Genomic DNA, 71,184 nt, shown 5'->3' with positions numbered 1-71,184 from the left:
TGGTTTAGTCAACCTCACAAAACATCTCAAAATGCTAGTAGGATTGACATAAACATGATAAGCTTGTCCTAGTGTTATTTTCGTAGTCCCAGTATATCATTTTAGACATCAAATTGTAGGTTTCGTCATTCTCCTTGCTTCTAATGGAAACAAAGATATATAAGTGCCACCAAACACTTAGCAATTAGAGCAATCAAGTGTTGGTGGTCATCATTTTTAGACAATGGTGAGAAAAAACATAAATTCCACATGTCTCTTATTTGTTGTATGTTTCGGGAAAAATCTTGCCGACTTTTTCCATGAATTATAATTTGTTGTATTTTTTTGAGGAATGTGTGAATGTGGAGTCCTTTTACTTAAACATATGTTCCCAGGATTACAAGAATGTGATGGGAAGAAGACGCAGTTCAGACATAGGAAAAGGCTAGTTTTCTTGTTATTTTGGTAAAGTGTGGGCAAGGCAAAATTCCACAAATAAACATTTGGTTTCTGGTCTAAATGTCGCAGCTACTTCACCAGGGCAAATATTCAAACACAAGGACCCATGAACAGCCAAGACTCACAGAGTATGATCTTGTGTAAGAATCCCAGGTCTGCAAATATCAACATGTGATCTGGCTTCGTGTACTCAGGCTCAAACCGTCTTTAATATTATGTGGCTTTAAGAAGGGCTGTGGAATGTTGAAGGCTTCCACCCAGCCAAGCATCATTCCAATTTAGAAATGTGTGTAACTGCCCCTAAATAGCCAAGTCACCTATAATTTTAGTAATTTCCATTTACGTCCCTGGAGAGTGTTGTCATAAACACCTCGCCGGGCATTTTTGAGTCTTGAGTTCATGCTGTAAATAGCTGATGTGGGGTCTGGTGCTCGGTTATAATTTTTGTTTTGCCCTGAAAACGGGGCTGGAGTCCTTCCTTTTGTGTGCAGGGCTGACCCAGTGCAGGAGGAGGTGGAATGGTTCTCATTGATGTGTCCCCTTTGTCCCTGTTGGTGTCCACTCCTCTAACCCTGGCCCTTCAGCTCTTCCCAGTGGTGCTGGACCTACCATTGTTAAGATTACCCACACCAGCCTTCTAGGCAGGGTGCCATGATGATATTTCCTGAACCCTGTACCTTCATGCATTCATGGGGAAAAGAGACAATACTTAATCTCTTCTCCAAGGGTGGGAAGTCTATCTGATCTTGAGGACCAGCTCTAGACCATAGTTGTGCTTACTCAAGAGTGCTGAGAAGGATTCTGGGGCCACATGTGTGTTCACACAGGTAAGAATCTAGAGGTCGGAAGGGGGCTCTAACCTGCAGGGGCCCAGGATGGAGAAGCAGCAGCACAGATTCTGCAGCCTCTGCTCCAGCAGTTCTGAATTCTCCCTCAGCCCAGATCTTTCTCTTCCGACATCGGAAGGGTTCTGTTCCTTGATTGATGGCTGGTTCCCTGGGAACCCTGCTGTTCACTCATTTTGCTGGAAGCTAATAAGGAGACCCTTTCTGCTGCCAACTCTTTCCTTTTAGCAAAGAGCTTCTAAAGAGCTCATCAAGACCAAAAAGCAGCTCTAGTGACACCATGGTAGAGTGATGAGGGAGCTCTGACTGTTTAGAATAAATTAGACATTATCAAAGCTTGTGGTGTTTCAAAGAAAATTATTTTAAGACTGACATATTATTTTTCCCAACAGATATTCATAAGGGTATAATATTTTAAACCATCAATCTCATCAATATCAATGAATTAATTTTGTCACAGTATTGCAAAGTCCTAGATCTAAACTTCCTTGAGTATATCTTTAAATAGAATTCAAGGACCATATCTGAGTGTATACTCTGTTTTGCAGATAGAAGAAAAAAATCTCAAGCAGTTTGACAGAGGTACTCAGTTCTAGGAATCAAGCTCTTCTAGCATCCTGTTGGCAATAACCGTTGATACTGATGAACTGTGGACCTGCCCTCCATGTGCCCATGTCTTTGACAGCATGTTTTTCCTAAAGAGTGTTCAGTTGCAAATGGAAAATGATTGTGTTTTGTGACACTTACTGGCATTTTAGTGCTAGTTAACTAAAATAGTTTCTTTCCCGTATGTGTGCATTTTGGACTGTCTTCTGAGCTGGAGTTATAGCAACAGAAATAGCTAACTTCCTCTAGACAGAAAAGAGAATTTAGAAGTAGGTCCCTCCCTTTCTCACCTTGGTTTGGTTTCTGTTCATCTTATCTTGAGGATTTTAAGACCCTTAGCTAAGGACACATTTTCATTTGTTTGCATGGAACTGAAGATACACAGGAATATATTAATAAAATAGGTACTAAACATTGTGGAGTAGCAGTGTTAGGGAATGTAGAAAGGGCTCTAATTATGAAATTTAGAGATGAGGAGTCAACAAAAACCTCAAACCTACCAACGCAGAGCTATCTAGTGAGAATTTCAAGAGTCATTTGAGTTCTGGTTGGTCGGATGAGTAATTACCTTCATAGAGAAGTTTTGAGATGTGTTTATTGTTCAAGAAGAGAAACAAGGTGCAAAAATTTCATGGTCTAAAGGTATTGAAATCATAGTCTGTTCTCTTATCACTGTGGAATTATGTTAGAAATCAATAGCAAAAATTTGATAGCTAAGCTGAAGATCTCTCGGTAAGTGGCACATTGCACTTGCAAAAACAAAAACAAAAAAGAAAATATGTGGGTTATTTGCAATTCATTCTTTATTCATTCACTCACTCAATAGAATTTTACTGAGTTCCTTCTATATGTTTGTGCTTATTGAGCTCCAGAAATAAGACAGTGAACAAGATTGACATGGTCTTTGATCTCATGGAGGTAACAGCCCTGTGTATTTGACGGGCAACCCAATCAAATTTAAGAATTAAGGACCCTTAGTTCTTAACAAAGAACTAAGCTAATTATGACAATTTATGAGAGGGATTGAACCTTGGGAGGCTGTCTTGAAATTGTGACATTTAAGCAACTATCTGAAAGGGACAGAATCAATGTGCGATGTGCTGGGGGTGGGAGAGCCCACAAGGGTGCAGAGAAGTGCATTTTCAAAGATCCCGAACATTTGAGGAGCTATATACAGGGTTTCTCTGGTGACTCAGACAGTAAATCTTCCCACAATGCAGGAGACCTGGGTTTGATCCCTGGGTCAGGAAGAAGCCCTGGAGAAGGGCAGGGCAACCCACTCCAGTATTCTTGCCTGGAGAATCCCAGGGACAGAGGAGCCTGGTGGGCTACAGTCCATGGGATCACAGAGTCGGACACGACTGAGCGACAATGCTAATATGAGAGAGTTACAAACGGGCGGGGCTGGCTTCATGGGCGTGAGGCCTACACAGTCACTCAGGGCCCTGGGCTCAGGGGAGCTCACACTTGGGTCAGTGCTCTGCTGTCACTATCTTGAAATTCTTAATAATTTTTGAACAAGGAGCCCTGCATTTTCATAGGTGGTCCTGGCTGTGCGAGTTTGATCTTGACCCTATTTGTGATGTGTAACCAATGGAGGATGTGAGACTCAAGGAGGGTCATCGTCTCAATTCCTGAGAGATGCTCTGGTTGTGATGTGAAGACTGGAGGGGAGTGGTGTCTTGGTTGTTGCCCTTTAGAAACTTACAGTACAGCTGGTACAACAAAACCTGGCAAAGGGGTGTTCTTAAAAGTAACGCATTATAGGACTCTTTTGAAGAGGATCCTGAGAATTGAACAGAGGGTTAACAGGTTAACAGGATGTTTCTGAGTTGGGAAAGGTATCATCTCTTATATGTGTCTACCCAGGCTTCTTTTCTCTGGGCTAAACACCATGTTTTTGCCTCTTTAACTCAAGCTCAATTTCTTTCTTTTCCTTTTTTTTGGCTCAGAGAAAGATGTATTAAAAGCCATTTTTGAACTCTAAAGTACCATACAAATCAAAGGTACTGTTATTAGGTTTCAGATTATAAGAGGAATAAATCTGATTTCTTCCCAGAACTTCCTTCCAACTTTTCTGTTCTTCATATCCTTCTCAAAGCACAATGCTTCAGAATTTAAGATGTTATGCTTCTGAAGATATTGGCCTTCTTTCTATCAGTTCGATTTTTGTTTTTAGGCATCTTTTAGGATTTTTTCCCCAGTAGTTGTTACAGCTAGAATGCAGGCATAGGACCTTGGTTCTGAGATTAGATATTGCAGCTGGAAAATTCATTGCATTTGTGAAGAGTCTTTTCATGATAGGCTGTGTCCATTCACGCTGCCTCCTGCGATCAGGCTTCCATTTCTGTTACTTCAGCAAAACATTTCTATTTAAGGCCAGTAATCATTTCCTTGCATTCATCAAGCTCAATTTCTTAAATCGATTAGGAAGCTTAGAGATCTGAATACCACTGTTTCCCATTTGAAGCCTCACAATACTTTGGGGGAGCCGCCCCATAGCTTGAGTTGAACGCTGCAGACTCGTAGATGAGGTGGGGCCACTTTCCCCTCTTCCTCCCTATGACTCAGTGAGTTCAGATGACTCCCAGATGGTTCCGGTGAGGTTTCTCAGTTGCTTTCTGAATCTCCACTAATCTAATTCTTCTGAAGCCCTGGAGTGCCTCTGACAGACACTGACCATCTCTTCCATTCAATGCAGCAGTGTTTCTGCTGTCCGTGAAGCTTCTATTCCAGGCATTTCCCATAAAGATTATCTTATGACATGTCTGCCAGTCACAGCATCTTCTTCTTGTGCTGTATTAACTCCCAGCACCGTCCAGTAGAGGTTCCTGCAATGATGGAAATGTCCTCTGTCTTCTCTGTCCCAAAGAGTAGCCACCAGCCACACGTGACTCTTAAACACAGGAAATTAACACCACTTCAAATGAAAATTTAGGGCACTGGAACTCAGGAAAGCTATTAGTGGTTCAGTACCACAGAATTGGAAGAGGACAAATCCAGATGAAGCTCAGACCTTCTGACTCTCAGGGATCTTTTCTCTGTGTTGTGACCATGTGGTCTCTATTTATTTGCAAAGCTTTATAGAGCATCTATTAAGGGTAATTGTGGGTGTGGGGATGCCTAGAAATAAAATAGTTTCATTGGGTCAAAAAAGGGTGAGCAATGAGAAAAGAGAATCACTTGGTGACCTCTAGAACACAGAAGAAAAAGGGAGAATCCCAGTGTTTACCTCCAGGAGTCTAGAGGTGTTGCTACTACCGCTGTACAAGATGGGCCGTGTTCTGCATGTGTGCTCAAGACGGGGCTCCCAATCCTGCGGGTTTCTTAGTGGCTTACACACTCAAAATCCCACTGGCTAAGCCACTCCTTGGTGGAGTTCTGGGTTTGTAGGGAGTGAGGCTAAGGGCCCAAGACCACACAGCTACTGAAACCCAGACCCTTTCAGCCCCAGTGTTAACTAGGGTAGCAGTGGGTATGGATGCTGCAAAGTAAGTTTGTGCTCTTACTCTGGCGGTCCTGAGTGCCAGGCTGAGAGATTTCGATTTGACCTATTGGCAGTAAGAGGCCAGAGAAGCTTCTGGTGAACTTCTCAGTGGAAGGTACCGAGGAAGAAGGAAGGACACACTTGCAGTGGTCAGAACAGAAAGACGGGAGAGCTTCTAGGAAAACCACGTATTGAGGTTTTCTCCCATTAAGGGCTCCGTTCTCCCACACCCAGTTGTCCAGAGGTGCTGGGGACAATGCAGGAATGCAACATCCAGAAAAACACAAGATAGTCAGTGCAAGTTTCTTCAAGATACAAAAAAGTTGTTCACGTTTGCAAGTATAGAGAAAGAAGCCAATGAAGAAGAAATCAAGCAGACTGCAGGAGTCAGATTGCATATATTATCTTCTAAAGTGATGAGTTACTTGATAACAATTTTAAAGTCACTATAAGGTAAAACCTCTCTAAATGTCCTTAAAAATCTTTCAGCTATTCTTACTTATTATTACAGAAGCAGCATTTTAAAATTATAGTAACTAAAACTGAGATAGGCAGACAGATCAGTGAAAACAGAAAGTCCAAAATCATGCCCTTATATATGTGGATCTAATAAAATCGATGCTCTATAATAGTAGGAGGGAGGATGGATCATTCAATAAATAGCAGTTTGCCAAAAAAATTAATGTAGATTGTAATTTAGTAAGATAAACTAGTAAAAATTCTAGATGACTATAGATTTTTAAGTATCATGAAAGTATACACTCTCTGTATGTATTTAAACATCCAGAAGAACAATAAAAGTGAAAGTCAAAAGCTGGGAAGGATCAGTGAACATTTCCTCATGCGCTTTTGGTTGAATTAAGTTTTTGAATTTTTCAAATTCTGTGACATCATTTTGGTTCCAGTTTTAAAATGTTGTCTACCCAACAATGTCACCTCTCTCTTCCTCTGATAATGGAAAAAAAATCAACAGGTATTGGGAAAGAGTCAAATTCTTTGCAATTAAGTCATTTATACCAGGAGAAGGAAATGGCAACCGACTCCAGTATTCTTGCCTGGAGAATTCCAAGGACAAAGGAGCCTGGCAGGCTGTAGTCCCTGGGATTGCAAAGAGTTGGACCCAACTGAGCGACTATCACTCACTTACTCATTTTTACCAATTGTCCATCTCCTGAAAAATCTTCATGAGTTTCCAAATATATAGTGCAAAGCCCTGGACATCACTGAGATGGCCTTAAGAGATATTATCAGTGCCATGAAGTAATGTTTTTTTTAAAAACCAAAAGCTCATTCCTAAATTCAAATACTCATTTGAGTGCCTTTTACTCAATACAGTCTATTGTAGAGAATAAAATCTTATACCTCCTGCTGATACCTTCACACCATCTGTCAAAAGGCTTATGCTGAATGGACACTGCTTGATTTACATTTCCAGTTTGAGCGTCTTCCCTGCTTTACTGTGCCATGATTAACACACACACTGGTAATCCCGACATTTATTTTCACCAGCTCTTCCTCCCGCCATACCTACTTAGCTAGTGTTCCCAACGCACATTTTCCAATCCTCACCGTGACTCACACAATAATTGCTCACTAAAATAAATACCTCTTTTGTACTATAAGTTTCCAACAGAAAAAGTCGTCAGCTTCTTCTTCCTTGAAGATAGGTCACTCATATTCCAAGTGAGTTCAAAAGTTGGTAGACCAGGGTTTTATCCAACTACAAACCAAAAACAAACACATGCCTTACCACCAGCCTTCAGAACGTTGCTCTTTCACATTAGATGTTATTAACACAGGGCATCATCCATCTGGTGTCCACTGATGAATAAATCCCATCACTACACATCAGTCAGGTTGAGCTAAGTTATGCCGCAGTAACAAGTGGGACCCTGATCTCACTCAGCAAAGTTCGTGACTGGCACGAGGCAGCTGAAGACTGCTGCACGTCATCCTTACTCTGAGACCCAGGGTGGCGGAACACCACTGCTGGAACACGGACAAGTTGTCCTGGCAGCAGGCTAGAGAGAACTCTGAAAATTGTTTATCCACCCTTTTTTTCCAGACTGAAGCTGGTCACGTGGCTATGCCTGACTTCAAAGGCAGCTGGGAGATGCAGTGCTGTCAGGAACGCAGGAGGCAGAGAACTAGAAATGGGTAGTGAATGCCCTAATGATTTCCACATGCTCATTTGACTTCCTCTCTGAGCACAAATGTGTCAAAGGCTATGAAATTGGTTTTGTGAACTTTGGGAAAATATTTTGACTCCAACCTGTTGATGCTTTGGAGAAGGCTTTGAATGTTAGCTTTGAAGTTTTAGACTTCTTAGAGAAAAAGATTCCATTGAAGACTGGAAAGCAGTATTTTGTGGTCATTCTAGAAAAAAAATTGCTCAATGGGTTTATTAAAGAGGTTACTGGTGGAAAATGATGCCAAATCTTCATACTCCTATTTAACGAGGTTTCTGAACAGGACAAATCAGTGCAGAAGTAGAAAGAAATAAATTCCTTCATCCAGTGAAATCCTATCTAAAAATTCACTTGTCAGACTTTTCATTCAACCGTCCAGCTGGAGTTGTTTGTAGGAAATCTGCTCTGGCACATGCAGACTCATAGTCTATAGTTGAACTAGACTGGAATCCGCTTTCCTATTTATATTTATGATGCTATTTTGAGCTCTCGTATTTACATTGCTATTTTCCATACACTCTTATTCTTAACAAACCACTTTGGAGCTGTTGATTCTTTTCTGTGAACTGAGGATTTAAAACAGTAGAGTGATAATAACAAAAAAAATGACAAGTTTTTGAAAAAGAATAAACAGAAAACAAAATGAAGTTCTTAAATAAATTAGGTAGATGTCCTTGAACAGGATAGATATACATATATTCAGTAAAAGTTGACTTGTGGAAATAGTATAAGCAACACTCAGTACCCCTAGAGATAGATAATGTAGAAAACTTTCTGTCTTTATTTTCAGGAAATGGGAACAATCTGAAAAGTTCAAAGCTTGTGGTTCCTCAGAGAATATGATCCTCCCATTCTATCAGACAGTGTTCTTCTCAATACCTCCAACCAATTTATGGGTTTTTTTTTGGCCTTTATTGCAAGAGATGCCCCAATTATCTTAATTAATCCTCCCTTTAACCTTCTAATTATGGCATGAAAAGAGATTGGGAGGGATATTTTCTCCTCCTGCTATTTGATTATATACACAGGTCTCACTAAACAACAGAGAAACATTTTCATTTGCATGCCTCCTTTTTTAATGGCATATTGAGTACACCAGTTCAGAGCCCAATATCCCAATGCAAAGTGTGGGTAATTAGAAGAGGGTTCTCAAGCTTGGGATCAAAGACAGGGGTCTCTCACTTCCTGGCTTTTACCCCAGAATTGAAATCTGGGACCACATTCTCAGATGGCAATGGAGAGAGAGAGAGGCAAGGCCTCAAAAATTCCTGACTCAGCTACTGACTTTTTCCCCCCTAATCTATTTTATCTGTTTATTTATTGGCTGCTTTGGGACTTAGTTGCAGCACATGGGATCTTTTGCTGGGACACATGGGCTCAGTGGTTGCAGTGTGTGGGCTTAGTTGCCTCCTAGGTATGTGGGATCTTAGTTCCCTGACCAGGTATTGAATCCATGTCCTCTGCACTGGAAGGTCTGTTCTTAACCACTGGACCACCACAGGGAGTTCCCTCAGCTACTGTCTCTTACCCTGGAGTGAGGATAACTAGCTGGCCTTACATATAATCCCCTGAAAATACCACAGTGTGGGCCCATGAGCAGTGATCTGAACCCTGTGACCCCAGTGCCTTGAATGAATTTCATGTTCAATGGGTCAGTGATCCCATTCTTACCTAGGGGAAGGACCCTGGGAAGTGGTAGAGAAAACTCAGCCAGGTTCCCTGTAAAAGTTGTCTATAGGGAGGAGAGAGAAAGTCTATTCTTCTGTGAACCAAAGTATGAAAAAGTAGGGAAAGACGTTGCTTCTCTTAGGCACTAGTGTTCAGTGGTTTCTATGGTTTGAATGTGTGTGTCACCCCAAAAGAAAAAAGCAAGGAACCCAGAAACCCCAAGTCTGTTCCTTTAGTGGGAAGGGAGTTCAGGAGTGAAGCTCCAATTCTCTCCTCTCAAATTTTTCTTCCCTTTGAAGAATTGCTCATTAATTACCAAGCCCTCCAACACTGTCCTGTGTAGGGATGTGTTATGGGCTGAAGTGTGTTCTCTAAAATTCCCATGTTCAAGTCTTAACCCCAGTACCTCAGAATGGGATGTATAAAGAGACAGGATTCTTTAAGAGCTAAGTTACCATGAGGTCCTATAAGAGAAGTTGCTCAGTTGTGCTCGACTCTTTGTGACCCCATGGACAGTAGCCTGCGCCAAGCTCCTCCGTCGATGGGATTTTCTAGGCAAGAATACTGGAGTGGGTTGCCAATGACTGAAGTCCTTATAAGAGGAGGATGCCTTAGATATTGACACACATAGAGGAGAGACCAGGTGAAGACACAGGGAGAAGGTGGCCGTCTTCTCTGAGGTGCTTTGTTAGGGCCATCCTGGCAAATAATACACAATGGGTGGAAAGTGACTTCTTTTGATGTCTAAGAGCATAGCTGAGAGCAAACATTTAAGGCAAGTTTTTGTAAAGTTTATTGTTGTCCAGTTGCTAAGTTGTGTCTGACTCTTTGTGACTCCATGGACTGCAGCATGTCAGACTCTTCTGTCCTCCACTATCTCCCAGAGTTTGCTCAAATTCATGTCTGTTGAGTTGGTGATGCCATCCAGCCATCTCATCCTCTGTCACCCCCTTCTCCTCCTGCCCTCAATCTTTCCCAGCATCAGGGTCTTTTGCAATAAGTTGGCTCTTTGCATCAGGTGGCCAAAGTATTGGAGCTTCAGCATCAGTCCTTCCAGTGAATACTAAGGGTTGATTTCCTTTAGAATTGACAGTCTTGATCTCCTTGCATCCAAGAGACTCTCAAGAGTCTTCTCCAGCATCACAATTAGAAAGCATCAATTTTTTGGTTTTTAGGGTCCAACCCTCACATCCATACATGACTACCAGAAAAAGCCCAGCTTTAACTATTCATAAAGTTTGCGACACAGCAAAAAAGAACCAGACTCACACACTAGGTAAAACTAGGTCATCTGTCTTGTAAGAAGTGGCTTGCTTTTTAAGCTCACTAATGGCTCATCCCATTCAGGAAAGAATTGATACCTCCTGCATAACAGGGTCCTCTTGCGGCTGCCTGGGTCCAGAGCTGGATCCCCACCCACACAGCCCGTCATTTTGTCCAGAAGTCATGTGGTCACACGTGCTGAGAGCTGGGTTAGGACTCAGACCACAAGTGGCCTGTGGCTGGAGTTCGTGGTCAAGAAAAGAGCGGTAGAACCCAGCATCACAACCCCTGGGCTTGTCTTCAAGCTGGTGTGGACGTGCTGTGAATCTGTATGGCTGTGGCATTTCCACATGTGCACTGGGAAGGCCATGTGGGAAGGCTGGGAACAAGGTGTCCGTAAGCATCTGATGAAAACTATGTTCCCACACCCCTAGGAGGGCCTCAGAGCAGGGACGATGCTCTCCTCTCACTCGAGGGAAACCTTACAGGAACATTCTCTGGCAAAGGCGAGCCCCTCCAGCGTGCTCCAGGAAAATAGTTCTGAACACAAGAACTGCCAGGTCTGGATAAACATAGCTCAGTCCCTCAGATGTTTTGAACATGACTGAATGTTCATACCGCACAGCCTTCCATCAGAGGCCTCCAAATAGTTCACATAAAATCCTGAGCCTGTTCCAGGCGGCGGCTCGTCAAGGGTTATCAGATCCACTGTTAGAGAGACTGAGCACCATGAAGTGTTTATCCTTGGAGATAAAGTGAACCAGGAGAAAGTTGACACTTCAGATGGAGCTGGTGGCAGGATAGTCCAATTCTAATGGACTTGGACGTTTCTTTATACTCCAAACCCCACTTTCCTCATGTTTAAAATGGGAATAATAAAATGATAATTCCCTGGTGGCTCAGATGGTTAAGAATTCGCCTGCAATTTGGGAGACCTGGGTTCAATTCCTGGGTTAGGAAGATCCCCTGGAGGAGGGCTTGTCAACCCGCTCCAGTATTCTTGCCTGGAGAATCCCCATGGACAGAGGAACCTGGCAGGCTACAGTCCATGGGGTCGAAAAGAGTTGGACACGACCGAGCGACTAAGCACATTGATAATAATAGTGTGTCTTGGGACTTCTTGGTGGCCCAGGGATTAAGATTCTATGATCCCAGTGCATGGGGCACGGGTTCAATCCCTGGTTGGGGAACTAAGATTCTGCATGTTGGAGGGTGTGGCCAAAAAATAAAATAAAATAATAGTGTGTCTTCATATACATGCTCTAGGTTTTCAGTCAGATTAAAAAGCAAAGAGGGTTCCTACTTTGTGGTGGGGAAGCTCTCAAAGTTCCTGCACACACTAGCCTTCAGGAAGAAACATAGAAAATGATGAGAAAGGTGATAAATGCTGAAGTGATAAAGACCTTCAAAAACATATTCATCACTGTCTCAGCATTATTTTTTTTTCCATATTGATATATATTTAAATTAGGATAATAAAATAATGTCATAATTTAAAATAATTATACAATTCAAATTGACATCCACAATTTTCCCCATTTAATTATACAACATAAGAACTTCATTATGATGCTGCACAATTTTTTAAAATACCTGTGTTAAAAGATACACATTATTTAGAGATGCAGTATATTTTCATTATTTGTTTCCTTAATCATTGTAGCTCTTAAAAATTGTGTTGAATATATTTGTAAATACTGATTTTTCTCCATTAAAAATCTTTTCCACTAGAATTTCCTCCCAGAAAAGAATTATGGAGCCAAAGAAAAAACAATTGATATTTTTTCACAGCTATTTCTAAAACAACTGTATTTACTATGTCTAACTCTTACTTTATGTACACCTGATTTGCTGATATGTTGGGGGAATCACATCTCAGAATAAGGAAATGCATTGCAGCACTTTGTTTCCACTAAGTATAACATTTTCATTTTACATAACTAAAAATAAAACTCTTTTATTTTTGAAAGAAAACTATATTTTGCAAAATGCATTTTATTATCTATATATCTTCCCTCTTCTTTGGGAAAGAAATGTCCCCCAAATTACTCATTCCATTAGTAGTGCTGCCTCCTGTAACCAGGAATGATGGAAGATGGATGCCTTGAGTACATGGGAGAAGAAAGCATGAGAATGCATGTAGCAGAAACATAAAAGAGTGGGAAGGTCATTCCTATTATGGGTGGGTGCTCTGCTGCTGTTTGGTAATAAAATTTCAGGCATTAAGAGCATTTAACAAGGGCACACTTCATGACTTTGTGTGAACAAACATATATTCATATACATGGTGGTGGTGGTGGTTTCGTTGCTCAGTCATGTCCAACTTTTGCAACCCCATGAATTGTGGTGCACCAGACTCCTCTGTCCATGGGATTTTCCAGGCAAGAATACTGGAGTGGGCTGCCATTTCCTTCTCCATGTCCCAGCATTCTTGAGACATCCTATGATTCTACTGTACCAAAGTCTATTAAACCCATCTTGAAGTCCAAGCAACAGAAAGGATAGTGGATGAGCCATGAGGTTGGAAATTTTAAATGTTTGAAGTAACATAAATAAATGAGTTGTAAAGCAATTCAAAGCAATATTTAACAGCCAGAGTGTGGTGCATGTAAACCCAGGATCCCCACCTTCATGTGCAGATTTCTAGTGAAACACAGAGGTTTGGAGATTTGTATGTTTTTTCAACAACTCCTTCATTCATGCATACAACAAATATTAATAAAGTGCCTATGTTATGCCAGGGACTGAAGTTAGCCATAGGAGTGGAAGAGTGGTAAGACAAGTCTCAGCCTTCCAAGACTAGAGCCTAGAAGGAGAACATCAATAAGGATATTAAAAAAAGAAAGAAATGCAATAAAGTGTAATTAGATTCTCAACAGCTGGACTTGGTATTCAGGATGTCAGCAGTATCTGAGTAAGGACACAGGCCTGTGCCATCCAGTGATTTTTTTATTGACTATTTTTTTCCCTTTCTTTTTTATTTTTTAAATTGCCAAAGTATGTTAACACTTTTACAGCAGACTTGGAAAATACAGAACAAAGTTATATATAGTTCCACTATATATTACGATTATTTTTTAAGTAGATAATTTAAGATTTTTGGTTGGAGTTTCAATATCAAATGCTCAAAAATTAATAGAATGAATATACAGAAAAGGATATACTAGACTCAAACAGCACCATAAACCAATTCAAAGTAATTAAGATTTATGCAATTTTCATACAACAGTAGGATATGAATTGTATTCAAGTTCCCACAGACTATAAACTAGGAGATGTTGGAACATACCCAAGGATATAAAACAAGGTGCAAAAATTCCATGGTCTAAAGGTATTGAAATCATACAGAGTCTGTTCTCTTATCACTGTGAAGCTAAATTTAATGACTATTTTTAAAGACAAGTTTTAAGCTTACAGGAAAATTGAGAAAAAGGTATAGGAATTTCCCATACAGCTTCTACCCGCCTCCCCACATACACAGCCTCCCCATTATCAATGTCCCCCACCAAATGGTATGTTTATTACAGTTGATGAATCTACAAGGGCTCATCATAGTCATCCAAAGTCCACAGTTTACCTTAGCATTCATTTGGTGTTATACATTGTATGGGTTTGGACAAAGGTATAATGACATGTACCCATCATTACAATACCATACAGAGTATTTCCACTGCCCTAGAAACCTTCTGTACTTTATTCATTCCTAGTGTCTGTGTAGGTCGCTCAATCATGTCTGACTCTTTGGGACCCTATGGACTGTAGCCCGCCAGGCTCCTCTCTCCATGGAATTCTCCAAGTAAGAATACTGGAGTGGGTAGCCATTCCTTTCTCTAGGGGATTTTCCTGACCCAGGGGTTGAACCTGGGTCTCTTGCATTGCAAGCAGATTCTTTACTGTCTGAGTCACATGGGAAGCCCTAACTGCTATTAACTATTCATTCCTAACTGCTCCCCAAAGTCCTGACAACTGATCTTTTGACTGTCTCCAAGGTTTTGCCTTTCCCAGAAAGTCATGTAGTCAGAGTCATACAGTATGTAGACTTTTCAGATTGGCTTCTTTTTCTGAATCATATGCATTTAAGTTTGCTGGGCTTAGTTGCTCAGTCATGTCCACCTCTTTGCGACCCCATGGACTGTAGCCCACCAGGCTCCTCTGTCCATGGGGATTCTCCAAGCAAGAATACCAGAGTGGGTTGTCATGCTCTCTTCCAGGGGATCTTCCTGACCTGGGAATCAAATTGGGGTCTCCTGCATTGCAGGTGGATTCTTTACCAACTGAGCTACCCTCCTCCATGTCATTTCAAGGCTGGATAGCTCACTGTGTGTGTTCAATAATATTCCATTGTCTGGATACACCAGTTCATTGACACATGCAATGACTTTAATTTTGCTCGGGTGCAGTGTGACCTGGGTGGCTGAGGGCACAGTGTGAAATGTATGGGCAGGAACAAGTCACCAAACTAATGAGGAGACCAGCTGACTTTCCACCACCAGCTGATGCTTGGTTGGAGGGAGGGGTATGGTGGTGACTGGCATAGTTATCTTCATAGTGTGACTGATAAGAATCTATCTCAGTGTAGTGAGAAACACCCTTAAGAAAAATCCAGTTGCTAGCAGCGATGATGGAGAAGAGAAGAAATGAAAGACCTCTAAGGACATGACTGTTGACAGTAACCATTGATACTGATGGACTGTAGGTTGCCTTCTGTGTACTTGGGTCTTTGGTAGCACACTTCTCCTAAAGAGCATTCAGTTCCAAATGGGAAGCAACTATGTTTTGTGAACACTTACCGGCATTTTGGGGCTTCCCTGGTGGCCTGAAGGTAAAGAATCTGCCGGCAATGTAAGAGATGTGGGTTTGATCCCTGGGTCAGGAAGATTCCCTGCAGAAGGAAATGGCTACCCACACTCCAGTATTCCTGCCTGGAGAATTCCATGGACAGAGGAGCCTCATGGGCATTTTGGCGCTAGTTAACTAAAATAGGTTCTTTCCCAGGCTTAGAATGTATTCCTCATGAATAGAAAGGCTCTATTCTATATGAAGTGTGTGATGGTAGACGGAAAGTGTTAGAAGCTTCTTGAAGGGAGTGACTTGGAGCAGATTCTTGGAAGATAAGTCATGCACTGACCATGTGGCTAAGATCAAAAGTTCAGAAAGACCCTTGCCTGTTTGGAAAATACTGGACAAAAACCAAACAAAGGGACTTCTGTTTCTGGCCAAGGAGGGTGGTAGGGATTTACCCTTTGACCAGAAACGACCCAAAGTGATCATGGCAAGGAAAGTTCATAAGCTGGTTGTTTGTCCTTGAAATATCTTCCCCCACAGAATTGGTTTTAAGTGACAGTTTCATTCCTGGATGATGCACAAAAGCCTGTTTCCTCCATATGAGGGAATTTCAACTATATTCTCTGTTAAGTAGGTTTTATAGCCTGGTTTGAAGACACAGTCTCCCCATGTTATACATTGTTTTCCTGAAGGAGATGTTGAGGGACCAGAAGAACAAGGAAACAATGATCATTTTAACAGTTCTTTCACATGCTGCCAGGTGTCTGCTGAAATGGAAATGGAGAGGTTCAAGGACAGGTCTGGCCTCTGGGAAGAGCGTTTGGTCTTCCAAACAGCCTCTGGGCGTTGTTTGGTCAGTGGGTAAAGGTCTTTTCTAAGCACTTGAGGCTTCCTCCTCCCTGGAGAGGGCTGTCCAAGGCTCTTGGTTGCCCTGAAGGGGGAACTGGGGAATTATTATGGACCCAGAGACTCTCCAGCTTGATACAGTTCCTTCTAACCCAGGTATGGAATGAGATGATAAGAGCAAATAAATGTATCTGGGTGGTCATAGGGTCTGTGGATATTTAGCAAACAGAGAACATATAAGTAAAAAAGGACACAAATAAAAAGGCATCTCCAAGGCAACAGAGAGGAGTGCTATTTGTGGGGATGTTGGCGGGGGCAGGGACCATTGCAACACAGGGGATACATTCCTAACCGGTCCTTTCAGGGCATTTGGGAACTTTCCAAGAAGTAATAGACTGAGAGCTGGAGGACTAGCACAAGTCAGAGCGGTGATGGAGGCTGAGAGAATTCCAGGCAGGGAGAAGGGGCAGGGCAGGGGTCAGAAGGCAGGGCAGAACACGCCTGGTAGAGACACTACAAACTGCAGCCCACCTATCACTGAGTACAGAAGGTATTGGGGAATAGTTCAAAGCACCATCACAGCATGTTTTGTTACAGGACAAAAGGATTTAAGTCAGCTAATAAATGGGCTTCCCTGGTGGCTCAGCGGTGAAGAATCCACCTGCTAACACAGGAGACATGGGTTAGATCCTTGGGTCAGGAAGATCCCCTGGAGAAGGACATGGCCACCACCCTGCTATTCTTACCTGGAGACGCCAATGGACAGAGGAGCCAGCGGGCTACAGTCCATGGGATCGCAAATAGTCAGACTTGACTTAGTGACTAAACAACAACAATAAGCAGGCTATAACCAGGTTTCTATTTTGTTCTGTTGATGTTTTTTGTTGCAGGACTTCTCAGAACCTTTGAAATTCTTTTAGATGTTCATATCCATCAAGAAATCCTCTAGTGGACTTTTCTCTCAAGAAACCTTCAGCATGTTCCGTGGAGGCCTTAGTGGGCAGGCCATCTCACTAGAGACACTCAGCTAAAGCTTTGGGACAAAGCCAGGAGGAGAACATGGTCTCTGGAGTTAGAAAGATCCAGGCTTTTTGACCTCGATTCTATGAGCAAAATGTTCACGTTTTCTAGCTTTGCTTCCCTCACAAGGGAAAACTTGGAACAATAGTTGGAATAATAGTTTTATTTTATTTTAGTTTTATTTTGGAATAGTAGTTCCAAAAATAATAGTTGTCAACAGTGGTTGCCCCTGGGGGCTAGGAATTGACTGGAAAGCAGCTTGATGGAATTTTCTGGGTTGACACTAATGTGCTGTATTACTCAGGTGGAGACAGTCATCAAATTCCATCAGTGGTTCCCTTGAGATGTGCACATTTCACTGTATGTAAATCTTACCTTAAAAATGTTAAGCATGTATTGCACTTTATTTAATGGTTTTCATGTCATGTTACTTAAGAATGAATAACTTGACATCTGCAACTAACTTTTAAATGAATAAAAAGTAAAATGGGTTGATAGATGGATACATATGTGATAGAACAAATGCTGTTCAAAGGTAGCAATTGTAGATTCTAAGTGGTATGACTTTGGGTGTTCACTGGGCCACTCTTTCAACTTTTTTTGTGTTTTTTATCATAATAAAATGTTGGGGAAAAGTAATAATTACTATTTCTCAGGTCAATTTCAGTATAGTGAGTCCCCTACACATGAATGAGTTCCCATCCATGAGCATGTTTCTAAGTCCAACTCGTTCATAAGTCCAATAAAGTCAGCCTAGGTACCCAACTAACGTGATTGGTTATGTATTGATAGTTCAGTGCAGTTAATCAGTTGTGTATGACTGTGACCCCATGGACTGCAGCATGCCAGGCTTCCCTGTCCATCATTGATAGTACTGAACTGAAATAGGTTTATAATACTTTTCCATATGGTAAAGAATCCACCTGCAAGACAGGAGACATGGGCTTGGTCCCTGGGTTGGGAAGATCCCCTGGAGAAGGGAATGGCAACCCACTCCAGTATTCTTGCCTGGAAAATTCCATGGACAGAAGAGACTGGCAGGCTACAGTTCATGGGGTCACAAAGAACTGGACATGACTAACACACACTCCATAAAAAACAAAGAAAAAATAAAACATTTAAAATTTTATAGTACAATAATCTTATAGACATATGAACTAACTCATGTGATTGGACATGCAAACACACGTTAGCATCTTTGAAAGTTGGCAACGTGGAGGTTCGTATGTAGGGGTCTCACTGTATGAATACAATGTCCAGAACATAACAAGTTGGTGATGACGGTTATTTTTAATGGTCATTAGATAGTGACAAAGTGCAGGCAGAGAGAGCATTTGGCTTTGGCAGTCATTCAGAGAAATTAAACCAGGGCCTAAAATAGAGTGGCTGCCGTGAGAATGAAGGTGGTGGAAACAATTTGGAGGTGGAGATGCTCATACTTGGTGATCCATGGGTAACTGGTGTTGAGAGAAGGCATAGAGTCTGGGGTGATGCCGCAGCTTCCAGTCTTGACAATGGATGGTTGGATGCTGGTACCTTTCAGAGGGGCCCATCCTCTCTGGATGAAGGAGAGCAGGCTCCAGAATGTCCTGGACCCGAGGCGGTTTCGTAGTGAAGGAGCTGCAGCAGCCCTGACTGTTTGACATGTCGGCTCCTCTTCTCACCTTGCCCGCTTCCACAGAGCAAGGCAAAACATGTCAAGCTTTGTTTCCACCAGTGAGAGGAATATCTTAAGGCTGCAAGACTCTGCTTCAGGAAGGTGCTTCAAGGGACACTCTTTAAAGCGCTTTGCAGATTTTCTCTGGAAATGACAGCTTTATGGTCCTGGGGTCTGCAGGTTGTTAAGATAGTGTGGCTCTGTGGAGGGGTGTGACCGCTCAGTGTGTGGTAGAGTGTGGTTCCTGCAGCCCTGAGACCCTCACCCGGTGCTCCGGGCAGGGCCAGCCTCAGAGTAGTGCTGCCATCAAGACTGTAGCTCAGGGACTTCTCTGGCAGTCCGGCAGTTAAGAAATCTGCCTTGCAATGCAGGGGACACGGTCCAGGAACTAAGATCCCATATGCAACAGAGCACCTAAGCCCAGGCACCACAACTACTGAAGTCTGCACTTTAGAGCCTGTGCTCTGCCCAAGACAGGTCACTGCAATGAGGAGCCGTGCACAGCAAGGAAGACCTGATAATAGCCAAAAGTAAGTAAATAAATACTTAAAAAATAGACTGTGGCTCAGAGATGGTGGTGATAGAGCAATGCTTCCTGGTATGACTATTTTCTCTGGCCAAGGACATGTTGAACGTTGAGAGTTATTCTTTTCATTATTCAGTGCTCTTCCCAAGTAAGGGTGCTGTTTTTCATAAAAATGTGCCTGTTACTTGATTTTCCATGCGCCTTGCTTTGGGGATTGAAGACCTGCATCAAAGGAAAAGTGTTAGTAGTCAGGCTTACGCTACAGAGGAGAGCTCACGGTTCCAGGGAGGCGGCTGTATGAGTTGCGGGGTTGGCCTCAGCTGTCTCCACGGTGATGCTGCTGGAAGCTTTGTGCGCACACAGCTCACCAACTGGAACAGGGCTGCCACGAGGAAGTAAACATTGAGAGTGAGACTTTAGAAGCTTTTAGAGCGATTTTACATGGCATGACACCCAGTGTGTGACCAGGGGACATGTCCCTCTGGCGTATCTATGGGATCCTATAGAACCTTTGAGTCTTCTCAATTTCTTTATTTATCACTCTCATTCCTTAGAGATGCAGCTGAGCCAGTGTTGAAAGCCTGTTTTCTAGGCTCCAAGGAACCAGGAATGTGAGGAAGTCTATCCATGACCGTGGGTGGGGCCAGAGTGTGGGGGTTCCAATTGCCTCTGCTGACAGAGTCCTGCTTCTGATTATAACCTGTTTGATATGAAATCCTAACTCTATGATTCTCCATGTATCAGTTAGCTTTAGCTGCATAAGAAATCATCCCCAAACTTTTATTTTTTTGGCTGAACTGCACGGCATGTGGGATCCTAGTTCCCCCACTGGATATTGAACCTCTGTCCCCTACATTGGAAGCTCAGAATCTTAACCAGTGGACCACCAGGGAAGTCCCCATTCCTAAACTCAGTGGCTTAAAATGACAATTTATTGACTATCAAGATTCTGAGAGCTGGCTGGGCTTCATTTGGTATTCCTTCTGATCTGGCCCCAAACCCACTGTCCCATCCAGGGTGGCTCATGGGTCTGGGGTCTTCGGAGTTGGGTGGGATGGTTGAGATCATGCTCCATGAGGTCTCCCCATACCTAGCAGGCTTCCCTGGGCTTGTTGTGATGATGGGGGAACAGTCCCCAGCAGTAGGAGATTAACCCTCAAGGGGCAATTGCTCTTTAAGCCTCCTAACATCCCATTGGCTAAAGCAGGTCAGCTCTGGATTCAAACGGTGCAGAAACAGACTGTACCGCCTCATGGAGGAAACAGAAAAGCTACATGGTAAGGAGGTGAGCATACAGGGACCAGAAGCTTTCCTGGCTATTTTTGAATTTAATGAAGATTGACGAGACCCTGTGACAATGTTCACCCCTGGCTCATAGTAGCTGCTCACTAAAGAGTTATTAAATGAATAAGATTTTAAGACTTTATTTTTCCTTCTTTTCACATAGTTGAGGTTAAGATGCTCAAAATACACTGCTCCCAGAGGCTGGTTCTGACTGTGGATGCCAAAAATGCTTAGTCGTCTGTTTACTCTGTCATCATGGAAGAAGCCAGTAAAGTCCAGTGACCTTAGTTAGAGCAACTGTATAGCTTTTGTTTCCTTCATAGAAGCAGCCACTGGCATGGACTGGGAGCTCAGTATTCATCCATTGTGTGGTTGTTAGAACAACACCAACTGGTTTCAGCTCCACCCAGGTATTCACACATAACATTGTGTACAAGGAGTAGGGGGTAAGAATCAGCCACTAAAATTATTGGGTGAGAAATGGCTCTATCAGGCCTATCTCTGGAGAAAACTCTAGTTTGAAAGGATACAAGCACCCCAAAGTTCACAGCAGAACTATTCACAACAGCCAAGACACGGAAGCAACCTAAGTGTCCATTGACAGAGAAATGGGTAATAAAGGTGTCATGTATATATGTCGTATGTATACAATGAAATATTACTCAGCCATAAAAAGAGTGAAATAATGCTATTTGTAGCAACATGGATGGACCTAGATATTATCACACTAAGTGAAGTCAAGTCAGAAAGACAAATATCATGTGATACTGCTTATATATGAATCTAAAAATAAAGATACAGACGAACTTATTTATAGCACAGAAATACACTCACAGATATAGAAAAGAAAACAAACTTAGGGTTACTGAAGGAAAACAGCAGGGAGGAAGGATAAGTCAGGAGTGTGGGATTAACAGATACACTACTATTTATAAAATAAATAATCAACAAGGACCTACTGTATAGCAGAGGGAACCCTACTCAGTATTTTGTAATAATCTATAAAGGAAAAGAATCTGAAAAAGAATATACGTATACATGCATAACTGAATTCCTTTGCCATACACGTGAAACTAATACAACATTGTAAATAAACTATAATTCAATTTAAAAAAAAAAAGGAAAAAGAGGATAGAAAAACTTGAACTTACAGAAAAAGTCTTATTGCCTTTTCTAATAAACCTCACATGTTCAGGAAAAAGAAAAAGAAAAATGGCTCCACCAGTCACCTGGGTGGACGCATACCTGCTGGTGTGCTGTCTGAATGCGGGGCTCTGGTGCATAGGCTGGTGGACCAGGTTCCTGTTTTCTCTAGTTCCATAGCTGAGGGGTCCCGGTATCCAGCCCCTCAGTGGTCATCTTCCTCAGCTTTCTGGAGTGGAGCATCTTTCTCAGAAGGTCTTCCTGTTGGGGGCCCATCCCCGACAACCCTCGCCAACCACTCTCACCCTGGATTCTCTGGAAGAACCTCTTGGGAGGGGGTTATTTGAGAAACCTGGGGTGATCTGAGTAACAATGTGATCAGGATGCTTTCGTTTCTCTGGAGGAGTTCCTGCCCTCCCCTGCAGCCTGCATCCCTGGGGCATCGCTGGGCTTCCATGCACCGGCTCAATATTCCTCTGTGTGTCACTGGTCTCTGGGTGTGGAGGTGTGTCGGGGGTCCCGGAGCTGTCCTAGGAGAAAAGACACGGCCACAAGAGTCTGCAACACACAGCAAGCTTCATCAGTGGATCTTGGACAGGGCTGCATGAGAGACAAGGTCAGTTCATCACAGCTAGAGACCATACACAGGGACCACCATCCAGAAAGGAAGGAGGGAAAGGGACTCCTTGGGAGGGGCGCCAGGAGCGAGGGCTTATGTGTGTCTCCAGTGGGACATCTCTGGGTCAGAGGACTGAAGGACTGTAGCGGTTTGCGGGGGTCTTACAACCACAGACTCTTTCTCATCAATGGCTTGGAGTCATGGGGTGAGGTCTCACGGGGCTTGCAAAGCAGCCAAGTTCTAAGTGGCTAAAACTTTTGGGCTATTTTTAAATAATTGGATGTGTAAGCTTTGGAGTTAGATGCCAGGGAGCTTTTAAGTAATGGGTTTCAGCCTGCAGTGAAGACGTAAACCACCCAGAGGCCACCTTCAGATCATTCCTATAACCCCGTAACTGGGGTCTGGGTGTTCTTCCAAAGTCCATGATGAGGCCACACCCTGAGCTAAGACTCAGTGGTCTCCCTGAGAGGAGAATGACCACCTGACAGGGGAGAGCCTGAGTGGTCACTGGAAACCACGTGTCCCAAATGGCCTCAGACCATGTTCTCCCTATTCCTTGCTGGGGATTACAGCCCCTGTGAACATCGCCTTTTCCCTGCCGGGGGTGGGGAGGCCTTGGCCGATGCCTCCTGCCCCCACACCTGCCTCTTCATTTCCTGAAATGCCTGGAGCCGTCTCTTCCATTTGTCTCCATTGATTTAGGCTAGAATGTCAGGGCCCAGGAAGGTCATGTAGCCCAGGGTTTCCAGTGGTGAGTTCCAGGGAATCTAATCCTTGGAGACAATCTGAGAACAAGCATTCAGTGCTCTGATACATCTAGGAAAGGCTTCATCACCTAGTCCCCTCCTCGGGCCTCCCAAGACACAGTTGTAGGTTCAAGGATCCAAGATGATAATGGAGTGAGTATGTTGTTCGGGGCATCCTCTGGGGAGATTCTGGAAAGGATCTTGCTGGGGAGGAAAATGCAAAAGCGTCCTGAGGTCTTCCAAGGACTGAGAAGCTGACAAGGCAGTGAAATTCAGATTTTAATGGTGTTTTGATTTCATTATGGTTGTACAGCATAAAGGATGGATGAGCTATGAGAGCAATGATGGAGAGAGAGTGAAAGAGGGACAGAGAGAGATTCAGAGACTGAAGATAGTAAGACAAGGGGAGGGGCTTCCCTGATGGTCCAGAGGTTAAGACTTCGCCTTCCAATGCAGGGGGTGCAGGTTTGATCCCTGGTCGAGGAGCTAAGACCTCATATGCCTCGTGGCCAAAAAACCAAAACATAAAAATACAGAAGCAATATTGTAATAAATTCAATAAAGACTTAAAAAAAGGTGCACATAAAGAAATCCTTAAAAAGAAAAAGACAACAAGACAAGCGAGTCATTTAACCCCCGTGGTTGAATGGACCACACTTTTTATCTGAACCATGTCTGACCTTGCTTTTGCTGAGGGTTATAACAATTCTTAGGTTTTCCAGGTGGTGCTAGTGGTAAAGAACCCATCTGTCAATGCAGGAGATGTAAGAGAAGTAGGTTTGATCCCTGGGTGGGGAAGATCCCCTGGTGAAGGGCATGGCAACCCACTCCAGTATCCTTGCCTGGAGAATCCCACGGATAGAGTGGCCTCATAGTTGTGGTCTCAGTACTTGTGGTGCCTGGGCTTAGTTACTCCTTGGCATGTAGGATCTTCCTGGACCAAGGATCGAACCCATGTCTCCTGCACTGGCAGGCGGATTCTTAACCACCGGACCACCAGGGAAGTCCAACACTTTCATTTTTGTCACTATGAAAACTGGTTGAGTCCACAGAGGCACATTTATGGGATGTAGTGGCTTATGGTCTAAGTGAATGTTTGGGCTGCATCACCTGCCAGTTGTGCGCCCTCGGGCGCTCTGGTAACCTCTGGGGGCTGAAAGGGTCACAGCGGTCCACTCCTCCTGCGACTGTTGTAGGTATTAAAGTCGAGATTTCAGCATAGCATCTGGGGAGTGCCTGATCAGTTATAGGGATCGTGTTTTGTAACTCCCTCCCCAACCACACGATGCTGACTTTTCTTCATTTCATTCAATTATCTTCCTCGACATTATTTTTAATACCTTCACAGCATTTCATGTTATGACTGTACCAACCTTTATCCCATATTGTTTGAGATATAGCATGTTCATTTTCCTTCATTATAAAGGTGTTGCAACAAATAGCTGCTTTTTTTTTTTTCTTGCATATCCATATTTCTAGAATTTTCCTTTCTGGATCAAAACTGTAAGGTAATTGCCACACGAGGTCCGGGATTTATCACTGAAGTCCCCTGGAGAGGTATTTCTTAGTCTCAAACAATGAAGAGTAAAAATACTTGAAGCTTTGCCCAGTCTCTCCTTGAACCTCTCCAAAGGTTTCGACCTTGATCTGTGAACTTCCTAGGCTTTCGCTGAGGTTTCCCACTGGATAAGTGGTTCAGGAGGTCACGAGCAAGAAAACATCTGTTTTCAAGTTCAGTTGAAGTGCAGCCTCATTCCTCCAGCTCAGAAGTGCTCATGGAACAAAAGGAAGCATCGTGGGGACGATGAGGTAGCTTGGGGAATGCTCCTCCAGGTCCCTTGCTGAGATGCTTTGTGTGTGCCCGTTGTTTTGTTTTGCTTTGCTGGTAAGGAATGCTTCAATGCCTGGTGTGGTCCACCTGCCTGAATCAAGCATTCGCTTGGCTTAGAGTGGACCTTCCTGTCCACCTCCCTCAAAAACAACCGGCCTCTGCCAGCCAGCCCAGGCTTCCATCTTGGCCTTGTCTCGCCTGACCTGCGGGACTTGGAAAGTCCGTCCACGCCTCTCCAATCCCCTCACCTCAAGACTGTCACCTCCTCCACCCAAGGGAGCCTCTCTCCACCAGGAGAAGAAAAACGTTCCTTAGGAGTAAGAGTTTTTAGAAAAGTTTCAGAGTTCTCAGTCCCAAGTGCAAATCCACATGGGACCCTCTCTTTCTTGGGTTGCTTTCGAATCCCTGCTCTCGCCTGCTCGTGAGATGCCAGAGAAGACCGCCTTGCCCCTCCACTCGCATCTATGGAATTCGGCCTTTCTCAGCAACAATGTGTTTGGGAACAAAGAGCTCTTTGTACTTCGTATGGTGCCAATAGCTCCACACGACCATTCTGTACTTTCTCTCTCCCATAGGTGGGGCAACTAAAGATGCGATGTATCCCATGATAAACCGCCGGTCTGTGTAACTGAGGGAATGGCCCTGTGCCAGCCTGAGTTTGTGTGACTAGGCTGCTTTTTACCTGCGTCTTCGTTGCTCATTGAGAATATCTTCTAGGGGCTTGGAGATGACATAACTTCAGACACGTCCAGCTATAGCGGAATCCGCATACGGAAGCCAACACTGGCTTCATTCCTCCCCTTCCCCCTCCCCTCCTCTTCCCTTTCTCCTCCCCCCTTCTCTTCCTTCATCCCCCTCTTAGGCTCACTCTCTTAATAACAAACTGCTCAGAAAGTCTAAATGGGTCTGGATGGGGCAGTAACCAGCCTTCCGAGGCCCTTTCAGACCAGCTGTGTCCCAGCCCCGCCAGGAACGCCCACACAGGCTGCAGGCTGTAAGGAAACAGGAAAGGCCACCCTGCTGGCGTAAACACTCCCCAGATATTGACTGAGTGCTTGGTGGGGCCGATGCGCCAACGACATTCATCCCCTGGACAAATGCCCGATTGAGACTCATCTCTGTTTTTCCTTTGGGGAATTCTGTATAATGGAAAAACATCACAGGTTTGGAAACCAGAGGAGCTGGTTTTAAGTCCCAGCAGGTACTCGCTGGTCCGCGGAGGAAAAACCCTCAATTTTCCAAGCCTCAGTTTCCAGCTAGAGAATAGTCCTGATTCCCTTCAAGTAAAATACTATACAGAATGGCATTTTGGCCGCTCTAAGAGCAGAAGACAAGGGTTACCTCTCACTTCCATGCATCTGCTCTGATTCTCCTCCCTGTAGAGAGCAGTGAGGGTCTCATGAAATCAAACCGCCAGCCGTGTGCTGGGGCCACCTTGTGCCGGCTGCACAGGTGAGTGACGCTGAGATCTCGGAGGCAGGATGAGTCAGGGCACTGGGATGGGGGCCACACAGGATGTGGCAAAGGGTAGAAGTTGTAGGACGTTTTCTTACTTTGCTTTTTTAAATGAGAAAATAAACTGGGATGCATAAACAGATAAAACATGTCAGTATCTTTGGTGAAAAAAGGGAATTAGACCACATAACATCTATGGAAGCACCATGAAAAAGGTATAGATGTACTATGAATCCAGACAGCTATGTGTGTTTGTCGCTCAGTGGTGTCCGACTTCTTTATTTTTTTTGTGACTGCATGGACTGTAGCCCACCAGGCTCCTCTGTCCATAAGATTCTCCATGGGAATCCTGGAGTGGGTTGCCATTTCCTCCTCCAGGGGATCTTCCCAACCCAGGGGTCAAACCCAGGTCTCCTGCGTTGAGGCAGATTCTTTACCACTGAGCCACCAGGAAGGCCCCCAGACACCAATAAGAGGCTCCAAAAAGCAGTGGGTACCAAGAGTGGACTCTGCAGCCAGCTGCCCGGATTGAAGCCGTCCTCTGCCGTTTCCTCATGGGGCATCTTGAGACAGTCACTCCGTGTCTTACTGTGCCTTGATTTCCCCCACACCCCATCTTGCCCCAGTCTCCGTCCTCTGAATTCTTAGGCCCTGGAGTAGGAATCTCCAGGCTGAGTCCTGGCCTGAGTGGCAGCAGCCTCTGCAGTGCAGTCTTCAGAGTCAGATCCTGGGAGCATCCAGGAAGGCAGGTGTCTAGGGGGGGGCGTTGCTGGGACACCATGCTCATTGGTCCCCATCACCACCATGTCAGCAGAGGACTGTGGGAAACTCCTCTCTCTCTCTCTGTGTCTCTCTCTGTCTCTCTCACACACACATACACACACATCAGATATACACACAAGCACCTGCTATGCCTACCAAGACTGACCACAGCTGTGTAACACAGCAGCCTGCACTGGGACTTACCTCTATTTGGGACCACCTGACACCATATGATGTGAAGGACTGACTCATTGGAAAAGACCCTGATGCTGGGAAAGACTGATAGCAGGAGGAGAAGGGGGCTACAGAGGATGCAATAGTGGGATGGCATCATCGACTCTATGGACACGAGTCTGAGCAAACTCTGGGAGATGGTGAAGGACAGGGAAGCCTGGCGTGCTGTAGTCCATGGGATCACAAAGAGGCAGACACCACTGAGCAGCTGAACTGAACTGATGCCACATGACGATCTGACTGGATGCTGGAACATCCCAGTGAATGTTAGAAACTTCCCACACCTGAGCCCCCTCCCAGACCACCGTGTCCTTGTGTGGCTCTGGGTCTGGGCAAGGATGTTCCCAATCAAGGACTGACTCTGAGGAGCAGCCAGACCTGAAATCTGAGATATGAAAACAGACTAAATTGTTTCCCTGTGACTGGGGAGATGCTGCCTGGGGGCAGAACTCTCTCCTGACTGTGGAGTCCAGCAGAACAGAACACAAAGTGTCTGTGGCAGAGGAGGACCTCCCTGCATGCATGGGTGCTGCAGACCCTTCACAGAAGAGGGAGAGAAACTGCCAGAATTTCAGGAAACTCATTCACTGAAATGAAGCCCCCTTGCCCGGAAGCTTCCACCTAGAGAACTTGCTAGAGATGGAGGACACTTTCTTTCTTTTTATTTTTTTAAATTAATTTTTATTGGAGTCCAGTTGTATTTCAGTGTTGCATCAGTTTCTGCTGTACAATGAAGCGAACCAGCTATACGTATACATACATCCCCTCATTTTTGGATTTCCTTCCCATTTAGGTCACCACAGGGCATTGAGGAGAATTCCCTGTGCTATCCAGTAGGTTCTCATTTCTCATTAGTTATCTATCTTAAATATAGTATCAACCTGTCAAATGTGTCCATCCCAGTCTCCCAGTTCTCCCACCGCTTGGAGAACGTTTTCTGAGAGTTTGAAGGGGTCCACGCTGCAAAGAGGCCGAGAAGCACCCTCCTTTCTTTCGTGTGCCTCTGCAGCTTTTCCATCATTCTTCCAACCTGTCCTGCCCGACAGGTTAGACTGTTCTCAACAGAGGCTTGTTTATTTGAATTATCTCATGGAGGTCTACATTTAACCCTGACTCGATTAAAAGCCCAAGGAAGACAGAGCCGTAGGAACCCATTTCCAGGAGCTGCATTTCAATGCCTGCCCATGTGACAGGGCGGAGCGAGGTCTAGACAGTCATGGCAGGTGGCGGGGGGCCCTTTGTGGCTGGGGGCTGGGACGGGGGCCCTGATTTGGTTCCCTGATGAGATCCTGTGAAGAGATGACCTGTGAAATGTTTGAGTGCCTTAAAATGATGTTGTTGATAAAGGATGAAACCTACCTGCACACACATTATACACATAGTGTACTGCATTGGCCTCAAAGTCTGTTTGAGCTTGTACATACGCCATAAAAGAAAAACCTGAATGAACCTTTTGGCCAATCCTAGGTTTCATCTCCGCAGACTTCACTGGGGGTGGGGGGGGCACTGAGCATTGGGTGATCTCTTTGCTCTGACACAGGCTGGCACTGGTGGTGAGAATGGCCTTGGCATCCCGGTTTTCGGGCACACCCGAAGCTCCTCTCCCTCCAGTCCAGGCTCCCCACGCCCCAAGGGCCTCTTGGGATCACTGTGTTCTGGTGAGGACACAAAGCTGGGTGCTGTCTCTTTAAACAGTAGAGGCTGAGCCGCTCTCAGGCCACCATGACATATCCCAGCATTGGACCAGCCCCTGAATAAACTGGATGGACGCCTGGTCTGGCTTCAGTTACTGGGGAGCACCACCAGGGCGCATTTCGGGGATCCTGGTGGGAAGCAGCAGGACTAGACCTGCCAGCTGCTGGTGTCTCGGCTGCCCTGTCCTGGGAGGGGCCTGCCTGACACGCGTCTGAGTGCGAAGAGAGCCGCGTGGAGGAAGGGGTGACCCTATTTGGCCTGGTGAGTTGTCTTGGCAGACTGTGCCTCTGGATGGTGTGTGCTCATGATTTACAGAGCACTTGCTGCCCAGCTCCACGCCCTGCAAACCACAGATGGAAAGGATCGCAGGGGAGACAGCGCGTGTGTGTTGGAAATGACCAGAGAATCTGAGGGTTTCTAAAATCCTTGGCTGAGAGCTGGATATACACTCTGGCTGGGGAGGCCAGAAGGGCCCTCTGGGAGCACCTAGAAACTCCGGCACATCCAAAGTTGAAGGGAGGAAGGGGACCAGACATGCCTGCCCTGATTGAAAACAGCTCCACGCACACGGCTGGCCGGTGACCTTGGATTGTAAGCAGGTTGGGGAGAGGCTTCCACTTGTAATGGAGCCCTGGCCGGGACCTGGGTGTGGCCGAGCTGGTGACATCGCCCTAGGCGGTGGCATTTGTCTTCCACAGCTTTGAGCTGAGTGGGTAGGAGGCAGGCGAGGGGCAGTGAAGTGACTGATTGACAGGGATGGGTGGGTTCAGATGTCCTGCAGTGTGACTATTGTGTGACCTGGTTAATGACTAAAACCTTGGGTGCAAAGGAAAGGAAGAAATGAGCTACACCTTACCATGTACGCACTTTTCTAGATGTCTATATTTCATTCAGAAGCTTAGCTGGAAAAGAAGACAAGAAGGGAAGAAAATCCTGAGTAGATATGCTAATATTTATAAAGTGCTTAGAACAGTCCCGGGAACCTGGTGATCATGTCAATGTTGGTTTAATAAATAAAAAGTCTGAATGGCACAAAGGCAGGCAATAATTCCCAGGGCAAACTCAGCCTAGAATATGACCCAGGAGGAAAGTGATCACTCTCATTCGTTTAGTTAGTCCTTCTACCGGGGGCTGATAAGTGATTTTAGTTTAGGGGGTCAGGCTTTCCTTAAAAGGTTGTTGTGAGGATTAAATGTGAAATAATAATAATAGTGACAATTTCTTGGGTACTACTGATCCTTTATTTGGTTCCAGACACTATGCTATTTCACACACTATCTCTTTTAATCAACACCATAACCCTTTAAAATGGGCATTCTCAGTCCTGTTTGCAGATGAGAAAACTGAAGCACCTCGAACCTCAGCAAACTGACCAAATCCACAGCCCTGAGTAAGCAGGCAAATCAGGTTTATTTGAGCCTCCATGCCTAACCACTGGACCACACCACCTCAGAGTCCTGCTAACGCACCTGCCGTATCACCGGGCAGTGAATTCCCAAGGATTCGTCTTTTTAATCTAAGGATTTTTGAAAGACCATTGTTTGAAGAAAATTTCCAAATTATCTTTGCTTGAAGAATGTATAATTAGCTACCACAGGCAGCTGCTTTCAGATAGTAAAATAAGTAGATGGGGGTATTTGAGTCATTCAGAGCGGTGATGTTCTGTGACACAGAGCCTTGGCAGGTGCTGGTGACTTGTGTATGACCTGCTTCGTTGGCAGGCAGACCTGTAACGCCCACCTTCCCGCTCCGCGTTCCTGCATCAAGGCGCGCTCCCAGAGCGTCTTACCCTCTTACCGGGGCGCACCCACCCTGCGCCCGGAAGGGCTATCCTCTCTCCCCGTGACGCTGGGCGGACCGCCTTCAGCCGGGCTATGAATCAGCTGATTTCCCTGGCTGCTCTTCCCCCACCTCAAATGGCCAACTCCCCACCCTGTGGCCGGGGACGCCAGCCCAGACCGGGCACCAAGCCAGCAAACTCGCCTGGAGCGTACCCAGTTGTGGTCTGGATTTGCCCAGCGACCCCCGGGCGCGCTGTCCTGCAGTGGGCCGCCTTTTCCCTCCTCCTCCAACTCTCCCCCAAGCGGGCCCGCTAGATCCGTCCCGGGAATCCGAGGCACCTGGCGCACCGCCTGGGCGCAGACGGGATCGCGCGGGCGGGCTTGGTGCGGGTGAGCCGCGCTAGGACGCCGGGGCAGGCCGGGGGCGCCAGGACTCCAGGGGAGGGATGTCTGCCTGCGCTTAAGTGCCATCTCCCCCTATCCGTGGGAGGGGCATCCAGGATGGGCCTCCGCGTGGGCGCGGGCCGAATACGTGCGCCGCAGACCCCGGCGCTGGGCACCCGCGGGGGCAACCTCCGGTCGAGTTTCCCACGTGGGCGGAGGGGCCAGTATATCGGTCAACTCTTGGTCTCGGTAAAGTCAGCGAAGTCAGGGGAAACGGAGGTGAGAAAGCTGCGCGGTCTGCTAGTTTCCAGCATAAGTCCCAGCATTTTTGCCGTCATCGACTTTCTCCCGGGGCGCAGCGTAAGGCCCAGGCTGTCTCCTGCCCTCCCTCTCTCCCCGCTGCCCTCTCCCCTCCCCGAGTCCCGCCCCCCTGCACACGCTGACCCAGGGACACACCCTACTGCAGCGACGCAGACAGGGCGTTGTTCCCGTTAAAGGGGAACGCCGGGAGCCTCCCTCCTGCCCCTCGCTTGGCGCGCGTAGCCCCGCAGCGCAGCTGTCTTTGCGGACGCCAGCCGCTGAGCGGACGCACGGAGTGTGTGCCCGAGGCAGCTCTGAGGATCTCTGAGGATCGGGGACAGCTATTCTTTGGGCCGTAAGTGCTTTGGCCGGGAGAGTGGAGGAGACGGAGGAGGAATGTGGGCATCTTCCATCGACGGCGCCAGAACGCGCGGAGCAAGGGGGGCTTCGGGCTGGCGCCTTCCCCGATCGCTGGCAGAACACCGCCTGTCTGGCGTCGTTCCTGCGGGGCTTGTAAGGGTCTGGTATGGAGAGCCTGCGGGTGTGTGAATCGCCGGGGGCGCGGGTGCTGATGTCTGGATGTGGGGCAGGGGCGGAGGACTTTTCGTCTCGCTGGAGAGTCGCCTACTCGGAGACTCGCTGGCAAAGCAGTCCCTGCGGTGGACATCTTCAGGGTACAGGGTCCCCGGGCCCCCCCAATTTCTAGCTACATACCCGTTCTTATTTCTCTTGTCTCCCCCCACTTCCTCCCGCCTCCTCGGCATGAGGAGTCACTGGATTTAATTTAAACCTTCTGGGAGACGTCAGAAAACCCTGCTTATTTCCTCTGCACGTTCCAGGGTTTTTTTTTTTTTTTTTTTAAAGTGTTGCTGAAGGAGAGGACGCAGGGGCCTGCGACTGGGTACTTTAAACACTGAAGTTATTGAATCGTTGTTTCTAGCCCAAAACTCTGTCCTTCAGCAGTTCCCTAAACGCAGCTCCGTCTTCGCAAACGTGCGGATCCTCCCGCAGATCAGACGCGGGATGTGAGGTGTGGGGTGAGCACCGCACCGCGGCGGATAGAAGAGGTCCTGCCGGTTCCGTGCGGCGGCACTTATTTCTGGGGGGCTCACCCCGTTACCTCCGCCTCTCCTTCGCACGGACACTTGCTCCCCTCCAGCCAGGCCCCTGAGCGCATCGGCCGGACCAGCGCCCGGGGAGGGCAGGAGGCGCCGGCCCCAGCAATTCTCCCGGGCGGTTCTTTCCTCTTCCCTCGGCTTTGCGCCTTCTTTCCGGGGCCGCGGGTGTCTTTGCCAAGCGGTGCTGGGGTCGGGGCGGCTCCCCGGCGCGGGCCAAACTTGGGTGGAAACTCGGAGCCTAACGAAATGCGGAGCGCTCTGGGGTCTGGGGACCCGGCTCGCCGCCGCGCGCTCTCCCTCCCAGCACGCCGCTGGTATCCCTGGGCCTTTCGAAGAGACCTAGGGCCCTGCCCCTCGCCCCCACCTCCACTCCACCGGGAGAGCGCTTGCTCTCCCTTATCTGCCCCCCTTCCACAAGCTGGGCGGTCCCCGTAGCGCCCGGGTGGGTGGAGGCGCGCTGCAGCCTCTGCTTGGCACTCTGGAAAAACCTCCCCTCCCGGGGAGACTTCGACGTGCGTCGTGCGTACCGCTTGTTTTGTTCCAAAAGCAAAAGATGTTCGGGCCGGCGGACTGCGGGGCGGGGATGCTGCGGTCGACTGCTGCCCTCTCTCGGCAGCCGCGGGGCGGGGTGGGCGGGCGGCGAGCCAGGCCCGGGCATTCCGAGCGCAGGACCCTCCCTCCTCTCCTCCCTCCTCCCCTCCCTTCTTCCCTCCCTCCTTCGCTCGCCGCTCGGGCCAGTTCGCCCGACCTCACGTCCAATTCGGCTGTGTCTCCTGTCAGACCAGACGGAAACTCCGCTGAGCAGAACCCGCCGCCAGAATGCTGCTCCTGCTGCTGGGGATCATCGTCCTCCACGTGGCCGTGCTGGTGCTGCTGTTCGTGTCCACCATCGTCAGCGTGAGTGTCCGGCCGGGCAGTGCGCGCGCGGGGCCGGGCTCCCGGAGCTCACCCCGAGCTTGGCCTCCGGACCACGATTCCCGCCGCGCCCCCTGAAGTTTGCAGACCGCGAGCCTCAGACATCCTCCGGCCTTTTTCAGCTTCTGGCAATCCGCGCCTTTTCAGTAGTTTTTGAGAAAATCAGAGCGGATTCAGGGGAGGGGAGGAAGCAAGCAAGCGCTGGGCTAGATCAGCACGCAGGCCTCTCTTTAAAGAAAGTCAGTGCAGATCCAGGGTCCCCCCTACCCCCTTCATGTGATAAGCTTGTTTAGCGTTTTTCTTGATGGGGCGGAAGAGGGAGGGCGGTGGTGGTTGTCCTTGAGGAAGGAAGTGGAGAATTTAGAAAGGTCTGTTTTTTCTCCAAATGGCATCCATCAGATGGGTGACTTAGTTCATAAAACGGCCTTTAGGACTTGAAACTGGCAAGTTAAAATTAGATTTTCCTTAATGGTTCATAGTCCCAGGTCTGTTTTGTGCTGTGGACAGGGCACCTTCTTAGAAAAAAGCCTTCCCCAGTACAAACAGAACAGATCATTTTGCATTACAAAATCAGCAAACATCCAGCTCAGTAGGTTTTAAACTTATTTTCTTAAAAATGAGCCCAGACTTGGGCAGTCATGCAACGGTGGTCTTAACTTCTTAATATACAAGTCCCAGGTATGATGTTCTTGCTTGGTTCAAAGGTTGAAAAATAATTATTTTGGGGACTGATGCGTTGATTCATCACTTACCAGCATCTTCCCAACATCTTAACTGTACGTTGACAAGAAGTACCAATACGGAAATGAGTTCATGGCATGGGGACTGGCACTCAGGAGATCAGGGGAGGAGAGACAGCTTAGATGCAGGTGTCCTGGCTTAAGTCCATGGCTCCTTCTACTGCCGTACACACCTTGGCACAGAGCAACTCATATTTGTGAGGTTCTTTTCCACTTACAAAGTGCTTTACACTTGCAAAGCCCTGGCCCTCCCCTGGACAAAAGGTTTGGGTCAGAGCACCACCTCTCCCCCTTCTCTAGCACCGTGGGCTCTGGTTGGACAGTGGATGAGGCTGCTCTTTGCCTTGCCTTGGTCTTCTCCCTCCCTCTCTCTGTCACTCCTCACTGCCTCCTCTGACTTAATGCATCTGTTCTTTCTAGCAATGGATGGTGGGCAATGGACACGCGACTGACCTCTGGCAAAACTGTAGCACCTCCTCGATGGGCGGTGTCCAGCACTGTTTCTCGTCATCAGCAAATGGTGAGGATGGTTTTTTGTTCCACAAACTTGTCCTGGTCTGTCGGTGACATGCCTCTCTCTCCAGACTTAGAAGCACTTGTTCTTGGAAGACTCAAAAGCTAGAGCAGTGTTGCTGGGCTGGGGTGAGATGTGGCCAGGGGCTGGGAAGCCAAGATGAAAGGAGAGGGGCGGTAGCTTCACTGGCTAAGCTGAGATCTCAGGGAATTGTGCATTCTCTCTACGTGGAGGGAAGCCCCAGACCTGCCCGCCTGTTCTGCTCATCACTTAGTGTAATTCTTTTAGTGAGTGAAGAAATATGGATGCAGATAAGCAATGATGATGCAAAATCTCAGGCAGATTCTGCTGTGAATTTCAATCCAACAAGCAAGTTTGGTTTGGTGGTGCAATATCCAGGAGTGCCCTGGGTCTTCCTGGTGCAGTGATGGAGGGGCTGTCCCAGGGATCGATGGGCCCCTTTTGGTCTCCAATTACAGGACTTCCTCTCTGGGTCCTGGGCCTCAGCGATCCCATTTAGCCATCAGAGCTGTAGAGTGATTCCTTGTTGCAAGCTGGGGCATTGACACTGTTTGCACACCCCCAAGCCGAGCCCCGGGGTATTTTTACTCTGTCCTCAGCATCTTTGCTTGTGAGATGTTGGAAACCGGGCTTTCTTGGGTTCAGGTTAAAGGGATTATTTGGCAGCAGAAGCACAGTCTTAGATCCTTGCAGTATCCAGAGGGAAGGAGGGCTCAGCAGGGACCTGGGGTCTGTGAATGTACAGAGGCAGTGACAAATACGATGCAGTCTTTTTGGTGGCTGGGAAGTGTCTGGTGGCAGTGTGGACCCTGGCAGGGGCCACAGTGCCTGGTGTTGAGAAAACAGTGGGCCAGGCTCTTCACAGTCTCATGGTCCAAAGGATGTGTCCTCAGCCTGGACATGAGGTTTCAGTGTGGCCGCAGCTGCCCCTTGATCAAATATTTCTGTGGAAGATGCTATAGCCAGTGAGAGAAATCATTTCAGATGCAGTTGAACCAAGCAGGCGGGGCAGTGGCCATTGGTTCTGGCTTCTCACAGTCCAGTTTCACTGCTGGACTTTCCTTCTCTGGGCTGTGTACCCAAATTGTCCCTGAAGCATCACCAACCAAACATCTCTAACCTCAGCATAAAAAGAAACTGCTACAACTACTCAAGGAGGATAGCCAAGCAGTAGAAAACACTGTTTTATGAGTCTGCTTCGCTGGGGGCAAGAAAAGAGAGATCCCAGCCCTTGTGGAAGGGAGCAGTCCTTAATTCTTTTCTCTGAGTCTGTGAAGGATATTGAATTAAAACCACCCTAGAGGCTGCGTGGTGAGTTGGTAGCCAAGTAACTGAAACCCTCAGGAGTGTCTGAGCATGTGGCCGGAGCACTGCTTGGCCCGAAAGCCGCAGCATCCGGTGTCTCCTGGGCAAGGTCTGGCTGAAGTTCCCTGAAAGGTTGAGGATGGGAGGTGCTCTGCTCCCTACTGACACCTGGTGGCCATGCATGGTGACTCCGCCCACAAGGGCTGGCTTTCCCTGAGACCCCGGGTACCCACTCACACCTCCCCCAAGTGGTGTGTGGCCATGTGGAGTTGGCAGAGGATTCTACACTCACAGGCCCGGAAGGGGCAGTTTTGGCAGGCATGTTCCAACCCGGCTGGGTTTCAAGAGGGATGAGTCGGCAGAGGAGCAGGGATCTAAATTGTCCTGCAGCAGGGCAGCGATGTTCGTATACTGCTGGCCTGCCTTCTGCATCTGCCATGGTAGGTTAGGAATGGCTACTGTACCGTCCTCTCAGCAGCTACCAAAGAGGCACCAGTGTTGTTTCAATTGGGAACTTCCCATTGCTCAGCTGGCTCTCTGTGTTCAACTTCATCTTCTTGGATTTGCTGACAGTGACCTTGGAGTGTTTCATCTCGGGTCTTTATCCAAATCCACATTGTTGCTTTCCTGGGGCGGGGAGTTCCAAGATCCTGCTTCTCCCCTACACCTGCCTTCTCGTCTCTCCCAGGAAGGGCATTTTTGAGGAGTCGGACAAGCTGTGTTTGTTTGCACTTGAACTTCTAAGTAAGATGTTCCCATTTCAGCTTCCCCGGTGTCAGTATCTCAGTATCTCTGTTCTTCTAATGGGTCAGCTTGTGTTACAGCCTAAGCTCTGATGGATTTGAAGCCATTAGGCCTCCTTTGCTTTTTGGATTGGGTTTAACCATTTCTGTGCCACACAAGAGGCGAAAAAAAAAGCATAATTAAGAAAAAAATTAGACTGCTTTTACAGATGAACCCTGTTAGTCATAAACCAGTCACCTTGGTTTGTATTTGCTCTTAGAATGTTTCAAACATACCTTTTATTTAAGTCATTGAAAGTAATTTGTTGTTGATACTTTTTTGTGAAGAATATGTCAGCAAGTTTGTTATGCGAAAATACGTTGGTTTACATGACTTGCTATTTTTTTTGAAGGGGCATGTGTTTGTGTGAGTGGTGCTGGAGCCCTGCACCTCTGCAGGGCTTCATTCTTCTTTTTTTTCTCTTATATGAATGGTGCTTGTTACCACATTGACTGCATGACAGTCAAACATCTGTGTTACATAGCTGGAAGGAGGCATATTAGATTTTCCTTGAACTCCTTCTTTGTATTAGAGTTGGTTTTAGATTTCTTACTAAATGCCCTCAACTTCGTCTGCTTTTCAATTATCTAAATGCATTTACATACATTTAGAATATAAATCTCTGGCTCTATCCTGATCCTGGCTGCAGGCAGAGGTGAAGGCCAGTGAGGGAATATTTATCATGACCTTGTTTTGAGTGCCTCTTGGCCCAGGGCCTACAAGGACTTGTAGACTCTGGACTTTGGCCTTGATGGTCCTGAGATCTGTGAGGAGTCAGGAGATCACTGCGGGGGGGATGAAGACAGCACAGGCCAGATGCCTGAGGAGTCGGGGCAGGCAGGCAGAGCCAGAGTTAAGGGGAGGAAGTGGAAGGCAGGTCTCCTGTGGGAGGTGGGATTTGATCCATCCTCCAAAGGATGGGCAGGATTTACATAAACACAGGCAAGGAGGAGGCAATTCCCTGTTGAGGCAATGACATGACCTAAAGCTAGGGGAAAGGCAATGGGGGGATGCATTAGATCAATCAGCTAGCATTCTGGTTGGGATTAAGATTGACCCCATAAAACAAAACATCTTTAAATGGTAGTGACTTAAATAAGATAGCTTATTTCTCTCTCTTTCAAAATAAGTATGGAAATAGGCAGCCTAACATAGATATGGTAATTCCAAGAAACTGTCAGAGCCCTAGGCACTTTCTACCTCATTTCTTTGTCTAATCCTTATGGAGCAGACAGCTGCTACAGCGCCAGCCATTTCATCTCTTCTTCAAGCCACAGAATAGAGAAAGGAGGAAGAGAAGAATGTGTCCCCCTCCCTTTTAATGAAACATCTTCAGATAGACCACACACTTCTGTTTTTGTCTTTTCCTGGAAGTCAGTCACAGAGCCACACCCAGTGTCAAGGGAGGCTGAGCATGGAGTCATTTGACTTCATGGGATGCATGACTTCTTAATTCACAGAAATTTAATAGCAAGCACCTCCCAGTAAGCCTGGCGTGAAACACTTCTCTTCAAGGCTGTGACCACCCCCGGTCCATACCCAGTTATACTCTGACAATAGCTCTGGTGTGTCCTATGCTGTTTCAGAGTGGAGCCAGATTACTTTAGGATTCTGCAAACAGTCCATCTCTGCTGTGTCCTGGGTCCTCTCAGTAGCACAGTGACCCGTGTTGGCAATCGGATGATCCTTCGACTTCCTTCTCTTTCTCTCTACTTCCCCAGTCATTAAGAGCTTTTACTATTTCATGACGTCTGTTGAATCCTTGTTTCCTCCCAGTCTGGTCCTCTCTTCTGACCTCCAGACCAGCCTGCCAGCCACCCACTGGACAGTTCTGCTGGGATGTCTCAGAGGCATCCCCAAACCAGCCAGCCTCTGTCCTCCTCCACCCAGTCTCCCCCTTTGACAGTTTCCAGTATTTTAGTGGATGCTGTCTCACCATCCGGTGAGCTTCACACTCAGAGTCTGCCTTGGATGTGTCTCTTCTTGCTCCTCAGAATCGTCCTGGTCCCACTGGTCACTCGTCATCCCTACCCACATCGCACCAGGGCCACTGTAGCAGCCTCCTTACTCCTGATCTTTCTTCATTGTTCCTCCTTTTGTACACTGAATCCAGGGTGATATTTAAAAATACAAACCTTGTCATATCACTCTCAATTTAAAACCTCTCAGAGGTCCCTTTGGTCTCCATCCTCAGGTGAACATCTTTGCTAAGGTCCATATGTCTACCTGAATGGTCTGCTCCTGTTAAACCTCACCCCATCTCCTCTTGCCTTCATCTTGGAATTTCAGCCTTCTCTCACTTCAGTGATCATGGACTTCCTACCTCAGGATGCCCCCTGTCCTCCTTTCTCCGCTTTCTCCCCAGTCTCCTCCCTTCTCTCCTGGGTCCTTTCATGCAGGACTGTTCACTGAACACCTGTCTTGCAGAAGATTCCACTGCAGACACTTAGGGTGACAGTTCCATTTTACTAAAGATCAGTAAATAAATGATCTTTACTGGTAGATCTGTCAATAAATGTGGATAATCAGGAGGCAGTGATAGGAAGGAGGAAGAGAATAAAACACGGTGATGTGAAGGATTGGGGTGGGGAAGGAATGACCTCGTGAGGATGACCAGGAAGTAGTCAGCCACAGGGACATCAGTGGGCAGATTCCAGACAGTGGGACTCCCAAGGACAAGGTCCCTGGGGTGGGAAGGAGCCTGGCAAAGTTGATGCGCAGAGAACACAGGGGATTGAGAAGCAAGCCAGCCTGCAGGGTCTTCTAGATCCCAGGAAGGACTCTGGGGCATGTGGATGGGGTTCTAAGTTCCATGATTTCATTTAGACCTGCTCTGTCTTGTATACATTTCTCAGCTGTTCTGTTCCAAGTTGGAGTAACAATCCTGTGCCTTTATAAGGCAGAATATGTCAGAAATCTTACAGAGTGGAAGTCCACGTATCTATTTCCAGCAGTAGCAACCTCATGGCCAGCAGTAGGTTGTGGGCAGCCTTAGACCAGTCCTTTGGATTGAAAGTCAGAAAACAATAAGTCTGGCCAGTCTCAGGAGCCCCTCGCTGACTTGAGCGCTCTGTGTGTGCTGGGACTGTATCTCCTGTGATTGCCAGGTTTATCTTGTTTATCCGTTTGGTGGCATTGCCATTTCGGCAAGGACATCAGACCATTTCCTCATCTGTGGCTCAGCTTTTGGTCAACAATTTTAAAAACACAGGAGGCCCTCTGCACTTAGGGGCTCATGTTTTGCAATTTAGCATCTTTGTGGTTCCTTGGGCTAACCCACAAGCTCTGCCCCAGCAATGGCTCTGGATTCTACACGCCCTTGCGAGATGTGGAGGTCCTGGCAGGCAAGGGAGGTGCAGGGGTGGGATGAGGCATCCTGATGCTGGTGTTTCAACCCTTGGAGTCTCTCATCAGATGCCAGCACCTAGGAGTAAATTAGAGGCTTGTGCAGACCTGTGTCTCACCATATGGTGCTGGATGCTCAGTCTTTGCTTTTTAAAAAATGTAAATTGCTTTCCCGGGATTTTACCAGTGTTGAGAAAGCATCCTTTGTAGTTCAGAAGCCGGGATTGGCCATGGGGTGGCTTAAGGGCATGGATGTTGGTTTTTGGTGCCCAAGAAAAGGATGCGTGGCAGGAAGCCTTCTGATATGCGCTCCTCAGCACACACGTAGATTCTGGTGCTGGCAGGGGCTCTAGAGGTCATCAGACCCATCTGCCTGCCCCATGTCACTCACTTCAGACCCCCCTGCAATGAGCATTATATGCTCATCCTACCAGTGATGGGGAACTCACTACCTTTCAAGAGACTCCCTTTCATTTCATTGAGCTAACAGATTGGTCCATTCATCCATTCTTTAACTAGACTGAGTGTGTGCTAGGTACTGGGCATTCTTCCAGAAACGGAGCTGATGGAGCTGAACAAGAAATACCAGTCCCTGCCCCAGTGGATGGAGCTCACAGTTACTCGGGGGAGATGGAGGAAAGACAATGAATGAGTCACTGTGGGCAGTAGACAGTGCTCTGCAGGAGATGGCCAGAGCAACGAATAGCAGGTCGCCATTGGGGAGGAAGCAGCTGGTCACGGAAGGCCTCTTCCTGCCAGAGTCACGTGGACGGAGGCTTAAAAGATGGGAGGGACCAGCTGTATGAAGAACCACCAGAGGAACATTCCAGGAGGTACTGGAAAGGGCCAGGTCCTTAGGCAGGGAGGAGTCTGGTGTGTCCACCAGTGCTGGGCTGGCATGACTGAGTGCAAGGTTGCAGGTGGAGAGGACAGGCTCTGATGCTGAAAAAGCCAGGCTGGACCTACGGAAGGGTCTGGAGCAGAAGGGGGGTGTGATTTGATTTGTGTTTTAAAAACGCATTCTGGCTGATACATTGAGAAGGTACAGTGTCAGCAAAGCACTTGGATTTAGGAATCTGTGGCTCAGGGTAGACGTCTGGGATGGACATTCAGATTTGGGGTCCTCGGTGTCCGCAGGAGGGTATTTAATGTCTTCAGGGGAATTGATGAGAGGAGAGGCAGGAGGAGCAAGGGGTCCAATGTGAGTCTTGTGACATCTGGTGGCTGATGGGGGCAGGAAGGAGCGGGCAGAAAGGTTGGGGAGGAGGGGCCCATGATGTAGAGGGGGCAAACTGCTGTGGGATACTGTCATTAAGATATTACTTAGCTGTGGGACTTCCCTGGCGGTCCAGTGGTTGGGCCTCTGAGCACCCATTGCAGGAAGCATGGGTTTGATCCCTGGTTAGGGAACTAAGATCCCACATGCTATTTGTATGGTACAGCAAATAAAAAAATAAAATAACTTTTAAAAAAAGAAAAATCACTCAGCTGAGGCCACGTCAGTCCCCTAAATTTTCAGTGGTTTCTGGTTGTCTTCTTTCATACCTGGAGAGTTGGACCTCATCCTCAAGGTGTCTAAATCCCTGTCGTGTCCCTGGAAGCTGTGGTTTTATCTTCCTGGGTCTCCCCTTCTCCAGGTGGTGCTTCCTCCTTGCAGTGACCTTTCTGTTGCTGGTGAGAGTCCTCTGCCCCCCATCCCCGCCTATGTTACGTGTTGTCTCTGGACCATAGGCGTTGGCCTCCTGGTGCCACTCAGCTGCTGGCTTATGGTTGGCCTGGCAGGTAGATGCACAGAGAGCAGGGGCTCTCTCCTGTGGCCACCCCATTAATTCTCCTCCCCGCCAGGCTCTGCGGATGCCAAGCCTAAAGAAAGGCTGAAGGATCATTTAACTCCTTAGATTTCAAACATGCTTTTGAATTTCTTGGGCTTCCCTGGTGGCTCAGACAGTTGAGAATCTGCCTGCAATGCAGGAGACCCAGGTTCAATCGCTGGGTCAGGAAGATGCCCTGGAGAAGGGAATGGCTACCCACTCCAGTATTCTTGCCTGGGAAATCCAATGGACAGTGGAACCTGGTGGGCTACAGTCCATGGGGTTGCAAAGAGTTGGACACAACTGAGAGACCAACAACACTTTGAACTTCTCAGCACCCCAGTGGATGGGCACCAGGAGTCCCTGCTTTTCTGCACGGGGTCTGCCTCTCACAAGCTAGTTACCTGGGGCAAGTGCCCTCATGGCCTAATAGGGTGACTGTGGAGGCAAGACCTGGGGTGGTTGCCCATCACGTCCCATGCATCCTGAGTCCTCTCCCCATTCAGGATATAATTGTGACATGGGGGGATCTTGAGTGGACACCGCCTTTGAGCTGGGCCTTGGAAATTGGGTAGAACTTCAGTAGGTGTGGGGAGAGAGGAGAGTGCATGGTTTACTGAGCTTGGTAGGCTGGTGGCTCTTAATTTCCATGATGCTTTGGACAGAAGGCCTCTGATTGTTTGCATATGGAGAATGCCTTTTAAACCCAAAGATCCTGAACCCCTCCCTCCACCAGGCATCCCCTTCTTCTCTGTACATCCCCTACCTCCCCTGGGCAATTGAAATGTCTTTCTCCTTTCTTCCTTTTTGAAGTCACTGTCTGTGGCCAGACTCCACATGTTCAAGTGTTCTTGACAACACCAACACAAGGGGTTCTCTGATCAATCAATTTGGAAAAGACTATTTAAAATCTACTCAGGCTATTCTTTTTAATGGTAAGACTTTTCAGAACCTTGAGTACCTTACTGTACATTGCAGTGTCCAAGGAGGGACGTTAATATACTTGACCATGGAAGCCACTTCCTCTGTTTTTCTGTGTGTGTGTGTGTGTATGTGTGTGTGTGTGTGTGTGTGTGTGTGTGTGTGAGGTGGCTCAGTTGTCTGATTCCTTGTGACCCCATGGACTATAGCCCACCAGGCTCCTCTGTCCTTGGGATTTCCCAGGCAATAATACTGGAGTGGGTTGCCATTTCCTTCTTCAGGGGATCTTCCTAACCCAAGGATCAAACTCACATCTCCTGCATTGGCAGGTGGATTCTTTACCATGGCACCACTTGGGAAGCCCTCCGTTTTTCTGTTTAATCAACAACAATTTTGGGGGACACACAGCCTAACCTGACCCTCCTATCACTAGAGTTTTCCAACCAGGGAATGGAGGAAGCCTGAAATAGCTGGACATTTTCAGTAACCTCGGAACCTCAATGACTGTATTATATTCCCTGTTCCAGTCTGAAGACTAGTGGGAATAAGACTATTGGTGTCAAACCACACCTATAAATTAGACGCTGGAACAAATTCCTCTGCCCACGAGGGTGCCTCTTGGTCAGGAGGGCAGTTAAGAGTGACAGTGTCAGGTGCAGCCTGAGCGCCTGGAACATGAGTTCACTCATCGTCAGCCAGAGGTTTAGCTGGAGTTGAAATGTCACTCAGGATTTGAGTTGAAAGAGCCTCCCCCATGGTCTTCCTCATCCTTGTGAGCTCCTGGCCAGGGTCTGTGGGCTGAAAGACCCCATATGGCTTTCCCCTTTGGCTGCATCCTTGTGGGTCCCAGGGAAAGTGAACCTGGGGCCCAATTTCAGAGCTCCTAGCTGGGTAGGATGGGAAGAAGCTGGAACCCTGGGCAAGGACCACTCAGTCCCTGTTCAGGCTCCTGCCAGTGGGCAAAGCAAACATACAGCAAAGTCCTCCTGGATAGGATGGAAGCTGCTCGCAAGTCAGCAGCCTCTGGAATGACATCCATCCCAAGAAGGAAGGAAAGTGGCAATTTGTGGGATGTCAGTGGGGAGGGTGCCAGGTAGGTCAGTGGTAAAGAATCCATCTGCCAATGCAGGAGACGTGGGTTTGATCCCTGGCTTGGGCAGATCCCTTGGAGAAGGAAATGGCAACTGGCTCCAGTATTCTTGCCTGGACAATCCCATGGACAGAGAAGCCTGGAGGGCTACAGTCCATGGGGTTGCAAAGAATCAGACACAACTGAGAGACAAAACAACAACAACAACAACAACAGTGGGTAAGGAGGTTAGCGGGTGGGTCAGCTGCTTTGAAGACGGCCCAGCATTCTGGACAAGGGCGGCTCTCACTCCCCCAGTGGTGATTCACCCCAATGGCTTCTTCCTCCTGGCTTGGCTTCCCCAGTTCATGCTCTGACTCAACTGCCACTGCCCTTCCTTTCACTCTTGATGGAGTCAGAAAGCTTTTGTGAATTGTCAGAGTGGGACTTGAGGTTGGGCAGGCAGGCACTCGGGTGTGGCTCTAGGCGGGGAGGAAAGGAGGCAGAAGGACGCAGAGGGGCCGGTGCATTGAAGAGGGTTGCAGCCTCCCTGAGCCCTTCGCTTGCCGGCTTGTTGGCCCTGGGCTAAGAATACAGCTGAGGGGGCAGATGTATTTCCTTCATAGCTTAGCTGCTGCGGCGGTAGGAATCTGACCTTTGGTCACTGGGCATCTCCAGCTTTCCCTTCTGTGGCGGGGAGCAGGTCTCTGCTGGCCGCCACAGCCTAGCCCACGTCAGAAAGCTGTCAGCAACCCTATTACCTGACAGGCTCATCAGAACAGCAGGTCTGCGAGGAATTCGGGGGTTTTTAATTCCCGGGCTCGGCACCAACGTTGGAGGTTAAAACGCTGTCACTGGGCATTCCACAGATAGTTGCCGGGCACTGAGCAAGGCCTGGAGAATGACCGTGGGTGCTGGTCATGGGCTCTGCTAATGACCCTGAACTTGCAATTTGAGAGAATAGAGTATCACTGCCCTGGGGCTTGGGTAGAAGTTCAGATTCGCCACCTGGCCTGTTGGCCTCACATTAATTTGACTTTGTATAAAACAGGACTGCAGTGGACAGCATTTTCCTCTGCATCCCGGTCTCTCCACTCTAATCACTGCTTTCCGTACACTGGATGTATTTGGCTATGGCAGAGGTTGGCGTCTGATGCAAAGAGCCGACTCATTGGAAAAGACCCTGATGCTGGGAAAGATTGAAGGCAGAAAGAGAAGAGGGTAGCAGAGGGTGAGATGGTTGGATGGCATCACTGACTCAGTGGACATGAGTTTGAGCAAACTCTGGGAGACAGTGAAGAATAGGGAAGCTTGGTGTGCTGCAGGGGGTCACAAAGTTGGACATGACTTAGTAACTGATCAACAGCAACAGAGGTTGGCAAGCAGATCCAGTGGGGTCCACTGCCTGATTGTGTAGATAAGATTTTATTAAGGTGAACAGGCCACACCCACTCATTTACATATTGAACGAGGCTGATTTTGTGCTAAGATGGCAAACTTTAGCAGTTGCCATGGAAACCATATGACCTGAGAAGCCTAAACTATTTATAGTTTGACCCTTCACAGATAATTTGCCAACCTCTGTGCTGAAGCTCTCATAAGAACTGGTATCAGAATTGTATTGAAATGGGCTCTGCTCTCAAGTGGCATTCTGATTGGCACCCTATAATGGCTTACATGGACACAGTTGTCCACCTTATTCCTTGGTGTGGCGCAGACAAAGATACCCTAAGGACCCCCTCCCCACCCTCCACCATAGTCTACAGACTAATTTACTCTGCTCCTGAGCTCAGCCTTTTAATGGGGTTATTTGTATTGTACAGAGCTTTTATATCAACATTCTTATTTGATCATTACAGTCCTCTGAGGTAGTTGGTCCCTCTTGTTAGCCAGTTAAGCAGGGGGTACCCAGGCCTGTTTTGATGGAGCACATGGCCTAGCCTGGCTGGGGCCACAGCCTGTAGGTTTAAGGTACATACTGTCAGTAGAATTCCTTGCTGCAGAAAGGTTTATTTCTCATCTTGGTTTCTTTATCCAAGGGATTATCTGGAATAGTCTTTTAACATTTCCAAATTTATTTTGGCTGGTTTGTTTTGAATTTCTACTTTCTGTTTTTCTTTAGTTATATTTACATCCTGTGTGCTTTCTTTTGAGATTTATTGAGGGTTTTTTTGTTGTTGCCTACTGCATAGTGGGTAAGACTATCCCATGTGTGTTTGAAGATTTTATCATCATCACTATAGAGACATAAAATAATGTATATCTTATCATATTTTTGATCTACTTGATTTACCTATTCTGAGAGAGGTATGCCGAAGTCTCCCACTGTGCTTGTAGCTGTATCAGTTTCATCTTATACTTCAGTCATTTGTTGCTTTATATTTTTTCCAGGTCACACTGTGCACAGAGGTTTATGACTTTTGTTTCTTTATGATAAACTGGAAATACCATGAAATATCCTATGAAATATCCCTCTTTGGCCATCTTCATCTTTTTCAGTTTGAATTCCAGTTGTCTGATGCTATTATTACTATATCTTTTTGTTAATATTTGCCTGGTGCCTCTTTTAAAAAACGTTTTAACTTTTAGCTATTGTTGGTTTTAGGTATATCTCTCTTATCAGACTCTAGATAGGAATTACATAATTCAGGATGGAATTCTACATCTTATAGTGATTTACATTACTGTGACTGATAATATAGTTGAATTTATCCTACTTTCATCATGTATGTGTGTTATTTATTGTGCTTCAGGTTGAAAAAACTTTCTTCTTCAACTTTGTATTCCCAAAACTCAAAACAGTAGATTTTTAGCCAAGGCCCACTGAATAAAAACTTCCTTGATTCCTTAACTCTGATTTGATTAGAGAACTAACTTATGGAAAATTAACTCAGTTGTAATGAGGTTGGCATTAAAATTCAAGTTCCTGGTAAAAGAAGTTTTGAGAAGAATTTAGTGACATTGTTAAATTTAAGAGACTTTTCCTATTGATGTAGTTTTAACTTGTATGATTTTGAGTTTTCTCTAAATGTGAGGCCTGGCAGAAGTTTCTGTTATTAATGAGAGTGGAGGTAGAGACTAAGGAAAAGATCGCAGAATTGGAGAAAGAAATCTAGATGTTGCCTGCACCAACTGTGCTCCTTCTAAGGGTGTGCCTTGAAGGACATTCCCCATATGATCTCTGTTTTAGTTCTATACTTAGTTCTAGATTTATTTTTGTGGCTCAGATTTCTTTATGTTTCCAGCTTCACCTACCAGACTGCTGGATAATTGCTTTATTCAAAACGTAGAGACTTCCCTGGTGGTCCAGTGGCTAAGACTCCATGCTCCCAATGTGGGATGCCTGGGTTTGATCCTTGGACAGGGAACGAGATCCCACGTGCTGCAGCTGAAGATCCCACATACTGCAATGAAGATCCCAGTGCAACCAAATAAATAAATTAAAACAAATATTAAAAAGATAATATCACGGCGGCAGTAGCTTTGTTGCAGACTGCTCCTCCAGAAGAACCACTGCACTGGGTGTGAGTGAGTGAGTGAGTGATAGTCGCTCAGAGTGAAGGTCACTCAGTCATGTCCAACTCTTTGCGACCCCATGGACTGTAGCCCATCAGGCTCCTCTGTCCATGGAATTCTCCAGGCAAGGATACTAGAGTTGGTTGCCATTTCCTTCTCCAACTATACTGGGTGGAGTGGTTCAATGAGAGATATAAAAATGAAGTCAGGATGGCTCACAGCCCATTAGATATCCTTTTCTAACCTTAATTGACAAAGAAATTGCAAAGATTAAAAAAAGCATATGGTCCATCAAGGTAGAAAGAACACCAGACTAGAACCAAGGGCCTCCCAACCTTGGCCATGCCAATGGGGCTCATTCGAACATCTCCGGAAATCTCTCTCAGTACAAAGGGCCTCGGTTAGCTGATCCCACAGGCTTCTTCCAACTCTAAAATGCTTCCAAAAGATTCTTCCAATCTTCCATGAAACTCTAGTCACAGTTCACCTAATCAGCATCCTTGAAATTCTTCCATGAACTACTTGCAACTCAAACCAGGGTCATCTTCATGAGGTACTGATGATAAGCCATCCAGATTTCACACTTTTTTCTACTGTGCTAAGCATAGGCATGTATTTTTCTAAGCCACTGCACATTAGTCTGTTCCTGACTGTGGAGGAGCAGACCCTGGGTCTTCTCTAACTGATCTTCCTTGTTTAGAGCAGCACCCACCCCCAGGATTCTTTGGCACTTGGAAGGAGGGAGGCAGGAAGGAAGGATGACAAGGACCCTGGAGGTCTCCAGGGAGAACCTGGCGGGTTCCTGTCTCTGATGCCAAACCCAGGTTTTTGCCTCTTGTCAGTTTCTTCTGGAATTGACATTCATTTGTAGTAGATGGTGAACTACAGAGTTCTCTTCCTTGCCTGAATTTCAGTTGGACACTTGGAGATTTGATCTAAGGCTGGTGGTTCAGCTAAGATAAGGAAGTGTCATCTGTGCTCCTATCTGATGACCAGACTGAGCGCTGACTGCTCTGAGATGAGCTGGGAACAGACACAGTGTAGCTGAGCGAGTGGTTCATAGCTAAATAAAGCATACTCTTCCCATCAGCATCTTCTTCCAACTTTCTGCAAAATTAGTCTTGGCTCCAACGTCATTTTCTTCGTCCCAGCCATCCCCAGGATCTCTCTGACTCCTTGGGGGATGCTGACATTTTGAACGGTGGTTTGGAACTATTCTCAGAATCCAGGGGCTCCAAGAAGCCCTTCAAACCCCCTGAGGACAGAGAGAGAGAGGAGGCAGAGGGCAGGGTTCAGAGCCCCTTGAACACAGGCATATCTGTGTAAGTAACTCATTTGGCTAAAAGACTGGAAGGAAATTTAATATATTTTAACTTGATTTTAGCTCCTTGTGGTGGGACTGAGTATTTTCATACAGCCTTTTCTTAAAATGTCTACAGTTAAACATGTATTAATACCTCTTTTTTTTTCCTCCAAAAGAAAGCATGAACTAAAGAATGACTTTTGAGAGTGGGAAAGTGAATAGCTTGAGTTTCATTCAGAAGAGGGCAGCTGTTCCTGCCTGGGGGTGGGTGTGGCTTTCTGCTGCCCAGGCCACGCCCCATGGCAGAGCCCCGCCCCCCTGGCTGGCCAGGGCTGCCTTTTCCTAACCCCGTGTCTCCTCTCCTAGAATGGCTGCAGTCTGTCCAGGCCACCATGATCCTGTCCGTCATCTTCAGCGTTTTGTCTCTGTTCCTGTTCTTCTGCCAGCTCTTCACCCTCACCAAGGGCGGCCGGTTCTACATCACTGGGGTCTTCCAGATCCTCGCTGGTAAGTTGGAGAGGACAAGTCCCCGTGGGGGGTGGGCTCCCCAAGACTGCAGGCAGGATGGTCAGTCAGGGGGGCGTGGCTCCAGAATGACTGACGTGCGTGAGTCCGCCCCCTGGATGGATTTCATACTGCACAGGCGTGTGTGTGGGTGTGAATCTGGGAACTCTCCATGGAAAGGGGTGCATGGGGAATAGGACTTAGGGGCTCTGGAAGGAGGGTCCCTAACCGTGGGACAGAGCTACAGTCCAGGGTGCATCCTCGGAGGTAAATGTTGAGAGTGTCCATACAGCAGAGGCCAGTCTTGAGGCTGGATTTCTGTAGCTCTCATTGTGTGCCCTGGGAAGCAACCCTGCTCCAGTGTGGTAATGGCCTGGATGTACTGCCCAGATTGCTCTAGGGTACATGTCTCCCTCTCTAAGCGGTGGTGGAGCCACCTGCCAAATCTTTCTCTCCTTTACTCCAGCCCCTGGAGTCCACTGGGCTCCTGTTTACTGGCATCTTCCTTTTGTGTAACATGTAATGCATGGTCAGTTCCAGACATGGGGCCCTGACACCAAGGTCTGCTCTGCCCCCTCCCTGAAACTGCCTCGAGCAACCCCCTTCGCACAGGTTATTCACATGTGTGTGACGCCTTCCCGCTCTTGCCTCTGGATTCTGGCCCTTCTCTCGCTTTGTTGCCTCTTATCCTTCTGTCCATCGATGACCAGCTGACTGAGTCCTCAGGGCACCAGAGAGACATAGGAGGTGGATGTGGTGGATTCTGTAGTCCAGGCTAATAACCCACAAACCCTGTATGTGCTGGAGTACATCTGGGGACTGTGAAGTATTCTCAATTCTGACCCTGGATTGGGCAGTAGGTAGCATCTCTTGTTTAGTTGCTGGATCCCAAGCAGTCATTGGAGGGTTGAAAACAGCCCACATGTCCTAGATGGATGGATGGGCGGGCAGGCAGATCTCATGGCTTATGCAGGGCTGTATGACAAGACACAGCCTGAAGTTGGACATTGATGACCCTTTTCTAGAAGACAGAGAGTCCCTTTTCCTGGAAAAAGGAAGTAAACTAGGAAACTGCTTCTCCTCAAATCCCTAAATACAGCAGGTCAATGTGCACAGTTTAGAATTTCAAAATCAAATAGAGCTTGGCTAGTTGCACAGGTTTCATTATACCAGCTAAGCTTCTCAGGTGTTGCCAGTGCTATTAAATTACTAATCTGCCGTGAGAAATCATTTCTGGGGATGTTAGGAGCAGTGACCATCAGTCACCCCATTTCCAGAAGTAACAGAGAACTGGGATGTATTCTGAGATTTCTTTTTTGGCTCCCTGTTTACTGTTTGATATCAGAGGTGATCATCTCCTTTGTATCAGTGACTGTGTCCTCAAGAAAAAGGGACACAGACTTAGGAAGCAGAAGTTTCATAAAATATTTATATTTGCTCTATACACTCTTGTTATGTTACTGATAAATAAGCTGAGACTAGGAGAGGCTACATGAAAGTGCAGCTCATGCAAGGACACTGGGATGTCCCCACTTCCTCCCATCCCACATGGAATGAATATATTTAGAGATTCAGGATCCACTTCAGTTTTTAATGAACACAACATCCAAGGCAGAAACTGCTTTTTATGTGATCTTTCATTGAACCTGATTGACCATGGAAGATGAGTTCAAATCTACATCCTTTTTGATCTCCAAGTTCCCAAACATCTGTGATGAATGAGTCTATGTGTCAGAACTGATGAGTAGTCAGACTGAAAACATCAGATGGGGTGAACTTACTACTGTTGAAGCGGCATCTCAAGGCAGGGAGTATGTTATCTTTTTTCCTCTGAGGTATTTTAGATTAAAATTCTCTAACAATGTCTTTTTAGCAAGGTCATTTTCAGTCAAAACTAGAGTCCAGAGATGAGTACTTCCTTGCAGCCTGACTACTCTTAGGCATTGAGTTTTTCTAATCTAAAGTTTATTTACTCATTCCTATTTGTTTCACCATTTGGATTCTTCTCCGAACTCAGTCCAAGCTGTTCAGTACTCTGTCACGAAAACCTCTAAATTCAGAAGCACTTGATTTGTTCTTGCATTATCCCTTCCAAATCTAGCTTCTTATCTCTCATGAGACTTCATTTTCAGTTATTGGTTTGTCCGCTTAGCAGTCCATCTGTGAATAGGAAGTTACTGAATTAGAAATGTTGATCCAGAATAGCAGTTGTACTCTATACATCTATGAGTGTTCTGTGTTTGTTCCCTCCAGGCAGAAGAACCTGAGAGGGGTCTAAGAAACTTTAGCTCTCTAGAATGTTGCATTTGAACTTGCTGAATCATCTTTCCACTCTAGTTGGGATCTAAGAGAGTGGGGACTTCCCTTAGAGATTTCGTGACTTTCAGCATCTGACAACCCTGCTCTTGTGTGTTTCTCCTCTCATGATCGAAAGGATCCAGTAACTAGGGAGATTGCGAACAGTGACTACAGTCATGCAATTAAAGGATGCTTGCTTATTGGAAGGAAAGCTATGACAAACCTAGACAGCATATTAAAAGGCAAAGACATCACTTTGCCAGCCAAGGTCCATCTAGTCAAAGCTATGGCTTTTCCAGTAGTCATGTATGGATGTGAAAGTTGGACCATAAAGAAGGCTGAGTGCCAAAGAATTGATGCTCCTGAACTATGATGCTGGTGAAGACTCTTGAGAGTCCCTTGGACTGCAAGGAGACCAAACCAGTCAATCCTAAAGGAAATCAACCCTGAATGTTCATTGGAAGTACTGATGCTGAAGCTGAAGCTCCAATACTTTGGCCACCTGATGTGAAGAACTGACTCATTTGAAAAGACCCTGATGCTGGGAATGAGATGGTTGGATGACATCACCAACTCAATGGACATGAATTTGAGCAAACTCCAGGAAACAGAGAAGAACAGAGGAGCCTGGCATGCTGCAGTCCATGGGCTTGCAAAGAATTGGACATGACTGAGTGAACAACAGCAACAAACTAGGGAGACAGTTCGGGGAGGGTTGTTGGTGATAAAGGCTGGTGATAGCCTGAGAAATTACCCCTAAATATGAAGGAAAAGATCAGAAAAGCAAAAACAGCCAAGCAGTAAACAAAAAGAAGAGTAGAATGGAGTAAGGAAGGAAGGAAAGTAGGAAATAGGTCCACAGTCGTGGGGTGCGGTCCACAGGCAGGTCGGCCACCGTAGGCAAGGTCCACTCAGGGCAGGGCAGGTGCTTCTTCAAACACTGCAACCTGTTGAGTAGAAGCCCCCAGAATCTGCTGAGCATCCCTGGGGCTGTGCAGCTGGAGGGTCTCTGTGGAGCTTCCTGTTGGAGGGCCTGGCTATGTGGACTCCAGACACGCACGTGAGTGTGCAGGGAAGGCAGGTGAAAGGTGTGTGGAGCTCTTCAGCTGGCTGCAGACCTGGGAGCTGTCTCTGCCTGGCGCTGCCTGTCTTGCTGCATCATCCCTTCTCCACTTATAATAAGCTGAGAGTTTCACCTGTAAGAACTATCTTTCCTTGATTACATATTTCTCAGTTTGGCTGTTTCCTGGAGACGTTTTGAGAGGCACCCTGTCATCCTCTTTGGTGCTTCTCAATCTTAGCTGTACATCAGAATCACATTTTTTTTTAAAGGGGGGTGCTTTTAAAAAGGGATTTCCAGGGGGCTCAATGATAAAGAACCTGCCTTTCAATGCAGGAGACGTGGATTTGATCCCTAGGTTGGGAAGATCCCCTGGAGGAGAAAATGGCAGCCCATTTCAGTATTCTTGCCTGGAGAATCCCACGGGCAGGGGTGCCTGGCAGACTACAGTCCAAGGGGTCGCAAAGAGTCGGACACAACTTAGCTACTGAACAGCAACAAAAGGGCATTTAGAATAAAAACCCAGGGCCGTTTCTGTTCTGAGTGGTTTGAAGTTGGAGACCACGTTTAGAAATGTTGGTTCTGGGTGACTCATCCCAGCTGTCATCCTGGCCGGGCCAAGATGGACATCTAGTAAGGCTGGGGGTGGTGTGTGAGGCTGCAGGAGTCACTCGGAGGCTGAGAGTGGAAGGAGGGACAGCGGCTTATCTATTCCACGGGAACCTTCATAAATGCATCACCACCTACTGGTGGCTGAGAATGCGAGCCACAGTCCCCTTACGGGGGAAGTGTTTGACTTTTCGGGATTCGTGTATAGCACTGCCTGCTCTGTATTCCAGGGCATGTCTGTTGCTTTGCACACAGACAGCCTCCTAATGATATATTCCCTAAAACATCAGTCTCCCGACAACAATAATTAACAAGTGTGTCTCTTCTTGTTGGCTTTGCAAGTGCATAAACTTACGGCTTCTTGAAGCGAAGCACAAATTCCTTTACTTCTGAGATTCTCCCAGGGCGGATGTCATATAATTAAGCCATCGACTCAGTCACTGCACTTGTGCGTCCTGTTTCTCTCCCCCCTAGGTCACAGATGGAGTGTTTTCCCTTTGCTGTTTTCTGTTTGCTGGGGAATTCTGGGACCAACTGTTCTGCACAGGTGTCATGGCATTTCTCCATGCTGGGTGGATATGGGCCCCATCTGGAAGCCCTGCCAAGGGGGTGGGCACTGTCCTATCCTTCAGATGCTCTGTTTAAACCTCCCTGTCCCTTGGTCAGGCCTCCCCTTTGAGAGCTCTGCCCTCATTAGGAGGTCAGACAATGAATTAGCACACTGTTGAGGTGAGCCATAGACCTCAAGGCAAAGACAGTGTGTCTCCAGCAGGTCAACACTGCAGTTCCCCTCCATGACAGTTCACCAGCTATGACATCCCCATGGACTCAGCTGTCTTTGCGTCTCCTGGGCTTTCAGGAGGTAGAAGGTCCTGGAGCTGACCCCCCTGGGGTCCCAGGCCTGCTATGTGGCTCTCTTAAGGGGCGGGGGGGCAATGCAGTGGGAGTCTCCTCTCTCAGACTTGTAGAAGGATAGTCTTATCGGGGCGCTGAACGTGACACATTCCCACCTCTGCACTTTGTTCAGACAGAGCCACAGTGTCCAGTGAAATAGCCCAAATAGCAGTGAGGTTAGATGTAGGTGGTCCGGCCTAGGGGCCCTGGACCCACAGGCATTCCACATGCTTGCTGGACTCATAATAGAGTCACTCAGAGCCTGTCAAAGCCCCTGTGTTCAGGAGGGGACAGAGTGGCCTTTGTGCTGCTGGGGCTGGGGCGCTGACCTCACTGGACCCCTCCCCGCAGGGATGCTGACCGTCCTCGTGGGCAGGGACCGTCACGCTGGAACTTGCCTGCTGCGTGAGGTCCCAGGTGGAGGTTTTTCTTGTCCCTCCCACCCCAGAGGCTGCATGGTCAATGAAACAGGGGTGGCCTCACCAGCCTGCCCATCTGAGACCTTCTTGCCTTCATCTGGGCTACAGACCAACCTTGGGGGACCACGGGGAGTCAAAAGGGACCCAGCGCCATGAAGCTTGTCTGTGACGGCCTCCTCTCTTGGCTGTGTCCTTCCTCTTGTGTTCCTCCCCCCACCACCCTGTTCCTCCCCACGTGTTCCTGTCTGCCTAGCGGTGCTCACGGGCGTCGTTGCTCTGTCTCTGACGTAGTGATACTGCCAAGGGGGTCATCACAGCCTTCTGCCCTGTGCTTGGCGTGAGTCCCACTCAGATAACGATAAAGTGTCACTTTCCGTGGTTTCAGAGACTGCTACCACCCGTCTGTGGAGCGCTTCCCAGCTTCCAGGGGCTCCACAGCCAGCCATCCTTGCAAAGAGATGGACTGGCGTCTCTTGCCACCTGAATTCTCGCTGGTGCCCTCATGTTGACTGGCCATGGGTGACAGTTAAGGGAGATGAGGCAGGAGGGAGGCTGAGGGGCCTGTGAGCTGGGTCAGGCGGACTGGACGCAGAGAGACTGTTCCTGGTTCCTGTACCTTCCTGTTCCTCCTCGCAGTTCTGGGTCTGGTGGCAGATTCCTGCCTGAGATGGACTTGCTTGCCTGCAGCCTACATCCTTCCCCCTAAGAAAGAGAGAGGGGTGCCCTGGTGTGTGTGTGTGTGTGTGGTGTGTGTGTGCAAGTGTGAGGTGAGCTAGAGTCTGGGGGAAGAGCAGAGCGGGTGGGGGAGGTGCCCGGGGTCTTGGGGAGTCTGGGTTGGGGGTGGCGCAGGGTCCCTGCCCCGTGACCCCTCCTACTCCTAACTGGTCCCTCTCCTTCCCAGGTCTGTGCGTGATGAGTGCGGCGTCCATCTACACGGTCCGGCACCCGGAATGGCATTCCACCTCGGACAACTCCTACGGCTTTGCCTACATCCTGGCCTGGGTGGCCTTCCCCCTGGCGCTTCTCAGCGGTGTCATCTATGTGATCTTGCGGAAGCGTGAATGAGGCCCGGGGATGGGACGGCCGAGGCTCTGAGCTCACGTGGGGAGGGAGGAAGCAAACCAGAAGCCAGGAAAACAAACAAAAAAACGAGCTAGCCAAAAAACCCAAACTCAAACCAAACCAAACAGAAAGCAGTGCGGGGGGCGGGGGGGTGGTTAGTGTTGATTGAAGATGTATATAATATCGACGGTTTATAAAACCTATTTATAACACTTTTTACATATATGTACATAGTATTGTTTGCTTTACGTGTTGACCATCAGCCTTGGGTTGAACCTTAAAGTAGCTAAGGAACTTGACATCCTAACCATATAATCAAGCTCAGTTTTTTTTTTTTTTCGTTTTTTTTTGTTTGTTTTGCCCAGAAAGAAAGTAAGCCCATCAACGCCCCTTCCCCTTCATCTGAAAGAAGTTACCTCCCTCCCACTCCACCTCATTTAGAAAACCAAAGTGTGGGTAGAAACCCTGAATGGCCCAAAGCCTTTAACTGTGGGTGGCCCTCTGTGTGACACAGACATGTGCTGCCCATGCCTCTGTATGCAGCCTTACCTGCACTCAACAGAACCCCCAAACTGGAGCCCTCGGAGGATTGCGGCTTGTGGCTTTGGAATCCTTGCCCTGGAGAGGGCAAGGTGTCCCCAGTCACGTGTCTAGGTTAGAAATCGGTGACAACAAACCTACGAAGTGGTGCTATGTATTTACCATTCCTTACGATCACTAATCATCTAAACGCCTCACTGGAAATTCAATTAACAATTTTACAACATAAAGTCGAACGGAGACCTGAATAATTCTGTGTAATATAAATGGTTTATAACTGCTTTTGTACCTGGCTAGGCTGCTATTATTACTATAATACATAACTACGCACTGCCTTTATCACTCCCACATTTCCTTTTGGTCGGAGCATCCGGACAAGCTTCTAGACCCCCTGGGACGGTGGGATCCCAGGATGCAGCGGAGTCTAGACTGTCCTCTGCCTCCAAGGACTGTCTGGCAATGACTCGTACTGGCCACCAACTGTAGATGTATATACGGGGCCCTTCTGATGCCAAGACTCCAGACCTTGTTTTTTCCCTCTTTTTTGCTTTGCTTTTTCTGATTTTATACCAACTGTGTGGACTAAGATGCATTAAAATAAACATCAGAGTAACTCACTGAGCTCTCATGGGTTTTTGTGGGCGAGGGTGTGAGGTGTGTGTTGGAGCAGATGGAAGAGGGTCGTGAAGCTGCTGTTGGGTAGATGATCTGGGTTGTAGTTTGGTGCTAAGGAACCAGAATGATCACCTTTGTCCAGGCTCCCAGGGGCATCTTACACCTTCTAGAAGCCTGTGCAAACATTTGCTAGCTGGAGAGGCTAGGCCTTGTGGCTGAAACAGACCCTATAAGTGGGCTGGAGGGACTCCAGTGTTGTTTAGCCAAACCATCTTTCTCCTGTTCTGGTCTCTGATGACCCACGTGGGGTGTGGAGCACCGCACACACTGAGTGTAATGTATGAGATGTTGGCATGAGCAGTGCTGGTCCCTAACCTTTAGGGGGCAGGTGTGATCCGGTGGATTGTTGGTGGACCATCTGCATGATGATGACCTGAGGCCAGGCTTTCAGGTCAGACATTAGTCAGCACCAACTCCTCCCCATGGCTGTCCCCAGGGAGGTGGGGTCACAGTGCTGTCAGCTCCAGGGTCCCAAGCTGTGTCTCACTCACACATTTTCTTTTATTCAGTACTTTGAGCTAATGATGACCTTGCTATTCTTCAGCATTATCCAGCATATATATTGATGGACATACTTCTTGATCTCCAAGGTCACATTTTAGTGAGAGGCAGAGCAGAGAATTAACAATGTTACAATGTTGTTCTTCTTCAGTGGCTCAGTTGTGTCTGACTCTTTGTGAACCCAGGGACAGCAGCAAGCCAGGCTTCCCTGTCCTTCAATATCTCCCAGAGTTTGCTCAGATTCATGTCCATTGAGTCAATGATGCCATCCAACCATCTCATCCTCTGCCACCGCCTTCCCCTCTTGCCTTTAATCTTTTCCAGCATCAGGGTCTTTTCCAATGAATTGGCTCTTTGCATCAGGTGGCCAAAGTATTGGAGCTTCAGCTTCAGCATCAGTCTTCCCAGTGAATATTCAGGGTAAACATAAATTAGAGACCTTGGCTTTGAACCTGCCCTCTGCCCGTTACCAACTATGTGAGGCCAGACAGGTTCTTTAAACTCTTAAGGTTCTTTTTCCTCGTCTGTGAGATGAAGATGCTGATTCCAAGCTTACAGGATTGTGTGGAGATTAAAAGGAGGTGATCAATGTGTGTAAAGCATTTAGCCTAGGGACCAGCGGTAGACAGCACTCTATAAATGAGTGCTTATCCCCAAAATCATGTTAGAGGTGTATTGGAAGATGTTGGCTGTTCTGGGGAATCAATACCTACATATTAGAATCGCCTGTGCAGGGCTCACCCAGAGATGCAGGTTCCTTGTGCTGGTGGTGGGACCCATCTTGCCTGGATAGTCTTAAAGAACCTCGCCAGTGACTGCAGCATTCAGCTCGGGGTGACAAGCTCTGAGCTCGTCCTGGGCTTCTAGACTTGAACCTGCTAGTGAATCTCCTGGGAATCCTGTAGTCCTGTAGAATCAGATCTGAGTGGGGGCTGAGGTGCTGTATTTCCAACTTAGAGCCTGAGAGATGCCGGTGCCACCGGCCCAGATCACACTCTGAGCAGCAAGGATGTCGAATGAGGCCACCTTCAGGCACCTCATGCTCCCATGTCTTTGAATATCTGTGATGGAAGGCCTTCTCCCTTCCAAGGTTTCTGATAGTGACCCACAAGCTCTGTTTTGACTTGGGTAGATTGGGTAAGTTGGCACAGATGGCCGGGAGGTGACTGAGAAAACTGGGAATTTCACTTCATGAGCTCGAACACTGAAGATACACACTTTCATTTCATAAGCTTTCTTTATAACATTTAACTAGAAATTTAAAATGAATACAGTTAAGAACAAAGAAGAAAACCAGAAATGGCCCGAATCTCACCATCCAGGTAAGTGTGTTGGTTGCTCAGTTGTGTCCGACTCTTTGCGACCCTATGGACTGTAGCCCACCAGGCTCCTCTGTCCATGGGATTCTCCAGGCAAGAATATGGGAGTGGTTGCCATTTCCTCCTCCATCCAGATAAAGCTTTTGGCATTAAAAAAAAGGAAGTCTAGGATCATGACATCCTAAAGTTATCCAGAGGGAAAGATAAGATGCGAAAGCCTCTTTTCCTCCTTTTTTCCCCTGTAGTCTCTTGCCAAAGGTAACTAGAAGACATGGTTTATGATTTCTTCCAGGATAAAAAGGGATACCCACATAGATATCTATTCAAGTATTTGTAAGATTTCCACAAAATGGAGCAAAGTACTCACATTATTCTACACCATGCTGTTCTTTCCCTGTAAGGATATAAATTGGAGATCTTTCTATAGCAACATTTACCTTATTCTATTTTTAGTGAGCTCTGCTTCATCCTTTCAGAATCCGCATAGTATTTCACTGTGCAGCTGCACAGACATTGACTTCCCAGCTCCTCGATGATAAGCACTTTGACTGTGTCCTGGTTTTTGTTATTACCCAAAATATGTCAGTGAACATCCTTACATGTGAGTATTGGTGCATTTTAAGAGTACATCCAAGTGCTAAATTCCTGGTAAGGATATTGCCAAGAAAAGGACATGCATATTTTAAAAAATGTACTAGCAATGGCCAGTTTTAGTCTCCAAAAAAATTACACCAACTCTGACAGTGAGCTTCATTTTCTAAACATACCTCATGAGGACTGCCAAATACAGATGTATGTTAAAATAAAAACACTTGAGTAGAAACAGGTATTTGCTGCCAGTTCCTTTGTATGTGACTGTGATGGATCTTCTATCCACAAGCCAGACTTTTTGATTTGGGAACCTGTCTGCCATAGATTATTCTAAGTGTGAGAATACTTGCAAATCGTTTATCTGGAAATTGACTTGTATTCAGAATATATATAAGGAACTCTTATCAGTCAGTTCCGTTCAGTCGCTCAGTTGTATCTGACTCTTTGTGACCCCATTGACTGCAGCACGCCAGGCTTCCCTGTCCATCACCAACTCCCAGAGCTTGCTCAGACTCATGTCCATAGAGTTGGTGATGCCATCCAGCCGTCTCATCCTCTGTCGTCCCCTTCTCCTGCTTCCAGCAAGTATAAGAACTCTCATACTCAACATAAAAAGACAAGCCATCCAATTAAGGGATCTTCTTGGTGGTTCAGATGGTAAAGAATCTACCTGCAACACAGCTGACCCGGGTTCAGTCCCTGGATCGGGAAGATGCCCTGGAGGAGGAAATGGCAACCCATTCCTGTATTCTTGCCTGGAGAATTCTATAAACAGAGGAGTTTGGTGGGCTACAGTCCATGGGGTCACAAAAGGTTGGACACGACTTAGTGATTGAACAACAACATATACACAAATGGCCAGTGAGCAACTGAAAAAAATGTTCGGCATCATGGGTCATCAGGGAAACGCAAATCCAACCACAGTTCGGTGCTGTTAGTCCACATCCACTAGGTGAACTTGGGTTGAAAAGTGTAATGATAGCACAGGGTGATGAGGAGGTGGAGAAATTGGAACCTGATATGCTGCTGATGGGAATGGAAATGGTACAACCACTTTGGAGAACCTTGACAGTTCCTCAAAGGGTTAAACATAGCATTACCCTAGGACCCAGCAATTCCTCTCCTAGGTACTTAAGCAAAAGACATCAGCAAATATGTCTGAGCAGGAACTTGTGTGTTCCTTGCATGTTTATGGCAGCATTATTTATTGCGGTCAAAAGATGGAAACAACCCAAATGTCCATCAACTGATGAATGAATAAAAGGCTGTCTGTCCATGTGCCGGGATACTACTTGGCCATGAAAAAAGAAATGAGATACTGCTATGTGCTACAACATGGACGAACCTAGGATATCTTATGCTAAATGAAAGAATCTAGTCATAAAAGATTGCATTTTATGTGATTGAATTCCCATGAAATTCTCAACTGGAAAGTCCTAGAGACAGAAAGTCCCCTATGGTTTGTTTAGAGCTGGGAAAAGGCAGGTGAGGATGTAGGGTTGTAAAAACTAACACGTGCGATGTTTCCGTTCAAGTTGATGAAATGTTCTAAAATGGACTGCGGTGATGGTTGCTTTCCTTTTCACAGATGTGAATATACTAATATCCAATGAATTGTATACTTAAAATGGGTCAATTGTATAGGAGGAGAAATACATCTCAACAAAATTTCTAAAAAAGAAAAGTGACAGCTGTCTGCTGTAGCTGTTCCTAATTTTCTCATTCAGTCTGTTCTCTCTGGAAAGTAATACCTCTTTTTTTTTTTCCTGTGGTTTTGGATCTATGTTTTAAAGGGAAGAGATTCTTACTCCTTCTGAGCAATTTAAAGCAAAACAGGATATTGGAGATGAACAGTTAACATAGTTCTTCACTCAGAATCTTGAGTTTTCCCAGAGGATTGTTTTAATGACATTTATTTTCCGTCCTTGAGCTCTTCTGAGAAATAATGCAATCTTAAGAATTTGTAGCAATGGAAATTTGATTCAAAACCACCCTCCTGACAGTTTCTTTGTGCTTTGCACTCAGGGAGGGTACCATTTAGGAAATGGTGAGTGCAGAGAGGGGTCAGGCTGGCTTCTTTGCAATTGTCTTCTCTCCAAGACCTTGAACCCTTCATGTCTTAGAAACCCTGAAGTCCAATTTTGTCTCCCAGCTCTTTGAGCTCCTGAGAACGATGTTATCCTTCCTGCCCTCAGCAAGTGGTTTCAGGGCAGCTTTTCAGTCTCTTGGTCTGTTGCTTATTAATTGGCAAACTCTTTCAGCAGGAATTCAGGAGAAGATGTTGGACTGGTCCCAGTGGGGGGGGTGGGTTTCATCTCATACCTGCGAGCTCCTGAATCCTGGAGGCTTTGGTATCTCTTGATGCTGCTAAACAGAAGGAAAAATCTAATCCAGATTTTCTAATAGTTCTTGGCCAGAAGAATCTGTCTTTCTATAAGATGCTACAAGCTATTCTACAAGAAGGCCCTTTTGTTTCGAAAATAAAAGTTCAGTTTTATTTTGAAAGAGGTCATTTAATTTTTAATATTTATTTATTTAATTTATTTATCTGAATGCAGGATCTTTTATGTAGCATATGGGATCTAGTTCCTTGACCAGGGATTGAACCCAAGCCCCCTGCATTGGGAGAGCAGAGTCTTAACCACTGGGCTGGCAGGGAAGTTCTGAAAGAGTTAATTTAAATGTATAAATGAATGTCAACCGGGAGACATTGATGTTGTCTCAGGCAGACTCCCAGTCTGAACCAACTCTAATGAGTCTGTTCTTTGTTTACACCTTCATAACATTTTTTTGTTTTCATTATATAGGTCCTATACTTTTATATTAACTCTATTTCAATCATTTACATGCTTTATGGCCTCTATGAATTTCTTTTATTCTGTGGTGTTTTATTGTTAGCTCTTGTGAGTGTGTTGGAAACATGGATTTTTCTCAGCCAGTTTTATAATTGTTTCTTTGACTGAATTGTCTTACTGTTTTCCATATTTATCCAGTTGATTATCTTGGCTTTTTACATAGATAATCACAGCAATGCAAAAACGGAAAAAAAAAAAGAGAGAGGCAATGTGCTTTTTTCCCCATTTTCCATATTTACAGTTCTTCATTTTAAAAATTATTTGATTGATTTTCTAGATCTTCCAGCACATGCCAAGTAATAGTTGGGATGGTAAACACGGTTTCACTTATTGCCCCTAAATTTAATGGAAATGCTAATGTTTATAGTTAACTTCTTTAAACATAATTTATTTTGGTAAGTGCATATTTCTGATTCTCAGCTTAATAGGAATTTTAATCAAGAATTTATATTACGTATTACCCAATATTTCCAGTCTTAATCTCCTGCTGCTAAGTTGCTTCAGTCGTGTCCGACTCTGCGACCCCATGGACAGCAGCCCACCAGGCTCCTCTGTCCACAGGATTCTCCAGGCAAGAATACTGGAGTGGGTTGCCATTTCCTTCTCCACAATCTTTATCAAGACAACTTAATTTTGTTATACTTTTAACCAGTTACTCTGGTGAACCCTATCAATAGTTTTCTTAATATTGACTCATTCATTTTGTAAATGAAATAAAGGCCAGTTTTGGGAAAGTGGCATTCTTTTGACATTGATGGGTTATTTACTTATTTATTTTTGACTGTTTGGGGCCGTTGTTGCTTCAAGGGCTTTTCTCTCGTTGCCGTGAGTGTGGACTACGCTCTAGTTGTGGTACAGGGGCTTCTTGTTGCGGTGGCTTCTCTAGTTGTGGAGCATGGGCTCTAGGGCATTAGGGCTTCACTAGTTGCGTTACGCTTGCTAAGTTGCTCCCCTGAATATGGAATCTTCCTGGACCAGGGATTGAACCCGTGTCTCCTGCAGTGGCAGTTGCACTCTCCACCACTGAACCACCAGGGAAGGCCCTTGTTGGAATATTTTTGCTAGCATTTTATTAAGGCTTTTTATATTTTATTAAGGTATTTACATTTGTAAATAAGATTGATTTTTAGGGATGTGTGTGTGTGGAGGATGGAAAAGTGACATGCATTCCATCTGTATTAGTACAGAGAAAATATTGGCTTGTTTTTCTGGGGTACAGTATGGGGATTCTCATCTTCTGTACAGTTGGCAGTTTTCGTGTAAAGCACACTTCTGTGCAAGTGACTGCTGGAAATTGTAAGACAGTTCACAATCGATTGACTTATCGACTTGACATAATTGATAGTGACGTTTAGACGCTGTCATTCACAGTCTGATCAGTGGACTCCAAAATTTAACTCCACATGTTTAGAATTTCAAGTGGATCTTGTCTGGAATTTAAATTGGTCCTTTTCTTTTTGGAATTCCAAATGGAGCCAAGAAGAAAGCGAAAACAAGACTTTAAAATGCCCAAGCTTTATTACTGCACTCAGATTTACAACGTAAAATCTTCAACCCACTGATCCATAGTGGGCAGGCATGTAGGTTTAAGAGCTGGAGACGCACGGAATCATCTTGAGGCTCCTACACTATTTATCAGAACCTGAATCTCTGAGAAATATACGGTGAGTCCCCATCTCCGATGGACTGCAGCCAAGACACATTTTCTAACTGAATGAAAAATCATTCCCTTTATTCTTTGTGCTCCTTTGGTTTCCATTAGGTATATCCCAGGATAACGTTATTGCCTGCCAAATTAAGACTAACAACAAGAAAACCATTCTCTAAGAGTGCCTCCCTAAAACTTATAGCATCTTTCTATACTCACCCTATTCATCTTAGAGCAAGTGAACATTCACTTTACTAAATCAGCAACTCGGCTTCATAACACCAGAAAGGCTTTCATTACCCACATAGACAGGGGATGTCAGTCTTGCAAGGTTAAATTATGGGTGCTTTTCTCATTCCGTTCCCAAGGAGGTAATTCAGAGTCAATTACACTGTATGGGTTTCGAAGTAGGTTTCCAGCAGGGGGAGCCCCTGCTTGGGTAATAGAGTGTTCCTTTTACCTTCGTTAAAACTCACAAAGTGAAGATTTTGAATAGAATTCATTAGCATAATTTTTCCACCTCCAGCTCTATTTGTAGTCAAATGCGCTATCACTGAGCTCCATCACCCCACCATTCCAGCTCTATGTGTAGACTAAGTACTTTTTTTTTTTTTTTTTGCAGAAACGAACCAAATGACTATTTCTATATCTAGACCCCAGGGCAAAAATTGCCCAGGGTTCAGATCCTGGCTTTGGTGCCTGGTAATTGGCCATTCCTGTGGCTTAGTTGGTAAAGAATCTGCTTGCCACTGCAGGAGACCACCTGCAATACAGGAGACCCGGGTTTGATCGCTGGATAAAGAAGATCCCTTGGAGAAGGAAATGGCAACCTGCTCCGGTATTCTTGCCTGGGGAATCCCATGGACAGAGGATCCTGGCTCAGTCTAGGCCTCACTAGTCCCCTCCAGAGGGGCATTCTGAGCCCTGTGGTGGGAATGAATTGAAGGTGGTGGAGGCTAAGAGCCTGAGGTTCAGAATCAGGTGCCTTACGTTCAAATCCCAGCTTTTTCATTCACTGACTGTCACTTGGAAGCATTGTGCAACCTTTCCAAGAGAATGTCAGTATTTACCCTACAGGGTTGAATATTGAATATCAGGTGACATAATGCTAGCAAATAATAAGAGCCTTATATGTTAGGCATTATTGCTGTTGTTGTTTTTATTAAATCCAACTTTCCTTTGTGGTCCTAAATTCTTACCCTGAGATCCTCTAGTTCTGCTTCACCCTTGCAGCTTGCTGACAACTGTAGGATGAATAATTAGGCAATTGTCATATGTAATACACTATATAATTTTCCCCCCACTTTACACTGCATGCATAATTTATCACTTGGTATCAAAGGGAGTTGAAGAGTTCTCATACCATTCTCCTGTTCCTAAAACACTGGGGCAGAGGGTGTGGGGAGGGACAGGGTTGACAGAGGATGGACACAAGATCTCATTTAGTTGTTGAGGAAAATGTCTTAGAAAGCAAAACCTACAAAGACAGATCCAATGCTGCTTTTTCTTACTTCAAGGCACTGGAAACTTTTTTAATTAGGGCGAAAAATCTCCTGTAAATATATGTACACCAATGTAATCTTATAAATTCTTGTCTAATACAAGCTAAAATTATTAGCATAACCCTCAATATCCAGTTTCAGATTTTAATCCATATGTTCTGGGCTGAACTGGTTATCTTCAATTGGTCTCTATTGATTGGACTTCTCCTGAGAGTCACTCTCATTTCTGCTTTGACAAAAGAAACATTTGCTGTTGTTAAACCTCCTTTTTTTCCTCCCATTGATTTTGCCCTTTTCCCTTTAATCTCTTACATGATCTGCCTTTTGGGTGAAGGACGTTCCAGAGGTCTGGAGGGAATGAAATAGGGTTTGCAAGAGGAGGGGTTGTTGAGTTGGGGGTTATTTTTGTGGACACCCCTCCTAGAAGGAGGTGTGGAAAGCTCCTTCTCCTTGTAATTCTTCACTTTGAACTGATGGAGATGGGTGTGGGGCGGGGGCGGGGAACCTGAGGTTGCAAAAGTAAATGACTATTTTCTGGGAGCTCTAGCAGCTTCCAGTGGGGAGGGACAGCCAGTTCAAAGGATCAGGACCACTTGGACACACCCAGCTGTTCCCAAACGCCACTGGCCCCACTTTCTAAAAATGAAGTGTTAAGACACCAGGAGGAGAAAAGAGATGTCTGCCTTTTAGCTGCTAAATGTGGACTCGCCGTCACTCGTTGTAGGCGGGTAGCAAGCACTGGGAAGATTAAACTGACCTTTGTTTTTTGCATAAATACAGAACCAGGGAAAGTGTGGAGTATTCTCAAGTGGTTTCAAGCTGCATTCTCCTGCCCAGGAACAAGCAGCCACATGTGTCCAACAGGCACTTGCAATGCGGTAGGTGTGTTGAGCTGAATTTTTAACTTCAGTAATAATTTACATTGAATTCACGTGCAGTGTTTTTGTATACTTATTATACATTGAAAAAAATTTCCCTGGTGGCTCAGATGGTAAAAAATCTGCCTGCCGTGCAGCAGATCCGGGTTTGATCCCTGGATTAGGAAGATCCCCTGGAGGAGGGAATGGCTACCCACTCCGGTATTCTTGCCTGGAGAATTCCATGGACAGAGGAGCCTGATGGGATACAGTCCATGTGGTCACAAAGAGTCAGGCATGACTGAGCAACTAACACACACATTATAAATTGAAATGATAATATTTTAGATACACTGGGTTGAATATATTTTTGAAATTAACTTCATTGTTTCATTATACATTTTTTAAAATATGTGAAAATATATTTTAAAAATGTGTCAGTGGTTCATTCCTTTTAGGTGTGGACAAGTGTTCCGCTGTTTGGCTACCACACTTCGTCCATTCACTTGTTAATGGATATTAAGATTGTTCCTGTTTAGAGACCATTATATATCAAGCTGCTTAGAGACCATTATATATCAAGCTGCTATGAGCATTCATGTGCGAGTCTGAATGAATACATATTGATATTTCCTTTTTGTTGTTGTTCGGTTGCTCAGTCGTGTCCGACTCTTTGCGACCCCATGGGCTGCAGCATGGGGTGTAGGAATAAAGTGACTGACTTCACAGTCAGGGTTAGTCTACCTTTATAAGAAGGAGCGATACTGTTTTGCAAAGTGACTGCATCATTTTACACATTCACCTGCAAGGCAAGAGTGATCTGGTTCCTCTACATTCTTACCATCTTCAGGTCAGTCTTTGATTTTAGCAGTTTTGGGAGATAATAGAAAATATATGTCGTTCTCTGCCCCCTGGTTCCTGGAACAGAGCTCCTAAAGCCCTCGTAATTTCCTAAGTGATAAGAACACTAGGAGAACCTCATTCTAATACTTGTCTTTGACCTCTGTTCCTGACACAGAGCTCCCAAACTCTTGGAATTTCCTGGGTGATAAGAGTGTCTTTTGTTCTAATGAGGCAGCTCTGGATGAGGGCTGGCCACCAGAAAGACCAGGTCATGATTAGAAGCTTGGAATTTTCAGCTGCCCCATTCTACTACAATTCTCTTGAGAAGGAAGAAGGACTAAAATGGAGTTAATGATGGATTATGCCTATGTGAGGAAGGCCCCATAACATCCCCAAATTACAGGGTTCAGAGAGCTTCTGGGTTGGGGTTGATGTACATGTGAAGATGCTGGCAGAGTAGGGTGTGGAGTTCAGCCCCATTTCCTCCATAGCCTGCTCTAACCCCTCTTCTCCATGCATGTTCACCTGTTGTTGTTCACTCCCTAAATCGTGTCCAACTCTTGCAACCCCATGGACTACAGCACACCAGGCTCCCCTGTCCTTCACTGTCTCTCAGAGTTTGCTCAAATTCATTTCCATTGAGTCAGTAATGTCATCCAACCATCTCATCTTCTGTTGCCCCCTTCTCCTCCTGCCCTCAATCCCTCCCAGCATCAGAGTCTTTTCCAATGAGTGGGCTCTACGCATCAGGTGGCCAAAGTATTGAAGCTTCAGTTTCAGCATCAGTCCTTCCCATGAATATTCAGGGTTGATTTCCTTTAGGATTGACTGGCTTGATCTCTTTGCTGTCCAAGGGACTCTCAAGAGTCTTCTCCAATTCGAAAGCATCAATTCTTTGGTGCTTGGCCTTCTTTATGATCCAAGTCTCACATCTGTACATGACTACTGAAAAAGCCATAGCTTTGACCATACAGACTCTGGTGGCAAAGTGATGTCTCTGCCTTTATCATATTCTTTGTAATAAACCTATAAGCATAAGCCCATTGTTTTCCTGAGCTCTGTGAGCCACTTTAGCAAGTTAACTGAATTCGTTGAAATCTCCCATCTCTAGCTGGTTGGTCAGAAGTCCAGGTTATCACTGGTCTGAGGGGGAGTGTGTGTGTGTGTGTGTGTGTGTGTGTATGTGTGAGTCTTGTGGGACTGAGCCCTTAACCCATGTGATCTGACACTATCTCTGGGTAACTAGTGTCAGAATTGAGTTAAATTATGGGACCCCCAGCTGGTGTCACCGAGAATTGCTGGGGGTGGGGGGAGTCTTCACTCATTCGGTGACCAGAAGCGTCAGGATTGAAGTGCGTGTGTACATTGTACAGAGAAGAAATAGAACTTGGTTTTTCCCTACACAGGAGGTAGATAGATAACTGAGTTCTTCCTTTACACATTCTGATCAGTATGTAGTCGTATCTCATTATGGTTTTAACTCTCACCCTCAAATGACTTACAAGGTTGAACATTTTTTAATGTGTTTATTTTCAAGCTGCATATATTTGCTTAACTCCCTGCTCACATGTTTTTGTCATTTTTGAATGGGGTTGTTTGCTTTCTTCGTATTGGGTTTTGATATATCTTTATTTATTCTGGTTACAAGCCCTTTGTTGGGTGCAGGATTCATAAATATTTTCTCCTGATGTGACTCATTTTTCCATTCTTCTAACAGTGTGTTTCAAAAAGCAGAAGTTTTTGATTTTGAAAAAGCCCAGTTTACAGATTTTTCAATTGTATGGATTATGTTTTTGGTGTTTGTCGCTGTGAAACCTTTGCCAAACCTGAAGTTGTAATCATTTTCTCCTGTATTTTCTTTTGGAGTTTTATAGTTTTGGGGTTTTACATCTAGGTCTCTCATCTGTTTTGAGTTAATTTTTGGGTATAGTGTGAGGTGTGGGTTAAAGTTCCTTTCATCTTTTTTTTGCATGTGGATATCTGGTTGTCCTACCATTGTGTGTTGAAAAGAATCTTTTCTACACTAAACTTTCTTTAGTGTGGAAAATCAGTTTTTCGGCAAGTCTAGGTCTATTTCTGTACTTGGTTTCTTTGATCTATTTGTTTATCTTGATGCTAAAACACACTATCTTGATTTCTGTGGCTTTATAATAAGTCTGGAAACTAGATAGTGTTACTGTTAATGCAAGTTTGCATGCCTGGCGCACGGTGAGGCCAAACACACCAAAATATTGGAGTTTGGAATAGAGAAAGGTTTATTGCAGGGTCATGAAAGGAGACAGGTGGCTCATGTACCCCAAAGTCCCTAACTCTCTGAAGGGTTTCAGCAAAGTGCTTTAAAAAGTCAAGTGAGGGAAGGGGTGGTACGTGATCAGCTGGTACAGTTCTCTGATTGGCTGATGGGTGAGAGAAGACGGTGATGTCACAGGGGTTAACCTTCTCAGTCCTGAGGCTCCAGGAGGCCTGGGGCCATGTGCTCATGGTCCTCAAGTCGTCTAACATCTTCCGTTTGGTGGGAGGTTTTCACATCTGAATATTCCTTGGAAGGACTGATGCTAAAGCTGAAACTTCAATACTTTGGCCACCTAATGCGAAGAACTGACTCATTGGAAAAGACCCGGATTCTGGGAATGATTGAAGGTGAGAGGGGAAGGGGGCGACAGAGGATGAGATGGTTGGATGGCATCACTGACTCAGTGGACATGAATTTGAGTAGGCTCCGGGAGTTGGTGATGGACAGGAAAGCCTGGTGTACTGCAGTCCATGGGGTCACAAAGAGTCGGACATGACTGAGCGACTGAACTGAACTGAAACAACTCAGGAAATCTGCATCAAATGCTATTATCTGGGTACTTCTGAGAGGAGCTAAAGCAGAGGCTAAGGGGGAAGACCTGCCCTGGGAAGGAGGGCCCCAGTGAGTCCTGCTGTGTTACACAGCTACCGTACTTTGATTTGTTTCAAGTCCTTGTGGCCCTTCTGTGTCTTTTGCATTTTGTGCTATTGTTATATATTTAATTTTCACATGTATTACCAATCTCACATTACTTTGTTATAGAGTTTGTCTAAACAAGATCTTTTAGAGTGTTCCCCCCCCCCTTTTTTTTGGTGAAGTATGCATAACATTTGCCATCTCAATCATTTTTAAGTATTCAGTTCAGTGGTGTTAAATATTTCATAAAGTGATGCAGCCATCTCCACCATCCACCCCCAAAGCTCTTTCCATCTGGGAAAAGTGGAACTTTACGTTTAGTAAACACTAACTCCCTATTCCTCCTCTCTCAAACCCCTGGAAACCACCAATTTTCTTTGTCTCTGTGAACCTGACCACGATAGGTACAAATGAGGTCATGTCCATTTGTGATGGCTTATTTCACTCAGCACAGTGTCCTCAAGGTTCATCCTTATTGCAGTAGGTGTCAGAATCTCCTCCCTTGTGAAGGCTGAACAATATTCCGCTGTATGTTTAGGCCACACTTTGCTTCTCCATTCATCCATTGATGGATACTTGAGTTGCTTCCACATTTCAGCTGTTGTGAATTATGCCGCAGTGAACATGGTGTACAAATATCTCTTTGAGATCTTGCTTTCAATTCTTTTAGGTATCTTGTATAGTGTTTTTGAGTATATATCCATGTATAGGTTTTTTTTTAGCATTTTAAATATTAAAAGATACATATATGATTTTCATTGATATCAACATTTTACCAATTGGGGTACAGAAGTAAGCACAAAACAGCTCTATGAGAAACAAAATGAATTAAATCTAAGCATCTAGGCTCTCAGAGAGACTACAGACCAATGGGGTAGGGTGGACAGATGTACACCCAAAATCTCTGTGGCATCCTTGCAATTTGACCTAAGCTCAAAACAATATGGGCACATCCCAAATTGAGAAATAATGGTGTCACCCACCACTTATTAAGTGCTTTACTGGGCATGCACTGGAGTGTTTCCACACATTGTTTCTTTGACACCGTATGGGAAATGGATATGAAAATCTGAACTTACAAAATAGATCAATTAAAGGGTGACTATTTGCATTACAAAAGAATTCTTTGTGGTACAAGAGGATTAGCATGGGG

The 71,184-nt window shown here is 46.1% G+C and overlaps 1 protein-coding gene across 3 annotated transcripts; it reads left to right on the top strand.

The window, feature by feature from the left end:
- The first annotated feature begins 29,200 nt into the window (after positions 1-29,200).
- Positions 29,201-56,928, top strand: PMP22 (peripheral myelin protein 22). 3 transcript variants are annotated; one of them, XM_043903902.1, is made up of 5 exons: positions 29,201-29,360; positions 33,463-33,579; positions 34,758-34,857; positions 49,292-49,432; positions 55,611-56,928. In XM_043903902.1, exons 2-5 carry the CDS (start codon positions 33,502-33,504, stop codon positions 55,772-55,774), a joined length of 483 nt encoding a protein of 160 aa, XP_043759837.1. In that variant the 5' UTR covers positions 29,201-29,360; positions 33,463-33,501; the 3' UTR covers positions 55,775-56,928. The 3 variants fall into 3 exon arrangements, with proteins under 3 accessions (XP_043759837.1, XP_043759838.1, XP_043759836.1); XM_043903903.1 differs by lacking the exon at positions 29,201-29,360 and adding an exon at positions 31,740-31,919 and having other exon boundaries at positions 33,468-33,579; XM_043903901.1 differs by lacking the exon at positions 29,201-29,360 and adding an exon at positions 31,741-31,919.
- Positions 56,929-71,184: the final 14,256 nt, after the last annotated feature.

The sequence above is a fragment of the Cervus elaphus genome, chromosome 5, assembly GCF_910594005.1.
Source record: "Cervus elaphus chromosome 5, mCerEla1.1, whole genome shotgun sequence".
Taxonomy (NCBI): domain Eukaryota; kingdom Metazoa; phylum Chordata; class Mammalia; order Artiodactyla; family Cervidae; genus Cervus; species Cervus elaphus.
The sequence above is the reverse complement of the archived record's forward strand: the minus strand, read 5'-3'. Positions and strand labels throughout refer to the sequence as shown.

Excerpts from the sequence above, each read along its gene's own strand:
- PMP22 (XM_043903902.1), top strand. The coding sequence starts at position 33,502 with ATGCTGCTCCTGCTGCTGGGGATCATCGTCCTCCACGTGGCCGTGCTG. Across the intron at positions 33,580-34,757 it reads TCGTGTCCACCATCGTCAGC|CAATGGATGGTGGGCAATGG; the intron begins GTGAGTGTCCGG and ends TGTTCTTTCTAG. Across the intron at positions 34,858-49,291 it reads TTTCTCGTCATCAGCAAATG|AATGGCTGCAGTCTGTCCAG; the intron begins GTGAGGATGGTT and ends CTCCTCTCCTAG.